Source organism: Puntigrus tetrazona, chromosome 23, assembly GCF_018831695.1.
Source record: "Puntigrus tetrazona isolate hp1 chromosome 23, ASM1883169v1, whole genome shotgun sequence".
Lineage (NCBI taxonomy): Eukaryota > Metazoa > Chordata > Actinopteri > Cypriniformes > Cyprinidae > Puntigrus > Puntigrus tetrazona.
Window position 1 is genome coordinate 4,186,758 of NC_056721.1, and position 67,922 is coordinate 4,254,679.

The 67,922-nt window shown below is 39.1% G+C and overlaps 2 protein-coding genes and 1 long non-coding RNA gene across 9 annotated transcripts in view; all 3 read right to left on the reverse strand.

The window, feature by feature from the left end:
- Positions 1–8,241, reverse strand: part of LOC122329268 (protein phosphatase 1 regulatory subunit 12B) — a 21,085-nt gene extending 12,844 nt beyond the window's left edge. For 5 of the 7 annotated variants that reach the window (XR_006247893.1, XM_043225478.1, XM_043225476.1 and 2 more), the window contains exon 1: positions 7,698–8,239. Coding sequence is in view for 5 of the 7 variants with exons in the window: in XM_043225478.1 (XP_043081413.1) it covers positions 7,698–7,802 (105 nt within the window). In the remaining 2 variants the exon portion in view is untranslated. Of the gene's footprint in view, positions 1–7,697 lie in introns of all 7 variants that reach the window. The other 2 variants (XR_006247892.1, XM_043225475.1) reach the window with 2 other exon arrangements.
- Positions 8,242–13,886: 5,645 nt separating this feature from the next.
- On the reverse strand, positions 13,887–15,383 carry LOC122328378. Its single transcript, XR_006247789.1, has 3 exons — positions 15,060–15,383; positions 14,080–14,179; positions 13,887–13,993 (listed from the first exon to the last, which is right to left on the reverse strand). It is a non-coding gene; the product is annotated as an uncharacterized LOC122328378 (long non-coding RNA).
- Positions 15,384–22,556: 7,173 nt separating this feature from the next.
- On the reverse strand, positions 22,557–60,381 carry bmp7b (bone morphogenetic protein 7b). Its single transcript, XM_043224438.1, has 7 exons — positions 59,661–60,381; positions 32,927–33,119; positions 30,820–30,968; positions 27,411–27,614; positions 24,630–24,706; positions 23,356–23,466; positions 22,557–23,087 (listed from the first exon to the last, which is right to left on the reverse strand). The coding sequence occupies exons 1-7, from the start codon at positions 60,058–60,060 to the stop codon at positions 22,938–22,940; spliced, it is 1,284 nt and encodes a 427-aa protein (XP_043080373.1). The 5' UTR covers positions 60,061–60,381; the 3' UTR covers positions 22,557–22,937.
- Between the last annotated feature and the right edge of the window lie 7,541 nt (positions 60,382–67,922).

Below are 67,922 nucleotides of genomic sequence, written 5' to 3' on the forward strand. Positions count from 1 at the left end.
GTAGCTGAGTAAAACACAGCCTAATTTTCATCTTTTGGGTGACCTAATCTTTTAACACTGTACGTAATATTAGTGTTGATCCAAGAACAAGTTCTGCTTTGGGTAAATCATGGCACAGACGTGTTTTAAAGCCCTCGGGGGGCATCATTAGCCACGGGCACCTGCTGGCCCCCGAGCTCACTGTCTGCAGACAGAAAGAGACCCTTTCACCACGGTAAACCATGTAAGGCAGCGCTGATGCTGCTGCACACATTCCATCCTGCTACAAAAATAACACTCAATCAGACTGATGGGGATAGAAGCAAGCAGAAGAGAAGATTCATTGGGATCAAATAATGATAGTGTAATAACACCGTGTCTGTTTATCATTCATACTGATCCTAATGGAAGCACTTACAGTTACCTGTCTAGGTGAACTTGTATTGTAAACTTTTGTGTGTAATATATATACACTATCGCTGTTGTGAATCAGGATGGGAAATATTAATATTGCTATGTGATGTTTAGTTTGGATACGGTTTCGTGGGAATATACTTTGGACGTTTTCAGACCTTTTTTGATCATGTAATTTTGAACTGAGATGATTGTTCCGGGTTATTAAGGATCGTCTTTTTTTTTTGGTCTGAAGACTTGTGATGTTGTAAACACACACACATATACATATGCATGCTCTGGTTTATTCTTGGCATATTTTAAGACCCTTTATATTGGCTTCCTTTAGGGGGTTTAAGCTTTAATTGAGGGGTCAAACCCCCTGGAATTCACACCCTGACTGGCAGAGCTGGCAGAGCTGGCCCTTTTCACTATTAAAGATCTGCGAGCAATTATGTCAATTCTCTTGCAGTGGATGACTGAGGATTTGGGTAAAGCTGGATCAGTGCAGCAGGACGACTGTACCTTCCCTGCACATCAAAGGCCTGTGAACCGTGTCGGGTCACCGCATGAACACCGCAGGGCTGCTAAATTCTCCATGCGTTTAGCACATACGGGCTCTATAACTCATACACACTATGAAGTAACAGACTGAGACCGCTTCACGCAGCTGTGGGCTTCACCCCGATCCCATAACTCCACAAACTGTAACATTTACAGGATCTGGCTCATGCTGAAGTATTTATACGCAACCTCTTTAATCCTCTCGCTTCACCCCCCCCCCCCCTCGAGAGCCAGCTAGTCCGGCTGCCAGCAGGCAAAATGGAAAATGTGAGCATCACCATACTCAAAAGGAGTATTACAGCACACAAGTCCAAAAAAAGACTTTTCTGCCTTGCAGATCTTTCTCTTCGCCGCTCCCACCGCTCTTTGTGTGATAAGCCACATATATTTAAGAGAAAACAAATCAAGTCATTTGTTTGGATTTGTTTGATTACTTTATAAGGGCTGGTTTCTTCTGATCAAGGAACGGTTCATCAAAAAAAAGAATATTTTGAATCATTTACTCATGAAGTTTCAAGCCCACATGAGCGTCTTTCTTTCACACTGAAATGTGAGCAGGTTGCTCTTTTCCTTTTGATTACAATGAACACAACTTTGTAGTTATGTCACATGTACTTACTGTTATAATAACAACAAATTATGCAAAAATGACTTGCAAGTAACCCTGAACCAAACCCTGACCATATAATACACTTAATATTACTGAGGACATATAAAATGTAGAATTACACTGTAACAAGGACACCGGGGGAAAAAAAGTGTAAACAAAACTTTCAAGCTTTAAAAGAAAAGTTGCAAATGATTCATGATTCATTCAAAATGGTGTTGTGAACTGAATCAACCAATTCACTGAAACAATCATGATCTCTCAATGCACATCAAAAAATAGATTTTTAATTCTATTGAACAATGTCAATTTCAGTCAGTTAATTTGTTTACTCTAATATTTCATATTTAACATGTAATACTAATGCTATTTCTTTTTTAAAGTACACCGATGTCTTATTTTATAATGAGAAGCACTTATTTGGGTCTTCATTTTTTTTATTTTACAGTTTGCCATTTCCATAGTATTGTGATATTTTTTAATTTATTTAGTACTTTGTATAATGTTTTATAAGAAATATTCTTAGTTATATTGACAAAATCAGAAAACATTGTACAGTGTACAATTATAAACTGAAAAATTTTTGATTTTTTTTGTAAAAAAAAAATATTTACATGTATTTGTATATTTGTATAATGTATTTAAATATTTAACACATACACCTAACATTTTTTCTGAAATACATGTATAACAAATAAATAATTAGTGTTAGTATAATAAGTAAATTGTCATAATATTTAGCTATATTAAACATTTTTATTCATTTTTAAAGTAGACAGTAGTTCAAAGCTGTAAATAAACTATACTAGAGCAATTTTGCAATAGACTTTTTTCTTTTACCACTTTCATGTTTTGGTCAGTTTCTGGAACAAGTGGACAGAATTTAAGAAATAAATCACATTTTATCTTGCATGTGAGTGTTAGCAAGCGATGACAGATTTTACATTATTTGCATGTCAAGGACCCCTTTAAAACTAGTCGTTTTCTCACGCCCAGTCAGATGTGTTTGCCTGTTTATTACTTTCTGTTGTTTGGGATAAAAAGTCCTTTGTAAACACGGATTAGAAGACAACTAAAAAACAAAGCGCATGTGTTTATTCTTTGGCTCCCAAGGAGACCTCACGCGCTCGGCCTCCTCTCGTCATGGAAACTTCAAGCCCACATGTGCAGCTTTGTTGATGGGAAAAAAAGCATGTTATGATTAGAGGAAACATAAAACGTCATGAGCGTTTTCTTCAGCTAATCTTGTCCTATTATGTGGCGAGCCGGCCGTTACCATCACTAAACATTAAAACCTCTGTAACGGTGTGCAGCCCAGTGCTGGGGAGTAGATGGTAAACTCTGCAGTAATGAGACCGTCGTTCAGCTGCTTTAAATATAGCGTCGCTTTTCTAGTAACAAGCTTCTTTTTTTCCCATGAACGCATGCTGCATGGCTGTTTTCATTTCACACTGTTTGCTCACTCTGGACTGAATCAATACTTTTACAGGTAGTAGATTTGCTTATTCTAATTTGCATTTTAGAAAAAAATAATGACTTAAATGAGCAAACAATGAAGACTGTGGTTTAGTTACATGCACTGCATGTTTCACAGTAAAGCACAGAACTGTGTTCATTTACTCACGAGCAGCTCACTGTCCTGTGCATCTAATCAATAGTATTTTTTTCTATTTTGTTTTATTCAGTATTTTTAGTTATTTTATAGTCAAATATATAAATCATAATATTGTTTAAATTGTGCAGCCTAGCATTTTTATTTTTTTTCATAATTTAAGTTGCACATTTAGATTTTTTCAATTAGATTTTTTCTCCCCTTGCATCACTATTAAAGGGACGTATATGTTTGATTATAGTTTGTACTTATTGATATAAACAAGGTAAAATCGGGTCATCCTCAAGCTACAAATTATCACTGTTAAATGGCATAAAAGTTACACTATGTATTGCATTTGGTGGCACTATTTACTGTATTTACTGTAGGACCCATCCCATTTGAGTTCATACTGGTTCAGTGTAGCACTTTTTCAGTATAGTGTATTGCTTCAGTTGTTTGTGTAAAAATTAACTGATTTAAATAATTCTTAACTACTGTAAGTACAGTTCCTGCAAAGCATTTCAGTTCTTTTTCATAAAAGGCATGTTTAGTTCATACATGTTTAGCTGTTTTTGACTCAGTGTAAATTAGAGTTCTTTCTAATTATTTTTAGCTCTATTTAATGCAAATACATCCACTTATATTTGATGTTACCCAAAATTGATTGATTTGTAAAAAAAAAAAAAAAAAAAAAAAAAAAAAAAAAAAAAAGTTTCTGCGTCAAAAACCGCAGCTTGATTATGCATTACATCACTGGGCAGAAGTAGAAAATATTGCCCTTTAAATAGCCTCAATGTGGAAATACCTACAGTACAGATGGTAAAGGTACAGCTTGTAGTGAAGGAAACTATTGTTTCAATAGAGCTGCTGGACTAGTTTTCGTTCACACAGAAAAAATGTGTTCTGCATAAACAGCCCCTAACTTCTTGAAGTTATGAGTAACTTCCAGCTTGACAAACTACAGAGATGTGGGACTAGCGATGTCACGAAACAGCAGTTTTCGAAAGCATCGGACTAATGGCGATCCGTTTCTTCTTCATCGAGCGCTTGCATTACCTTCCTAAAGACAGAGCAGCTGCGGCACCTGCTGATTTTACAGGCATTTTTTCACTGAAGCAAACACAGTCTCCACACGTCAACATGGCCTTTATTGGTCTCGTTCACTCACAGACTTTAAGTTTGTTTATGGGGTTTTAAAGCGGCGATGCGGCAGCCAAAAGAAAAACCCAAACGGCGAGCGTTTCAACAAATGCTGTCCGATTACGAAACAGTATATCCTGGATTGGTCCGGTGAGATTTAAAAACCCAGTGTTATGAAATGCATTATGGAAGCACTTCTCGAACCCCAAGTCACGTGAAAGCGTTTATGCACAACTCAGTGACTGCGTACGAGCGAAGTGACTGAAAAAATGGAGAGGATTTTCGGTTTCATTTCAGTGTCCGTTTTTCTTTCACATTAATGCTTGAAGGAAAGGTGTTTAAATCTATTGTGGGGTAATATTGGATTATCTGGGCGCATTGTTATCTTATATGTGAGATCAGCTCAACGTCTAATAATACAGGACAAAGCTTGTTCGCAAACACACGCGTAATGACTCAAAGTGGACCAAAACTTGACCCGCACTGCCATAACTAAAAGACATTCAGAAATGGCCAATGTTTGTTGACATGAAATATCAACCAACGACAGTAACCTTTTACTGAATAGGATCGTATATGCTTTACCCAAAACTGCTTTTCTAATAATAGAATTCTTCTGAGAAACAAAGAAAGCACTGTACACCAGCTGAGAGCCGTTTCTGAGTGAATTGTGTGGGATTTTCACACTGTATTTCTCCGGTGCTTAAAAGGTTATTTACAGCGATCCCATGTAAGTACCGTTTTTGGTTCCACAAAGCATTTCCTTCTTAACTGTTAATCTTTTTAATCTGAAGAACCTTCTTTCACCACCTTTCCTGAAATAGAAAGGTTCTTCAGATGTTAAAGCTTTTTTAGGGAAACATTTTAACGAAAAGGTTCTTCTATGGCGTCGCAGGGCACCTTTATTTTTAATAGTGTGAGCCAAGTAGGCCTAAATACACTAAATATGTTCAATTTAGGGATGCATGTTGTTGGATTTTTTACCAATATGCCGATATTTTTTTTTAACTCATTTTGGCCGATACCGATACATATTTCCTTTTATCTGCACATGTGTATTCCTCTTATCGGCATAATATCGGTATAATTTTTCAAATAGGACCAATGCCATTTTTTCATTTAAAAGCCCATATCGACCGATATCGTTAAATCTTTTAGAAATACACTTTTTTTTTTTACAGTGCAATATTATACTTGCGCTTTAGACCACATAGAATATCTTTTCTGAAACAAATACTTGTATTTAAAAACTGTTTTCACTTATTTGGGCAAAAATACACGTTTTCTTAAACATTTAGTATTGTTTGCTAAGCCCCAGTACTGCATCTACACATTGGTTGAAGATCCTGAATGATTCCTCAAATCATTGGTTTGTTTAAAAGAGACGTGTTGTGCTTTTACCTTATTCCTAAACCTATGATTTTTGTCTGGTGGATGACGAAAAGAACAGCCAGAACACCTAGAAATGTTCACACACCACAAAGCAATCACTGACAGCATCATGAATTAAACATCACTTCTAAAGAAAACCTGACAGGACCTTCCTAAAAATCTTCACATCATTTGTCAGCTATATCCCCATCAACTGAATACTGTACCATACACTAGACATTTAAAGAGCATTTTCTTCAAGTCTTTTGTCTCTCGTGACAGCGCTCTGTTTATGCTCTTCAGTAATTATCAGCCAATCACTCTGGGGGACATTAAAAACTGAGCGAAGCGTGACGGCTGGGACTGACTCCCACTACATCCTGAATCAGTGTTTACATGAGAGACACTGAAGCCCTGTTCACTCGATCCCAGCACAACACCACCACCACCATCTCATGAGCTCAGAGACGAGCACCACAACTTCCTTTACAACATGATTATTCAGCTGTTCAGTTTATATAAGGGCTATTTCGTGCAACTTGTCTACTGATTTACCTGATTTAAATTAGCTTTCGTTTGCAGAAGCCCGGTAAAACCTACTATATGATACATTTCTAAAGTTTCTAAATAACCGACATGAACAAAGCATTGTGGAAAAACCTGTTGTGCGCTATATACCACATGCCTTCAGTGGAATGACTGATGCTTCATACTCGCGCATGAAACAAGTTTCCCTGCAAAGTAACACCTGACGTTGTAAAATGAAGACTCACTGGACTGAAACAGCTTAGATTTACTTTTCCAGAAATTGATGCATAAGGCTTTTAAAGAATGTTTACTGTTCATCATCATTGTATTGCATTGCATTTTATATTTTGACCAACACAATGAAAAGTTTAGATTATAGAACTAAACATTTAAGTATAATCTTATTAAAACATATTATATTACAATTACAACTGATATTTATATGCATTTTCTGAAGGTAATCTGCTCTACTGTTACAAAGATAAAATTACTTCACATTAAAGCTCATTTAAGATCAGAATTGTATTTAACTTTTTAGGCATATAAATATCCGGAACTGCACCATGTTGTACAATCAAATGTTTTTCCTCTTCGAGTTTGAGCTTCATATTCTCATTATATCAAACGAGTCACATGTGAGACCCTGGAGCACAAAAGGATATTAGGATATTAAGTAGAGATCATGTTCCATGAAGATATTTCCTACCGTAGATATATCAAAACGTAACTTTTTATTAGTAATATGCTTTGCTAAGGACTTGATTTGGACAACTTTAAAAGGTGTTTCGCACCCTCAGATTTCACTAAACATTGTCCTGCATCAGACACACAGATACTTCAATGGGAAGTCAATTCAGCTTTCAGAGGATGCATAAATCTTAATTTTGAAAATGACTTATGGGAAGCTGATCCAGAGTCACATAGGACAGTAATCTTAATTTTGAAAAAAAAAAAGTGATTTATTTATTTTTTTCACTTTTAAAGTGATTTTGCGTAAATCTTCAATAAACTGCCCTTGTTAAAGTATATAGATATTTCTTTTCCTCAGTATTATTATTTCATCCATCAGGCTTTAAACGGGTTAATGACAGCAGCACTCAAGCAGCATGAACTCCATAAGTTTGTATAAAAACCATTTCCACAAATGTACTTAAATTCAATTAACAATCAGAAATACTGCAAAATCTGAAATGTAGCATGCATTTCTTGGTTTAAAAGTGCTCAGAATCCTAAAACACCGTTTATTTCCAGTTTTGAATGAAAAAACGAAATCCCAGATTTTCAACATGGACCTTTGGACTCCGCTGTACAAGCACCAAAATAAACTAATAAGCGCTTAACTAAAAAAAATTAAGTCGCTTCCCACTGCTGCTGAAAACCAAAAGCTCTAAAATACAGCCTAAACCACATCTGTTAACATTTCTATCCTCTACTGATAAATGACAAAGTTACATCACGTCAAACACAACACAGCCTATCGAAATGTGCATCAAACACGAAACAAACACAGCTGGCTCTTACTCTGAAAGTTTTGGTGCTGGGGGACGGGGAGGAGGGCGGCGAGTCCGACAGGGACTTTCTGGAGCGAGAGGAAAGGTCCTTGCTGCGCGAATAGAGCGATGACATCTCTCTCCCGTTAAGATAGGAAGACCCCTGATAGACACCAGCTCCCTCTCACACCGCTGTGGAGACGGCCATGACCGCCGGACGTGAACGGATACGCTCAACAGGTGCAAACGCGTCCAGAAGAGTCTCCCCGAGACTGACAGCCGATCTGCGTTTCCGCTCCTCCCCGATCATTACAGAAAAATGAGAACGATTAGAAGCACCTCTCCGCTTCGCTATCTCCACTCCCTCTATCTAGCTCTATTTCCGTCCCGCTCCCTCGCTCACGGACGCATAAACAACAGCGGCGTCTCGTCCAGCTGACGTTCTCTCTTTGACGCTCACTCATTCATACGGAGACACAATGAGAGCTAAATAAGGAGAGGACTTTGCTTTGTTGGCGTTACAGACGGCTGAAAGCCTCCCTCGCTGCTCTGTCTCCACACAAACACTGAGAGAACAAAACTGTTTTCACTCTGACCCACTCAGCTCCATCTCTCTCTCTCTCTCTCTCGTCATAAATCTCAGTCCTTTCACTTGTTTGTTCTCTCGTATTCCTTCTGCACTTTCTCTGGTTCAGTACCAGGTGGTTTAGGTCACTATTGTATCAATCTGAGAAAGAACGACTGGGCTGTAAAAAGGTTACAGTAAAACCCGTTCGTTGCTTGATGGGATAGTTCACTAAAAATGTTGGCTCTGTAATCGTATGCTCGCCCTCGCGTCGTTCTAATGTCGGTTTTCTGTAAATTACAAAAGAAATGATTCTGAAGAAAGCGCTGGTCACTCTTTTCCATGCATTTACAACTAACATGGACACTGGAGAGTTCAAGACTTAAAAGGCTGCTAAAACTTCTGGGAAGCTGAAAAATAGTGTGATATGAAGTACTTTTCATCTTGAAATCTCAGAGGCATTCGTTGAACGGTAACCTAATATTGTTAAAATATTTTTGCATGCTGTAAAATATGAGCAATGTATGAACTACCTTAAACTGGACAGCAAAGATGGAACGATACGTGCGCTGTTACTGTAAATGTTTTAATCTACAGAACTAATAATGAAAGCTCTCAGAAGCGCCTGTGTGTTGCATGTGGTTTTTTTATTATCAGGGTTTTAAATGTTACATTTTATTTGGTTAATAGCTGTATACGAAGAGTTTATTTTGCAAAACAACATTCTGAAAAATCATTTATTGTGTTATGTTAGTATTTTTATGGTTACTTTTACTTAAAATAATCCGACTGCAGTTTGAGATTCAGTGGAATGAACAAAGAGATAATTGTTAAAAATGGAGTTCTCTCTCAACGTTTACAAGTGAAGGACCAGTCGATCCATTTCAGTTACAGTAGGTTGTCATTTCTAACATTATGCAGTATATGCAGTCATGAAATGTACAATAAACAGGCACCACACAAACATTTCTGACAGCGTTTCGGTATGTGAAAGCCAAACAATATATGTGGACTGACGCATACTGGAAACAATGATGTATCCATGATGAAAATTTTGTAGCGGACCTAAAAATTGCCCACAGCGGTCCTGCCCCCCAACGGCCCACTAGCATTTTCCAGTCGTGCCTTGTGTGTCGTGGGGTTGGTCTGAAATGACACTGAATGAAGAGGCTGTTGGAGCTCATGTGAGTTAACGCTCTGTCGGTGAAGCGCAGTTCACTCCCTTCATTCAACTTCAGCCTTTGTGCCGAATTAAACATGACAGATTACCGAAACCGCGGTGAAAGTCTAACGGAAAATAGAAGCAAATACATTGTTTTAAAGGAATAATAATACCTAAAAATGAAAAACGTATAGTATAGATTTTGGAGAAATGCATCAATGGCTCATCAGTGGATGCTCTGCAATGATGGGGGCCAAACAGCTGATAGAAACATCACAATAACCCCCCACCACCTTTACTCTATCATTATATTGCTTAATTCAGTGAAAGTCTTGTGAATCAGAAGAAGAAAAAAAAATCACTGTTTGCAAGCAACAACAAAAAAAAACGTTTTTTTTTTATACGAGAGAACAAAACAGGAAATCTTTCACCGTTACAAATACATTATTATGGATTACGGTTTGGCATTTTGGTTGTAAGAGAAGATTTAAAGTTAAACTAATGATGGATTTGTTACAAATTTGAATCTTTTGACTTCATAATCGAGTAATCGATGCACTGGAGTGGTGTGTCTTTGTGATGTTTTTATCAGCTGTTTAGACGCTCATTCTGACGGCACCCATTCACTGAAGTGGACGCATTGGTGAGCAAGTCACGTAATGCTACATTTCTCCAAATCCGAATCGCGGATGGCCTGAGGGCGAGTAAACTCTCGTCAACTTATTTTTGGGTGAGCTATTCCTTTCATTTTGAGCAGTGCATCTATTGTTCTGTCATTTAAAACCAGACAAGTTACTTTTGGAAATATTTAGCTTTAAATCTGCCACTGCCAACGATGCAGAATGACTTATGTGCTGAAGTTTAATATTAATGCGTTTAACATTAAGGGTTTTCTTCGAATCCTTTTCAAGCGCACACGTTTTGGAGCCGGTCCGCTCTCTGAAAGCAGTTCCCATGCTTTCTTGCTGTCTGTTTCTGGCTAATAATGCGAGCGAACTCAAAGCCATCTGCAGAGGTGAACCTAAGCCATACGGTGCACCTCATCACATCGGCCACAATGGCTTTTCTTTTCCACTAGCCTGGACGGAGTAAGCCGGTGGAAACTGGCCTTGGGAGACTTGTTTAAGGCAGTGGATTTCAGTCTGGAAGCCAAAGTTTCAAGAGCTGCATCTGCGTTTCGGGTTAAGCAGACTTGACCTATTCCTCTTTTTATGACTTTCCAAATGGAACATTCATATCCGTGAGCGCTCGGGTTCAGTGCGCGTCCTCTGCTTGTCCTCTCCATTCAGGACACGAACCAATCTTTGAGATCTTCATCCCAACAGTGAGATAAAACGCGAGATGAAAACAAAAGGGCCGCTGGAATGAATCGTTTGACTCGTCGGGCTTTTTTAGGTTGGATGGCCGTCAACAGTCTGTCAACATGTAAGACATGAATATAAGTCTTTTTTCAGCCCTTTGTTGCCCCCGTGCCAACTTTTTTGAGGCCTGTGGCATGCATCTAATTTGTAATAAGCTTTTTTAGTGTATAAGTGTAAAATTTCTCAGGTTTAAACATTTGCTATGCAGAATAAGCAGAGAAAACGCTAATTTTAAAGAATAAATACCACGATTTCTGCATGAAGGACTTCTAGCGTCCTAAAAACATTTTAAAAGTCAATAGTGTAGTGTATATCCGATTTATTTCTGTGAATCAGTTCAACGGTCCATTTAAAGAAACCTCTTTGTAACATCTAGCCCTCACGTTCTCACAATAAGAACAATATAATGCGTGTAAAACATGCAGTTTTAATGAAAACAGGCTGATGTCTTCTGTATTTCAACAGTATATAGAGCGGGTTGTGTTGCACGTTATCGGCAGCTTAAACAACCGGTCACGGATCCAGAAAGGTCCGATTACAACGTAAAACAAAGAAGAAATGCATGTTAAGGTACAGCAGGAGATTTCAGGGCTGTGCAGAAAATATAAAAAGGAGACACAAGGATGGAAATGTTTCTAGCAGAAAGTAAACTTCCATTGCTCTCTGCAGGGGTCAAAAAGAGGCCATTTCCACCATAAACACACACACACACACGTTGTGCCTTTTCCTAGTATCTCACGCAGATCCACTACAGCACAATAAATACACAGTAACCAAATATAGACGTACACAATCACAAAAGGTAATTATGCATACAAACTCGCATTCACACACACACACACACACAGTGCCTTCACACTGTAGCCGGTCTGTCAGAACATTCAGCTCTTTTATGAGAAGAGGCAGAGTTTTGGCTAACCACAGCATCCAGAGATTTGCAGCTTTCGGGCTCATTCCCAAGATCTCAGCTTACATATCATAATACTCCATCACAAACCTACAGCACCCAGCATGGCCTTCCCTTACAGCTTGTGTCTTTATTTAATAATTATAATAATAATAGTCATAAATGTAACCATGTCTCAGTACGGAGCAAAAGCTTTATCGTGTAAAATGAGAAAAAGTTTTGAAATAAATCATTTTTACATTCAAATTATGATTTTATGAGACATTTAAGATTAAAGTTCAACGAAGTTAATCTTTGGATTTTCCATATGACTACACGAGACCTGATCTATTTTAACTGACAGTATATCGACTGTAAAGCCACGCAGTATATGAATAATAAATATCTGCCTATAATATAAATGTGTGTTGATAGCATGCTTTTTAAAATATATAAAATAAAATAAATTTATATAAAACCTCAATATTTAGATGAAAAAATGTTAATAAAAATGTTTTAAAGGTCTGTAAAATCTGGTATAATTTGTGTAATTATACATCAATATGACTATGAAATAATAGTAATAGTCATCTAGCGGTCATCGACAATCTGTATAATTAATGTTGTTAATAAAATGAATAATAGTACTAATATTATTATTATCACTACTACAATTAAATAAAAAGAAAAAAAAACTTTTCACTGTAAAAAAAAAAAAATTAAAAATTAAAATCAATTGTTCAAAAATAAATACATTATTAATTTGCATTACTACAAAACTAATGTTTATCATAATACGTGTTAATTTCTTTATTTTCAAACATTTTACCATACAAAAAAAATGTGGAAACTCAAGTAGCTCTAAAGTTTTTTTAGAATGTAATAAAATGAATTGAGACGGCTTGATGCTTAATGTTAAAGTGACGCATCTCCCATCAAGCGGACACTGAGCCCTGCTGTCCAAAACACACACACGCTTCCCTGATCGGTAACAGCAATATGACTCCGTTTACACTGAAGCGGCTCCGTTCTGATGAGTATCAGTGTTAATTATCAGTGACCGATATAGGCCGCAGCTGCACAGAAGCGTTCTCCTGTTACGCAGCGGCTTCCCCAAAGTCATTCAGCAGAGCCAGCTGACGGACGGAGAGGGATTCACTGTACCTTTCCACTGCCACATATAGGTTTTGTCCTTGCTCTCTCTTTTGTTGCCTTATACGTCTCTTGTGCAGTGCGGTTTTATTTTCTCCGGTTTCCCTCCTTTTATGCGATGCATTAAGCTTACGGCGGCGACGGCTCGGGGCAGTAGATCAGGAGCACACGGCTCCTCCTGCCCTACATGGTATGGTATGTCAGGATACCTCTCACACTCTTCAGGGGTCCGTTAAGGGCTCGTAGAAGAGCGCTTCACTGAACTCAGCTCTGAGCACTACCAACCGTGCACGCAAGCAGAAGAAAACATTTAGACTGATACAAAGTGCGTAACGGGCATATAACGCAAGGTTTTAAGGAAAATAGATTACTTTGAAACAGATCTGCTGGGGAAAAGATTTCATGCCATGTAGACTACAAAGAACTACACGCTGCAGTGCCATCTGGTGGTGTCAAAGTGCAATAACTATTTATTTTTAAAAGGAAATATCAAATAGTCAAGGTTATTGTTGACCTTTTTGAGAAATACTATAAGAAAGATTAGAAGATGGTCTCATTAAGTCTGAGTAACGGTGGTCAGTTGTGCATCAGGAAAAAAAAAAATAATAAAATATCTAAAATATTAGATGTTTTTAAAAGAAGCATATTTGAAATAGAATATCTTACTACCCCCAAACTGTTCTGTGGTGTAGTGATGGGTTTGTTTTTTTTTTATACGCCTGATACAGCTGAAACCAATATTCTGATCCAAAGCCTGCATATATTAATGCTTACCTATTTTTTTTTTTTTAATTGACTGATTACATTCAGTTCAGCTTATCCGTCTTCAGTAACTCAAACTGTGTACCTAAACCCTGTCGCTGTGTAGTGTAGTCCCAATACATTTTACATGAGAGGAAATACAATTTCTGCAAAACTTCTGCCATTGTGCAATTCACACATACAGTAAATTAGGTTAAAAAGAAGAATGATTGGTGAAGACCTCTAAAACAAGCGCTTCAAATTGGCTGCAGGGAGTGATGAATTAGTTATCGAGTTATCGACATTGCTATTCTTGTGCTTCCTTTTGCTTAAAACGGCAATGACTGATGTACCTGAGTCAGGTCAGCGCTGAGATCACGCTCCTCGGTCAGCCGCTGTGTCAGAGACGTCTCAGAGGAGCCGTAGAGGATGTTGTCATTTTCGTCTGTCCGCTCAGACTCTGTAAATCAACAGACAAGACGTGCATGAGTATGAGGATTACTTAAATCGGTGCACACTTAGTCAGATCTCAAGACGGAGCCGTACCGGAGGAGGTGCTGTGACCACTCGCTGCTTTAACTGATGATGACTGGCAAAAACATGAGCGTTCACGCCTGCTTCCTGCTCGTCTTCTACGGTTTCCTTGCTTGGAGAATTCACAAATACACAAATTATTCAAAAGCATGTTACGACAGTAAAGTCACACTTTAGTGTCACGGCTTTCGTCAATGGCAGATTTAATCATTTAATAGAGAAGATAATAGTGAATAACTCACTGTAATACTGCCAGTAACTTCCATTTTTAATCTGCCAATGAAAATCTCCAATCTCCAAAAAAAGTACACTTTTATAAGCATACTTATAAAAAGTAGGAAAACAACATGTATATACAAGCGTGAATGTAACAGTGTTTTTCAGGTGAATTTCTGTTCAATGTAATTTATACTGTAATTAAATTTAAATATAATGTAATAAATCACGTTCACGCATTATTTCTTCAACTGCCTTGAAATATATAATGTAATAAACATAAAAAATGTACATTTATTATTTACACTTTCATTTGTGTGGTGTGTTTGGAATGAAGCTGCAGGTTAGTAAATATATTCACTTAAACGTAGTATAAAAGTGCACACTACTATTAAAATGATAATCAAGTACTTTACCTGGCAGGAAATGTGTATGAACTTTTTAAGTAGTGGTTTTAAAAGTGGTCTTATTTCATTTGCAAATGTAGGTTGTAAGTAGTGCACTACAGGAGACAAGAAGTGCTCTTTCAATACAATTTAGCCCACTTTTTTTTTTTGAAAGGTCTAATAGTTTGAGTAAATTATACAATGACGCCTCCACAATTCAATAACATATATAACATATATAAAGATAGATAGATAGATTGATTGATAGTGTGTGTTTAACGTGTCCAGTACTTTCGGTGTCACCACATACTGTAGTCTTTTGAGTGCACGTGACAGAGCTGCTCATTTACACCTGTGACTCGAGTAAAACGTGTTTGTTTGCGCTGTCACCTCATCCAGGTGTTCACAGTGGTGTTTGTCAGACAGCTGCCCGGTCTCGGTCTCGGTCGTGTCCTCGGGGACTCTTCTCTGGAGACACGGTCTCTCTGCGGATCCGCTCGGCTCGTCTCCCCGAGTCTCCGGCTTTGACGGGCTGAAGGCTCGCTTTGCCTCCAGCAGCTCTGAGAGGGTAACTCCCTAAAAATAAGACGATTAAAAATGAGATGTGTCTGACAGGGGTGCGGGCTGTAATCCTGAACGCACAGAGCGGTAAAATATCGCTGACAGCGTTTCGGCGTCTTTCCCGCGTCGCGCGCTCTTTATGAAGTTGAACTAGCGAACTGGCGCCATCTTGCGATCCGTAATCGTTACCGACTTGCTAAAATGGCTTCAAAGGATTGATTTTCATTTTCTGTTGAGCATATGTACGGATGAAATAAGAATTTAGGATCTTTTAAAAAACACATTTAACAATGTAGGCATTACGTTTTTGTCTTAATGTTAACCCTGTTAAAAAAAAAAAAAAAAAAAAAAAAAACTAGCATATGCTGGTTAAGTATGTTTTGAAGCCGGGATGCTGGTTCTTGGCTAGTTTATTCTGGTCCTTTTCTGGTCCCAGCTTCAAAACATACCCTGCTAAAAACAAAAAAAAACAATACGAGCCCAATAGAAACAGAAATTCTAATGGTTTCTATTAAAATACAATTTTGAACCAGTAAAATTACAAAATTCCTTTTTGTAGTGCGTTTTAAGCATTTTTCCAATATATCCCATCAATAGAGTCCATCACATACCGGTAGACACCATTATACTTTCCATTTACACCAATCCAATTCCCGTTATAAGCATTAAATCTATTACATGTTCTACTGTGTGTTGGACTGGGTTCAACTGTGTTCAGCTCTTCTTTTGTCAGCAGGGACCAGCATATGCTGAAGAGACCAAGGATTTTCTTGGTGATAAAGAGCTATTTCACCCAAAAATGTAAATTCTGTCATTAATTACTCACCCTCATGTCGATTCAAACCTGTAAGATTGTTGTTCATCTTCGGAACACAAATCAAAAATTTTTGATCTTGCTCTATATGGGAGCTTATTAAAAAAAAATCTCTTATTTGTGTTGTGAAGATGATCGCAGGTCATGGTTTGGAACGACACAGGGGGTGAGTGAGATATATATATATATTAGTAAAAATGATGTCATCTAATATCACTAAAATTAAGAAAGTGATGATGATGATGATGATGATACCTGTGTAGCTCGTCGAGTCTGTCTGGCCTGTCGTGATTTGGCCTTCCTCTGAGACTCTGCCTCCTCATCTCTCACTGGGAACATGCGTGTCCTGAGACAGGAAGAACTAATCAATATAAACACACTGAGAACACATCTTCACAGTGAAAAACAACATTATGATAGAAAATAGCAGCCTACAGAATTTTTACTTATTTTTGCCCCTGATTCAAATAGGATTTTTTTTTTAAATGTAACATTGTCCGTCCACTTGTTGGTCTTGGTTTACATTGGTCTGAATGAAAATCCACATTCATTCTTTGCCGGCAGGTGCTGCTCACGAAATCTCACAAACACTGCTTTAAATTAAAAGAATCGTTTGGGAGCGGTCGAGAACATTCGTTACCATTCATATTAGCTTACTGGCTGTTCATAAAGCAAACTCAAAGCCTTATTCTGCATGGCCATATTCTAGATCCCCATTTATTTGGGGGGCAGAAATATGATCCATGTTCTTGACAGGATTTGTGAGATTCCCCCAATGACGGATGTGCTCTCGACAGACCGTTTCGTGCTGCACAAGATCGATCGATGCCTATAAGTGTTGAATTTCCCCACTGAAAGCACTGGAGGCCGGACGACGTAGCGTCCCCCTCAGAAGAGCGCAGAGAGATGAGTAAGCGCTCTGACTAATGGCCAGATCCGAGCACTTAGCGCTCCTATCCAGCGGAGGTATAGAGCCAGCCTCCAGTGAGGATTCATTCACATTGCTTTAATGAAATCCTACCTTCTGCTCATTCTCCAGCTGTATGTGTTGACGGTTTAAACCTGCGTCTAAATGCAAGTTCGGTAGAAATAAGATAAAAATGTTCTCCAATAAAAACAACTTCTAATCTACTATTTTAATATACAATGGCATTACACAGAAACAAACATTGCAAAAATTATATAATCTAATATTACCCTAATCATATGATAATAGTCGAGGTAGTAATAAAGAACAATATTGTCCAGCATATACATACATGTTCCGTATTTCTAATCTACTATTCTGAAATATACAATGGCATTATAATAGAGGCCAGAGTGAAACAAAGTGTCTTAACTCGTGGTAAAAGCACAGTATTCCTCAGCAGCTCTTACGGTCTTTCGGCATGCAGCTGTTTGAGGAAGATAAAGTACTGTACCTGAGCAGAAAGTCCTGCATCTTCCAGCCTGATGAGAGAGAGCGCAGCCGTGACGAGAAGAGGGAGAGAGATGATGCATGGATGCAGGGGGAGGGACGGAGACACAGGACACAGGAAACAGTGGCTTTCAAGGGAGGAGATTAAATATCAGCAGGACAGAACAGACCGTAGCTGACAGAGAGAGACTCGTCACATGAGGCTCGTTTCATCCAGATGCATCTCAATTAGTTACGCAGAAAAATTTGGCATTGCTTTTTGCTTTACGGTTGTGTCGGTCAGAGAAGATTTAAGTCGAAATGATTGAAGCTGAATATGAACAATAAATGCACTAAGTGAACTGTAAATAAAAATTAAAGAAAAAATAAAACAATTATTAAATTAGAAAGTCAAAATTGACAGCATGAATGTGACACTAACATATTAATGTTAATGCACATGTTAATGCATTATTCTACATCCCTAATCCAACCCAACACATAAACCTTACAACTGTTAATAAGCAGCTAATTAGGAAGTTATTTTGGGAAAAGTAATAGCTATTAAGTGCTACATATTTTGAAGCGTTGCCGAAATATGAGTTGAACGTCATCTCATCGCACAATTTTGACATTTTAAATCTCATAATTGTAACTATTTATGTCAATTATAATTCACCTTTTTTTCTTACTGTAACAAGTGACTTTCCATATTTTTGCATTTTGATTTGTTAATGATTTTTCTTTGACAGTGAATTTTTAAACAAAAAACAAAACCACGCTTCATTGCACCTTGACAGTGGTAATTGTCTCTCGGTTTTCAACCTAAATCTCTTAAATTGTGTTCCGAAGACGACTGAAGCTTTTATGGGTCATGCAGTGACACGTGACTGCCAGTAGAGGTCAGCATTCTTCTCTACACACACACAGTGTTACCAACATGGCCTTGTGAAAAGATTTGACTGGTTACTTTATCACACAAAGACACAGGGTTTATGTAACAGGAAGTACTGAAGGCTATTTCAAGTTTAAGCATTTCAAATTAAATAATTCACAATTACTGTATTTTTAAATCAAATAAATGCTGCCTTGAGCTTAAAATACAAATTTTTACCACCCTTGAAAGGCGTTGAACAGCAAGTGCCAGTTTTTACTGTGTGCATTTATATTCTTTGTCAGATAAATATACTTAATATTAGCATATAATTATGCATTAGCCTATGTCCAACTCAATCTGAGCCGCTGGAATCTTTGCCATCAAGAATGGCCTTAAAACATCTCTATTCTTATTCTATTAAAAAAAACTGCCCCTTTTTAGACTAAAAAGTTAGTTTAAAAAAAAAACTAACAAGTTTCTCTATACTTTTTCTATTCCATTTATTATTTTTATTTATTATACAATTGGCCTTTAACATAGCTTGCTCTATTCCATTTTATTTCCACCCATTTTCTTTTTATTGTATAATTAATAAAAACGCATGTTAATGTAACTTATGATTTTATTGACAGGCAACAGTTCACCTTACAAAGTTCTTAATGTTTTCATTGATACATTAATAAATCAAAACATAAAATATTGTGTTTCTGAGCCAGGCATGACCGTGTGTGTGTGTGTGTGTGTGTGTGTGTGTGTGTGTGTGTGTGTGTGTGTGTGTGTCCCTGGACTGGTAGAGGTCAAGGATCAGCACTTAAGGTGGAAACAAATACCCACCATTTCTCATTCTCATCAGTTTGAGGAGCGAGCAGGAGACCCATGGGTTTGCAGAAGAGAAGGTCATAAAACAACATGACACCGAGAGGAAGTCCACGTTAGGCGTGCTGAAAGATGACAGTATTTGGGAGACTGCGATGTTGGGGGGGGGAGCAAACGTAGAGATTTTCCCTCTTAGTCCCACATTACCACCCCATTAACCTCTGACCCCGTGCTGCCGAGAGCAGAGGAGGGCCGAGGAAGAGGAGGAGGCCTCTCGGGCAGAATGTGCCCCTGGCCTCAGAAAGAGAAAGTGGGAGTGCGGCCCGTGACCTCGTACACACACACATGGTCTGCATTTGGATGTCTGCGGGTGGCACGGAGCTAGCGCTGATCTGAAACAGCCTCCGCTATAAACAGGATGTGTGTGTGTGTGTGTGTGTGTGTGTGAGAGAGAGAGAAGGTGAGCAGGAGGAAGCGCTTGTCTTGAGAAAGGTGCTGGTTTGGTCTGAAGTCTCCGTTTTCACTATAATTTCAACTATTTTCTTAAACTTATTTACTTCAACTGCATTTACGTCTTACAAATTGCAACATTTTGACAATTGCATGTTTTTCTACGTAACTGCAATTAATTTTGCCATTATTTCTTATAATCGTGACTATATAATTCAAATTCTGAATATGCTTCTATCCCACAATTTTTATGTAGCCATTCCTTACAATTCCGAAAGCCTTTTTTTCATTGTGATTTTATATCATTTCATAATTACAACATTTAGTTTTGTAATTGCAACCATGTCATCTTTCAATCTTTATTATGGCAACATTTTCTCAATGTGAGGGGGAACGCAGGGACCGAAGCGGGGTCTGAGTGTGTGCAACTCCTACCTGCGTTCCCGCAGAAGTGAGGCGAGTAGTCCGGGACACAGCTGCATCGCAACTGACCTCTCCACTGGTGGAGGGATCACTGTATACCCCCTGGCTGCGCCGCCGTCAAGGGTGGTGAAGGAAGAGGAGCCACTGGGGCGGTTTCTGGCAGTGAAAGGTGCCTTCCACGTCCCAGTGAGCTCCTCGTGCACTTCTGGGAAGAAAGGTACCGGGGTGGAGCCCTGAGAACCAGCGTGAGCCACCCTCAAGTACCAATCATCCAGCCTCTAGGGCTCGGGAAGCGGTGGAGGTTTCCACTCGATCCCGATCCCCTTGGCGGCCTGGGCAAGCATAGCCACCATTTCTAGATCCGTATCCAGTGCAGTCAGCGCCTGGTAGACGCAGAGCAAACCGGATCTTCACTTCCAGAAATGTCTAGCTCACCTTCTGATGCAGCGATTGACTTCTGATCGTCAGGAGGAGCCCAATAGGGTACAGCTGATACCCCACGTGAGGGTCCAGACTGCCCCTTTTGCAGCTCCACTGGTTGCAGAGTTTAAGCATTGCGTTAACCCGAAATGGAGCCCACCTGTCTGCAGCCAGGATGAGAACCAAGTTGAGCAAACAAGCTCCGCCTCCTTTTTCCCCCAAGGTGACAGAGCCTGCCCATCACTCCGAGATGACCATCTCCCCGCAAGGAAATGATTCATCCACAACCGCCACCTCAGTATGCTTAGTGCCCAGGCACACGAGGCAGCGATTGTGACCACCACCTAACACCAGGTAACAACCGCATCCAGAAACACACGGGTGTACGTCGTCTGAAGCAAGACCCACGCTATCTTCCAAGACGCGTCGAGTTTGCCAGACGTAACGTCGTCTTTAAAAAGACGCACCCGCGTATGCTCTTTTAGTGCTGAGGCAACAGGCTCGTGATAACCCACTCGACGCAGGAACGACCTCCGCTGAAACGCCGTACTCAAACACTCGTAGCTCGTCTTTGGAGCAGAACAGTCACGCTCGGCTCCGAAGCGAGAAGCTGAACGCTGCACGCGCTGCTTATTTATACCCGCGCGTGATCAGCGGCAGCCGGATGCCATTAGCGCGTGCCCATCTTCAATTGGCTCGTTTAGATACACTCGAAGTAGATTGGTCTCTCGAAGCGACCGACTGAAAGGGAACTTAAAATATTCTCTCACAATTACACATTTTATATCCTATGTGACTATTTCTCACAATTGCGACTTAATTTCTCTAAACTGCAACTATCATAACTGCAGCATTATTTATAATACTTGTGACTGTCACTTCATGTGATTACAGCTTTTTCATCGCAACTGATTTTTATATTGCACATGACGTGGGTGACTAATTTCTTAACAATTCTTAATTTTTACTATAATTCCCACAACCACAAAGTCCTTTATCTTTATTGTGACTTTTTCTCATGTGACTTTGTTTAACGATTAGACTTAATAGGTGACTATTTCTTATTTCATACTTCATCATTATTTTAATGAAGTCCTGAACATAGGTGGGGGAGGAGCCTAATCATTCAGTCCTGTCAATCATCAAGTCAAGCCTGTATAAGCCTCAGTGTCAGTTCTCCCAGCACCCCTCCTCCTCCCCAGCTCCTCCTTTCTTACGGTCTTTTCTCCCTTTAGTTTGTACCACAATGGAGGGGATGAACTGGTGCTCGAGCTGAGTCTTGGGTTCGAACTTCCAATAAGGACAGCGAGCTAAGTCGGTTTGCTATCAACCATGAAATGAGATGAAAACTGTTACGCACACATTTAAAAGCGAGTACTTTTTACTTAGAAATAGCGATGTTTAACTTTAAATGGACATATATTGTCTTTTTAACAGGAGTATAATATAGAATTCTTATTTGCTTCCAAAAATTAGAAATGCCATTAGCATACTTTTCGGATTTTATGTGAAGGGAAAAGGCGGGCAGCGTAAACAGAGATGTTCCTCGCTAACACACACACACACATGTGACGGTCGCAGGACTCAGGTCACCGCTGGGCTATGAGGTGCTTGCTGTACTGAGAGAACAGCCTGTGTTTATTCAAACTTATTTATTGGGCTAAGCCTGCAGTAAAACACTATCAGAGCCTGGAATGATATCCTTACCTCACATGCTCCTAATAAATGCCCCTCTGTGGAAATAAGAAGGGAATGTGCTCTGCCTTTAACTTAAGGCAAGCGAATGAAATGGCAGGAAATCAATCTCATCAAGTATTTATGGCCGGTGCATTGCCTTAAAGGTAAAAATGCAAATTCTTCATTTACTCACCCACAAGTTGTTCCAAACCTTCCTCTGTTGAGCACAAAGATACTTGGAAAGAATGTTGGAAGCCAAACAGCATGTCAAAAAAATAATATGGAAGTCAATGGCTACTGGCAACCGTTTGGTAACATTGTTCAAAGTGTCTTTGAGTTCAACAGAGGAACAACTTGGGTAAATAACACAGAATTTTCATCTGGTAGCCGGTGATACCGGTAATGTCTTTTTTTTTTAAACTGTGTGGACAAAAAACACACTAGACAACAAGGATGTTTTAGACTTCATGTTGGAAGACCAGGAAAATAAATACACTTTTGTTTCTTTCATTGAAAAACTATTTACACAGTAGAAAGCACAAGTATCATATAGAAGTGTGTACATGTGAGCGTGTATATGTGTGCATACATATGTTGGTGTTTGTGTAAGACAGATGTTACTTGTGGTTGTCCTTTCACTTTTTTGCCCTTTTAAACATAAAACATTTTTGTACATGTAAGCTTTTGCTTATTGTCCTCCATAAACGAAATCCTGGAATTGGCCTGAGATCTTCATATGGTTTTGCTGGGACTTGTTGGCGCTCCTTTTTATAAGCAAATGAGGAGCAGTCAGATAAGTGTGTGTGTGTGTGTGTGTGTGTGTGTGACAGGACTCTAGTGGCAGCCACACGCTCTGACCACCATGTTGCGGTATTTCTTCAGGATGACATTGGAGCTGTCGTCGAAATACAGGACGGAGATGGCGTGGAGTTGTGTAGGAGCACAGCATGGTTTAGGAACTGTTTCAGGGTTGATGAAGTGAACCTGAGAAAAAAATAGGTCCAGTTGAAGGTCTAAACAAAAGTACTTTACTTACAGTAGATGTTAGTTTTATGAATGCCAATATTACACGGTTTTAGTCATTCTTTATTTAGTCATTTTTAGTCAATCTCTCTCTCTCTCTCTCTCTCTCTCTCTCTCTATATATATATATATATATATATATATATATATATATATATATATGTACACACACAGTACTGTAGCTAAATATTTGTGATTGGCAGCTGCAGTAATAAAGTACCAGACTTACCAAAGTTTGCACAATGGCATGGTTTGTGGCGTTCATGTAGGAATTGAGAGGAAAGGCACATTCTCCCATACAGTAATACGCAGCGTACCCTTCAGGAGCTATAATCCAATCCTGAAAGATGAAAAAAGCACAAATCTGTTAACGAAACATCAACCTTCAGTCATAAAGCTTGAGCTAGATCTTTCCCAAACAGATGGTCTTCAATTTCGTAATGCATTCTGCACGTCAGATCGTGAACCATGAAGTGTAATCGTATTCTGCACTCGTGTTAAAGTATGTGTAAAATGTTAGGATTCAAAAGGGAATTTGAGGGTAACATACACCCACATGCCAGAGCCAGGGTCTCCGAGTCCTCGCCAGCTGCTCGGAGCGAGTGTTTATGTGATGTGATCCAGTAGGAGAGACAGATATGCTACAGGTGGTAAGGCTGTAGGTGTGTAAACAGAAACGAGGCTCTCCTATCTCTACTGGTGCTCGTGCTCTTGAGCTAATGCAGTCTAATGGAGAGACTGACTTGAGCTACACAGACTCATAAAACGATCTGAGCCATAAACACACTGATAGATGAAGTGGAATGTTGAGTGAGAAAGAGAAGGAACAGAGCTGAAAGAGGGGGAAAAAATAGGTTAAACCTGATTAAAACCATCACAACCTGTCCTCCAACCAATACGCTGTATAGATCGTTTCTACAATCCCTGAAGGGTTCGAAGCCAGAAAACGCACATGCTTTATTTTGTTGATGGGGTGGTCATTCGCACGAATTACACCTAATAAAAAATCTTTTACCATCACCATGAGATTGGTGTAAAAAGTCCACACACTAAATTTAAACAAAACAGGCACTTGCACAAACGACCTATAGAGAATTTTTTTTGTTGGAGAACAGGCTCAACCATCAAGCTGTTTTGGGAATATTTCAGCTGGTTTGAATAGTGGTCCTGGGTGGTTTATTTTTTTCAAAGCAGAACTTGCTGCTGCCAATAAATCCACAACATACTGTTGTCATAAATAACCCCTGTATGTAGCATACATGAAATTAGCCCATAGCAGATGTATACAGGTGGAGCTGGGGAGGTGGAGGGTTTCATCTGAATGCTGAACTGGCAACTGGCAGCTTTTGAATGATGAATGACGGCAGATTGAGTTAGAAAATATTAGTCAGCGCCATCTAGAGTTTCATTACAGAACTTTGTATGGGGAAATGATTGTTAAAAAAGCAGAAAATAAGAATGAGATGAGAGAAGAGAGAGATGAAGGGGTGAAGAATAACATACCTGCCACCCAAGGTCTCGAAAACTCACGTACAACTCATGTTTCTTACAGGCCTGTTTCTGATCCGCGCTGCTGTTCTCTAAAAACAAAGAGAGAGCTGATGACTCAATGAAATCAAAATTTTGCATGATTAGATACTTTTAAGGTCACCTATGAGCAAGTGCAGTGATCTTCCAACAATAATAATTTGAATAAAAAATGAAAAAAAGAAAAAAAAAACATGTTATGCTAGTGTTGAGTGTTGATGTACAGGTGCATCTCAATAGAAATAAAATGTTGTGGAAAAGTTCAAGTCAACTTCAATTATGAAACTTGTGTATTATATAAATTCAGAGCACACCGACTGAAGTAGCTTAAGTCCTTGGTTCTTTTAATTGTGATGATTTTGGCTCACATTTAACAAAAAGCCACATTTAATCTCAACAAATTAGAACATCCTTCTCAGTTTGGTTCACTAGGCTAAACAATCATTGGGGAAAAGTGCTGATCTGACAGTTTTTCTGAAGACAATCATTGACACCCTTCACAGGGAGGGTGAGCCACAAACATTCATTGACAAAGAAACTTGATACAGAGCTGTATCCAAGCATGTTAACAGAAAGTTGAGTGGAAGTAAAAAGTGTGGAAGAAAAAGATGCACAACCAACCGAGGGAATTGCAGCCTTATGAGGATTGTCAAGTAAAATTGATTCAAGAATGTGAGTGAACTTCACAAAGAATGGACAAGGGTCAAGGCATCAAGACGTGTCAAGAAATGTATCTACAGTTATCGTATTATGTCGCTAAGGAGAAGAAGAACTGGACTGATGCCCAGTGGTCCAAAGTCCTCTTTTCAGATGAGAGCAAGTTTTGTATTTGATTTGGAAACCATGGCTCTAGAGTCTGGAGGAAGGCTGGAGAAGCTCATAGCCCAAGATGCTTGAAGTGCAGTGTTAAGTTTCCACAGTCTGGGATGATTTGGGGTGCATTGTCATCTTCTGGTGTTGGTCCACTGTTTTTTGAAAACCAACGTCACTGCACCCGTTTACCGAGAATTTTTTGACCACTTCATGCTTCCTTCCGCTGACCAGCTTTTTGAAGATACTGATTTCATTTTTCAGCAGGATTTGGTACCTCAGGTATTAGAGACACTTAATATGAAGTAGGACCAATTATTCCCTAAAATGAGAATATCCCCTTCTCCTAATACCATCTGTCACCAACTGACAATAGGAAGTTTCAAATCATGTCTCATGGCTGTGACACAAACTAAAGGCTATTTGATATTTTAACAATATGTGATGTATTGTCTATGTACTGGTGGCATGTTGTCTTTGCTTTTAAGAATTATTTACACCGTCATTTTCCGCACGGACGGTATTTTATATATGAGCACTGTCTGAAGGGGTATATGAAAAATATATGGAGCGGTGTTGAAGCTAATGCTAAACTGTGAGTGACATGGAGAAAAATGAGGAATAGGTCATCGAAGTCGCCTGGAATCGTTATAACCCTCATACCTAAGCAGAACATCGACCCAGATTTATTTAATATCCATTTAACACTGTAATGCTATTACTGTGCAAAATGACCTGCAGAGAATTACACAGTAATAGGAACCACATGAACACACACACACACACACACACATTTTAGCTGTGGTTTGCCTTAAAGGGACAGTTCGCCTTAAAATGGAAATTCTGTTTAAATAGTCTTCTTTGGACTATTTAGTTGATGTTGAGCTGTGATCATTCTTAATAATTTGAGATTTAGTGTTTTATTCACATGGAAAATATGTCAGCATGAAGGTTTCGAAGGGCAATAGGGGTAAGTAACTAAATGAAATTTACATTTCTGAGTGAGCTCTGCTGTTAAAAGTCTGACTTCACTTCGGACAGCTCTTGTGAAAAGAAGTACACTTTAGCATATATATATATATATATATATATATATATATATATATATATATATATATATAATGAGTGTGTGCTGTGTATTTATTATGTACATAAAAGACACACCACATACATACAGTATAAATTTAGAAAATATTTACGTATATTTATATTCATATAATTTGTATAGTATATAAATCTATTTAATATATAAACATTTTTCTTAAATATATACATGCATGTGTATTTATATATACATAATACACACAGCACACACATAAACAATAACCTTTATTTTGAATGATATATATATATATATATATATATATATATATATATATATATATATATAGAGAGAGAGAGAGAGAGAGAGAGAGAGAGAGACTGAGAAAGAGAGTTTAAAATATTTGTAATGATCAAGTTGCAGTTTATTTCATGTTTGAATGATTCAAACTTAATGTAATACTAAAATGAACACTAAAGTAAAAATTTTTATCAAATACTTTAAAGGTGCTTTTATATTGATGAAATAATCAAATCATTTAAAAGCGCACTTTTAAAATAAAAAGTTTATTAAAACAATGTCTCAAAATGGACTTTAAAAGTAAAACTTGGTATTATTACGGTAATTGCAAATATATACATTTAATTTATATATTTGCAACGACAGCTTTTATTTTATTGAATAATATACTTTCAAGATTTGAAAATTACATTCAATGTAATTAATCATACTCTATTTCTAGTTTCTAATAATGAAATCAAGACAAAATGATCATGTGTTTCAGTGTTTTCCGGTCATGGACATGTAGCATTCATTTCAGTACCTTTCTTTCTGATTTATTATTTCTATCCTTGCATTTGTCTTCACACTTCTGTACTCGACATATTGAAAACACACACACGCACCTGCGATATTGGCTACACGCAGCGCCTCCTGGCCCTTGGCGGTTTTGGAGCGGTTGGGATTGCGCTGCTTGCTGCCTCCCTGTGCGGAGCGGATGCTGCGGATGTGGACCTCCGTGGCTTTGAAGAAGGCCACCATGAAGGGTTGTTTGCTCTGGGGGCCGCTGCGGCCCACCAGCCCCGCCACCCATGGGTTGACGCTCTGCCCTGCAGGGGGAGACAGAGTGCATCACTCATACACACTCAATTACTCTTTACTGAGATCTTGCTGGTGGAAATGTTGACAGGTACAAATCCCAGAAGAGAAGTTACACAGGCCTCTTGAAAGCGGTTTTTCACCTTTGTAAGAGGAGGTTTGTGATTCGAGTTCCTAAGAGAGACCCGCATATCACTCAGCGGGACAGTTTGATAATCTTTTATTTTGCCAGAGCCCTGGGGTCTAATAAATCATGTAATGCGTGTTATATAAAAACCAGTTTGTGTCGGTCACAGTCTTAATAAATCAAGAATATTGTGAGAGTGTGTGTGTGTGTGTTCTCCGAGAATATGCAACTTCTGATGTTTATTTTATGTAATCTCTATCGCTCTCAAGAGCGCTTTTAGTTGGCTGTTTACTCAGAAAATTCCTGCACTTACATCTGTTTCTGTCCCTGTGCCATTCTGGACTGTTTTTACCTACACCGGCTTTATGTGTGTGTGTGTGTGTGTGTGTGCGCGCATGTGTTTCTTACAAAAAGGAAGGAATGCTGTCTCTGTCTCCGCGCCGAGGTAAAGCCGGGTTGCCGGTTGCCTACGGCGACAGGGTAGGCGTCCCGCAAGCATGTCTGGACAAGCTCGCTGATCTACACGAGCCCCATAATACACTGCACCTGTTTTCATGCTAATACTTAAAACCTGTAACATCCTGTACCCACACACACACACACACACACACACACCGTCCTACTCACGCAGATACGGTACAAAACACACTCCCACTGCGACTGGCAATAAAGTATGTGAGTGAAAACCACAGTAGCTTCAATTCTGCATTAGAACATATTTAGGACATCCAGACCAAGCACTGGTCTTAGACTAAACTACAGTCTAATAGTTAATTCTGCTGAAACTCCAGACTAAGCATTAGTGATTAACATGTTTAAATTAGGACAGATTGGTTCTGCGTAATATCTTGCGATATTGGTCTTGATTCTCGAGGTTAGTTGAGGAAACGTCAGATCATCCATTAGCGCTTGTCTTGGTTTGTGTGTGCATATTCCTTTTTAAGATTATATATATAGCCTATACAGCGTGCTCTAAATGTTTGAGACTACATTGAAGATTACACTGAATTTCAAATTTGAGCTTTAAAAATCTTTAAAAAGTTTGAGGAGTTCTATTGAAGCTGTAAAACAAGTGCACTAAATTGTATTGAATGTACTGTACACTTGTAGAGCACTTCATATCTTGACAGCAGGGCTGGGCAATATATCCCCAAAAAATTATCACAATTTTCTTTTCATATCAGTCAGTATAGATAATTTACACAATCAATGTCAAATCTTTATTATTACTTTTAAGTAGAAACCTGACCATTAATTTTCCATATAAAATATATTTTCCATAATAAAATAAAAATATAAGTACAAATATTTATTTATTAGTTTCTGCAGTTTTTTCTTAGTTTCTTAGGTTGTAATGAGTGACACTGTTTCAAATCAAGACACAGATTTGGGCTGTCTGATAATATTAATAATAATAGGATCACTTTTTGTCTCTTAGAAATGCCCGTTTACAATGATCAAATCTGTAAAAATGTTAGCAACGTCATTTAAATCCTGATAAACACACTGACAAACACACACAGCCCCTCGATACTATGATAAATATATAAATCTATGATTTTTAAGGTAGCCTATTTGTATCAAAAACAATAACGTTAGTATAAACACATATAAATGCTATAGTTAAAGACAAATATAATTATATACCCTTACTCCTGTAATAGCACACAATGTCTGACTTTTAGCATAGCTTAGCATAGATCATTGAATCCGATTAGACCAGTAGCATTGCGTTCAAAAATGCACAAAGAGTTTTGATATATTTCCTATTTAAAACTTGACCCTTCTGTATTACAGAAAAGATGTAGGCGTCCCCAGCTAGCTGTTTGATGTTGATGTCAACCTGAAACATTAGTATATTTGAAATCTTTTTGAGTTGGTCTGAATGAACCATTTCATTTGCAATTCACCACTAGGTGCTGCTTTTGGAGCTTATCTGCTTCAGGTGTGTTTAATTAGGGTTGTAGCTAAACTCTAAAAGACACCATCCCTCCAGGACCCGACTTGGTGACCCTTGCCGTACACAAAGCAGCACTGAGCTCACAAACACTGCTTTATCAGCCATTACAGACATTGTGAGATTAAAATGAGAACAATGGACCAATCACCACAGATTAGTCACTCAAAGGAGGGGTTTAGAAAAATCAATAGTTGAGGGAATTATTCGTCGTTGAGCAAGTAAGATAAAAATTTGACCTTGAATGTATGTCAACCTGTTGTAGGGGACTCCCAAAAACAAAATAAGAACCTTTTATTACCCATAATGGGGCACTTAAAAAAGAAAAAAAAACTGTATCTGCAGATAATACAATATGAATGACATAAAAGGCCACTTAAGTGTACTTTAAGACATGTCATTATCATAGCACACAGACACTTTGTGATAATGTCAAATGTCAAGTATTTCAGCTAATTACATTCAATACATTACATTTTGTTCTTCAAGTCAAGTCAAGTCAAGTCAACTTTATTGTCAAATATGCTCTATGTACAACATACAGCACAGATGAAATTCCTTCCCTTCTGACCTTGCAATCATGCAGAATAAAAGAATAAAGATAAAAGAATAAAAAAACTAAAGTATAATAAAATAATGGTAAAATATCTAAAATATCTAAAATATAAATAGTGCAACATTAAACAGACAGACATTAAACATACAGACAAGGCACTTGTTGGAAAATTGTTGGAAAACTTCTCAGCCAATTAGCCATTTAGTCTTAAAAAGTACATTATTTCTGTAATAGCTCTTTTTTTCAATTACACTAAAGTGCACGGCTTTTCACATTCTCTTTGGATCTTAAATTTATATCAGTAATAATATTAGCCTTTATCTCCTGGTCTTAGACATTTAGATCCTGTATGTTTTCTTTGAAAGGGCTGTAAAATGCATTAAAATAAATTGCCTTTCGAAGACATTGTAAACATTTACTGAACTGAGCTGCACTGCGTGCAATAGCAAAACAGACTGTTCTGCAGCGCGGCTTCAGAAAGCGTTTAATTTCTGCAGTCTCGGTCTGTGATGCAACACAGTGTATACGTCTCATGTTTTGACCTCTGTGACCTGCGGTGTGCGCGCATTCACGTACCGTCCAAACTTTCCAAGGCGAGCTGCAGGCCCAGATTCCTGCCGGGGTTCAGCACCCAGTGGTTACTGGTGGCTGTGATGTCGAACACCAGCCAGCCCTCTTCTGCTGCCCAGATCACCCGCGAGTCCAGCAGGAACAGATCTGAGTCCCTGATGGGGAGAGAGAGAGAGAGAGAGAGAGAGAGAGAGAGTCTGCTGAAAAACAGCCTATCAAACATCTCAAATACAGCTGTTTGCACAAAAGAAAAGTTGCATATTTTATGTTTTATTTCTCTGGGAGCCCTATCCTTTTAAATGAAGATGTGGGGTTTTAGTTGTTTAGCGGTGTCAGAACAGTTATTACTAAAACTAAACCCACAAAAAACAACAAAATTACTAAAAATTACAAATAAAAATGCAAAAAGCCATTCAGATAAACCAGCTCTTTCTCCAGCTCTTTTATTTGTAAACATTTTAAATATATTTTAGGCCAAGAAAAACATACTTTTATCAAAATATATATATACTTAGTGATTATATCATATTGTGTCAACACAAATTTATCCAGGTCTAAAAATATATATTTCACATGTTGATGAACTGCTGAAATGATTAAATGGTTATTAAAATGCATTAACCAATTGTCATGAACGCTTGATGTTGAGCTTTATAACCACAGATCGTTCAAAACTCAGTTATTTTCAAGGCACTGACTGGAATGACCCTTACAGTAAAAGACGGAGAAGGTGGCAGATGAAGTGAAACAGAGGAAAAAAGGGAATTAAGTGGAGAAATGAAAGAGTGAGAAACAGAGCTCTCGTTCCAGATGGTAAGACCCTGGGGAGCACTTCATTTCCCTAATTGACAATAATGGCTTTATAAACGGCTGTTGATCTCACAGTGTGGCTGCCCTGCACTAAATCAAACAGAGGAATTTAGAGCAAGACAAGACGACAGCGTAAGAACAAGACCGAAAGGCAGCATACTACAAAAGACAAGGGGATCGCTGCAGGGAGAGAAAGTAGAGCGACCGGTGCCACACACTTCAAGACTCGGAGCAGTTCAGGTGCTCGGTGTGTGTGATCCAAACACCTGTTCGGCTAAACATCCAGTCTCATTTATCCCTCTATTTTTGTCTCTTTTCTCTCCCCGATGGGAGCACAATGGGGTGTGTTGTTCCCCACAGACCTGTCGAGGCAACCGAGGCCTTCAGGAGGGGTCGAGCAGCACGTAGGAGGAGCTAGATGTTCTTGAACCCAATTCAGAGAGCAGGTCACGCCGATATTCTAGAAGGTCCCGAACGTGCGGTGAAGGGAAGCCATGTGGCGCACAACTGATTCTTTGAGAAGAGAGCCGCCGAGTCGGAGTAGGAAACATGGTGCGGTGCAACGGCAAAGTTTGCATTGGGATGCTTAGATAGAGTGAGCACTGTGTGTGCGGCAAAAAGAAATAGAAGGAAAGGAAACACAAATCAAATGTGTCCAGCGTTTACAGACCGGAGGGGTTGAGAGTATTACAGCCCTCAAGAGGAAAGGATTTTCCTTGGAAAAAAGTCACAGGCAAGAAACACCCAACGTAAAAAAATAGTAAAGCATATCCAGGCCCATGTGAAAATTGTAGACATTTTCCATATTTTTAATGCTGATTTGGGGGAAAACCTGCAGAATTTTGTTTGCTGACGTCAAAGGTTGTAAGACCAGTCAAGGACAGATCGAGTGGCTTGTCTGCATCACCATAAGATATGAGCTATAAAAGTATTGGTCTATATATAAACAGTTATGTGAATCAAAATTTTTTTAACACATTTTTGTTAGGAAATTTTTACATATGTGTGTGTGTTTGCATGTTACGTGCATCCTCAATGACTTCCCTTGTACCTAACTATTGTGTGCAAAATCTGGTGTGGATAACAAAATCGTAAACAATAGCACAGGATTTTTATTGCAGGGAATCTACCGAGAACATCATTTTTAGATTGCGTCCCTAAAGGAAATAGATCCCAGCTCTAGAATACGCAAAGGACCTTATTATAGCGCCGCCTAGTGTTTGACAGACCTAGCGTTTGCTTGCATATAAGAGCCTTAAATATAACTGATATTGAATATGCGCGGTGTATTGTGTAGATGTACCTGTCCGTATGTTCTTCCAGCACCTGGTAGACGCTGATGCGGAAGGTCTCGTTGTCAAAGCGCTCTGGAACGAAGTCCTTGTAGATGCGGAACTCTGCGGCGGTCACGGCTTCACCCTCCGGGATCTTGGACAGGTCGAATCTGAATTCTCTGTGATGGCGCCTCACAGGCAGAAACTCCTTATCATGTTCAACTGTATAAGACAAACAGTGAAAGATGGGTGCTTCAAAACTGTGTCAAAACACTCAGTGAAAGGTTAGCTTGACATCGTCACCTTCGTTTAAACTATTGCCGACCGCAGAAAAGTCAAACCGCCCCTTTCTAGTTTTTTTCTTATGCATAAACACAGAGCACATTTCTAGACAGATGTTTGAACTCTCCAGAGCCACTGATTGAGACATAGTCCCGCAGACAGCTTTATGCGCCTCTTATTCTCAAGCCCTTTTTCACCACTTCCTCCATCATCCGGGACTGTGCGAGGCAGAAGGCATCTCTCACATTTTGTGAGCTTGGGACTTGATTCAAACTGGCTGACCAAATTGTGTTTGCATTTTATCGTCTTGAAAACTGTCTGAACAGTTTTCACAAAAAAAGGGCAGATTCTGACACTGAGCCTGGAGTGTTTTTGGTAGCCAAAGAACTCAAATTAAAGGGATCATTCAACCCGAAATTACATTTCTGTCATCTTTCACTCACCCTTATGCGTTTATAAACCCGTATGATCTTCCCTCTTCTGGTGAAGACAAACAAAGATGTTTTGATGAATGTTCTCCCTACATTTTTTCCCATATACAAGCTTACAGCAAACATATAGCCTTTCTAGTCTCATAAAATCACTTTCTTTTAAAGGCTAATTATTCACCGTTTTTTTTCTTCTCGATAAATATGCAGTTCCACATATCGAACACCATGATAATTACTGACAGATTTTTCATTTTATAATTTGGCCTTTTTTTTAAATCAGACACTGCACACTTCAAAATAAAAGTCCAAGTGATTATTCTGCTGGTTGCACATAATGCTTACTATGCTGTACAGCCTTAATGTATTCGGTGTGCAATGCATTCACTGTGTATGTGCACAGTAATATTTCAGATGCATGATAAGATGATGTATGAAGAACATGTCTATGTATGCAATGTGTTGAACTCTCACTTTTCAGTGATTGATAAGCTCTGTCAGTGACTGAAGATAGCTCTGTGTCTCTCTGGCTCTTGTTCTGTCTTTTATCACTGTGTGAGAGTGCTACACACACACACACACACACACACACACACACAGACAATAGCAGCCTTGTTGACTCTTCAGTCAGTGCATCAGAGCCAGTGAGAGCAGCTGTCATCCTCATACCTCTACTGAGAGCCGTGAATCATGGTCTGAAGAGACTCCACTGTGTGAAAATGAAGCTGTATGTTTCTCTTTAGACAGTTCCAGAGCGGGATCTATTCTGGTGGTTCTCAGCTGCTTTTGGTATAGGATCGAGACTGTGGCCCAACACAGTATCAAAATGAGTTTAAGACAGGTCATGAAAAGAATATACCTTTTACAGTTTTTAGAAATGTCTCTGTTTTAGAAATCTGTTGCAAATAAACTCTTCTTAAAAAGTGTTGGCCCCCTTCCTTTTTTTTTTTTTTTGCATGTTTTGTCACACTTTAATGTTTCAGATCGTCAAACAAATGAGAAAGAAAGTAATTGAGATAAATCAGTCTGGAAAAGGTTCTAAAGCCATTTCTAAGGCTTTGGGACTCCAGCGAACCACAGTGAGAGCCATTATCCACAAATGGCAAAAAACATGGAACAGTGGTAACCCTTCACCGGAGTGGCCAGCTGACCAAAATGACCCAAAGAGCGCAGCAATGACTCATCCAAGAGGTCACAAAAGACCCCACAACAACATCCGAAGAACTGTAGGCCTCACTTGCCTCAGATAAGGTCAGTGTTCATGACTCCAACATGACTGAGCAAAAATGGCCTACATGGTAGAGTAAACCGCTAGAAAGAACATAAAGGCTCATCTGAGTTTTGCCAGAAAACATCTTGATGGTCCCTAAGATGTTTGGGAAAATACTCTGTGGACTGACAAGACAAAATTGAACTTTTTGGATGGTGTGTGTTTTACATCTGACGTAAAAGTAACACAGCATTTCAGAAAAACAATATCATACCAACAATAAAATATGTCTGTTTTGCTGCTCCAGAACCTGGAAGACTTGCTGTGAGAAATGAAACCATGAATTCTACCAAAAAATCCTGAAAGGACATTGGGTCTCATTCATTGCATATGTTTTTCGTATTTATATGCACATTTGAACTTCTCACAGAAACGTTCCACCTAATTCACAACACATGCGTACGCACATGAGCTTGACCTGTTGTCCGGCCATCTGTTCATGACCTCAAGCTGAAGCAAACTTGGGTTGTGCAGCAGGACAGTGATCCCAAAAACACCAGCAAGTCTACCTCTGAATGGCTGAAGAAAAACAAAATGAAGACTTAAAGTCCTGACCTCAATCCTATTAAGATGCTGTGGCATGACCTTAAAAAGGCAGTTCATGCTCGAAAACCCTTCAATGTGGCTGAATTACAACAATTCTGCAAAGACGAGTGGGCCAAAATTCCTCCACAGAGCTGTAACAGACTCATTGCAAGTTATCACAAACACTTGATTGACTTGGCTGTTGGGTGCTAAGGATGGCCCAACCAGTTATTAGGTTCACATATATTTTATATAAATGTCATGAATTATTAATACAGTTTTAAAGTTTGATCACATGACATTTTACATCCTTAACTAACACTATTACAAGACATTTGACTTTGACACATTAGAGTCTGCAGGGGTCATAATATTTATACCATATGTTATATAAATATATAAAATGTCCTATCTGTATTTTTCTGCATATTGTCTTTAAACATAACTTAATTGATTTGCGCCACTCTGTAAAAAAAAAGAGAAGTTGAGCCAACTTAAAATTGTAAGGCAAACAGCTTCAGCAGATTTTAAAGTTTTCTCAACTTAAAAAACTCACACAAACATAAGTTGAGAAAACCTAAAAAAAACAGCTAAAGCTGGTTGCCTTAAATTTTTTAGTCAGCTAAATTTTTTTTCCTTCATTTAAAAATCTAAACACACATTTGAAAATGTTAAAATCACACACGTTTATTTGCAGATCATATCTAATCATAAAAACCAATGAAACGTGACAGAATAAAAAAAAGTAATTGAGGTGAGATACAAAGGTTATCGTAGCGCACGCAGCCTTAGATTTAAAAAACTAAACAAAACATGATAAATGCTTTCCCCTCCTTTTCAGCCAAGTTCTGTTTTGCTCTCCTATTTATGCAGTTTATTCACTTTTCGCTATTTCCCAGTTGCGATGTAGCACTATTCCCCCCTCATTCATCCTCAGTGACTTTCTATCCCTGCATCCCTTTCTCTCATCTCCTCCTCCAGATCCTTTCAACATCTTTCCTCCCATCCTTTGCCCTCTCCGTCCGCCACTACCTGTCCTCATCCTCCTTTCATAGCGCCTTTAGAACGGCAGCAAACAGCACAAAGGCCCTACTGTGCAGTAAGGTGAAAGAGAGCGAGGCAGAGCGCGCATGGATCTGGTTACCCAGCAGTGACGATTAGCAGGGGGCATTCCGTGTCTCATTGTCCCGCTCTTCTCAGAGGACTGGAATTGTTTACACACCGTTCTAATTCAGAGCTGCCCTTCCATTGAACCCCCTGGGTGCCCCCTCGCAGGGCAGACGCTACACCGGGGCCACCTGTGCCCGCTTGGCACACAGCGACGCCTCTCACAGAGACCTCTACGGGAGCTCTACAGCTCCAAAACAAAGATGGATCTTTCCTGTTATGCAATACTTTATGGGTCCAAAGCCAGAAGAAAATAAACAGTGTATGGAGTTATTACGCATCTGACAGCTGCACTAACCTGCATCACTCAACGCATGTGAATAGGAGTCCCTAGCAATTGGATTTACACATTTCCCATAGTTCATCAGTTCACACTTACAAAAGGTTTCATAAATCATTCTAGAGGCCTGTTCACACCAAGGGGCGATAACTATACTAATAAAGTTAAAGTGATAGTTGAAAATGTAAAATGTAAAAGTGCACCGTGTATAAAGTTATTGTCTCTCAAAAAAAAATACTCCTATTTTAATGAGTCCCAAGCTCTCATTGACATCAACAGGAAACATTAGCATATTGCCCGCCCACTTGTAAGTCTTTTCGCTTTGGTCTGAATTAAAATGCAAATTCATTTTTCACCACTAGACGCTGCTGTTTCTGTTTCCCTGGTAACGCTGTACACACAGCAGCACTGAGCTCACAAACACCGCTTTATCAGATGTTGATTAGAACAATCGACCAATCGCCAGGGAGGATTTTTAAAAGATTAGTCGTTGAGTGAAGCGATTGGGAGTCGTTGAGCAAGTAAGTTAAAAATAAATGCATATTAAAAAGCTAAATTGCATGAATGTGGGGCACTGCCAAAACCAAAATATGAACTTTTCATTACCCATAATACGGGCAAACCTCTCTTCGGGTCAAAAAGATGGGAACAAAACCATTTAACATTGACATTTTTTTTGCTGATCAACAATACAAACATTGACAACTGACTTTAAAGCAAAAAGTGGTAAAATACAGAACATTATTCTCCACTGGCATGAATGCAAATAAAATTCCTTTAAACTGCTAATTTCAAAAAAGAAGTACAACATGTGTTTAAAATACACTTCCTATGTTCTTATCCTTTTTTACCTAAGATTGTTCTTGAGATATCTGAATCTGAGACAAGATATTATATTGAACAGGCCATGCCATAATTTCTCTTGACAAGACGAATTAAAATCATACGACTCAAGAGTAATAAACTCTTGTTAAGGCTGTTGCGACAAAAATAGTATGCAACCTTATCATTATAATCATGGCAATCTGCAGGCAGAGCGAAAAGATGAACTGTGGTTATTTTCAGCATGATCACACATTTTCAGATGACACCAAAGTCTGTACATTTGTTCTTAAGAACGACTTATATTCTTAAAAATGTCTTTATCTTTCATAAGAGGCCTTAGAATGCTCTAGTGATACAGTAGCGTAGGCTCATTTGACTGCATCTTTAAGCAACTAAGAACATGTTAGCAACACCGTGGCAATGCCCCAAATCACCCAGACCTGCTTAACATTGTGGCAGTGAGTATTACACCCACATTTTCTTCTAAAAGTCTAAATATTTAGATTGTCATGGCAGAGAGAAGGAAATAATTGCTTGCTAGATCCAACAGACTCAATGCTGCGAGCTAATTCTGAGCTTACCTTGCTTGTACGAGGATATACAGATCTAGTAGGTGCATGCAACTAAGGTGCAGGGAAACGGGATTTATGCATTCAAAAGCTTCAAAGCATCTGAGCTTGTTCTTCTTCAGTTTCTTCTTGCTTTCTTGATTCCCTTCTGAAGTCAACTTTTTATTGTATCTGTGTACCGAAGCAACACTTTATAACAACTCTGTCTCTCTCACACACATCTCTCGCTTCCTGTTTTTCTCTCTCTGTCTCTCCCTGAGCCTTTCTGTACTTCTGTCAGGAAAGATCAAACAGTTTGCTCTAAGTGCTTTTCCATTTCTCTGTAGATTTTAATGGATGACGTGCACAAAGCTGTCATTGCTTCACCCTTACACCATTTAAACATACCTCCAGGAATGTGCTTAAACAACACACACACACACACACACACACACACACTCCTGATAATGCAGACCAGAGCACAAACAGCCATGGAGTGCTGCATGCTGCATGTACACCAATACAATCATGTCAACACACTACAACCACAATTAAAAATGATTTTAAATGGACCATTTAACACAAAATAAGTTTAAGTATGAATGATGAAAATGCTAAACATATTGTTCAAACGTTGTGGTTGTCAGGTGATGTGGAACAAGTTACAATGCTCCCTTCAGTTATTTCCCGCTTCCCACTTCTGAAGTCATAATTACAAGTTTGTCACATTCAAGTGTTTTGTTGTCAGAAAGAATAGAAATCATGTAACAGGTTCATTCCTGCCTATTTCTTGAAGCAATCATTTTAGACCTAAGTGCACAGAAGATATTTGTATAGCGTGTTTTAAATGAAATGCACAGTGGAATCCTTTATACATTTATCGCATCTGGAATTTTGGTTAAATTAACACCGTTTTCGCTGAACAAAATATACATGCAGTATATATTATGGTTTACAATTTACAATATGGTTATTTGTATACATAAATATACATGACTGTGAAAGTATATACAATCTCATGAAAGTTTGTTTTGCAGAATTGGTGACTAGATCTCAATCGTTCTGTTTTGGGCATACAACATTTTATGGTTTCATATGAAAATACTTTAGCTTAAATACGGTTATGTTTTCTTGTGACTTGGGGTTGTGACTGCAATGGCAAAAGAAAGCAATCTTAAAAAGTAATAAAACTAAACAGTATAGTTCTTTTGGAGATCAAAATGAGTTTCCCAGTCATAAATACTTGTCCAATTTCTGACTAGGAAACTACCTACAATATTTCTGATACAAAGGGAAAGCAACATAACTTCGTGACACCTGTGTGAACTTGTGGAGAACTAAAACCACCCTGACATCAGCTGGAGAATATGACATTAATGCTGAGAATCGGTTGCAGGTGCCACATTTTGTCATCTAATTCTATTCATTTTTAGTGTGGCCAAGTACTTCTTGGATCAGCTGTGTTTATGCATTTCTAGAGAAGGTCCCACGAGAACTGGAATCTAGGTGACGGCAATTTGGCCGCGTCTTCAAAATTACACAGTGTTCTGAACGCATTCGACCCGACCAGAAACAAATGATTCAAGCAGGCCACCTGTTCATCAATGGCATCAGCAGAGCAAGTGTCATAGTTGAGCTATTTAATAAGAGCCTCTTCGCATTTTTCCCCTAGTTCATTTGGCATCATTGTCTGCGCACATGTGAGGCTTAACAGTAAATGAGATCACACACACACACATGCACTCAAAACAACACATGGCTACAAACACGATGCACGTGGCTACAGATACATCTACTCTAAGAAACATCTGCATCGTGGACACACACACACACACACACACACACAGAGTGAATGATTGCAGCAGTTGTTCTGTTCCACCCTGTGACCAATAAATAAGATCTCCAGGCTCAGAGCAGCCAGAAGTGATGACACAAGTAAGCGTGCGTCGCCCATCCATAAAGACCTCAAAAGCCAAAATCCAGGCTGTACCCCAAACCCGTGTCCCAGCGCAGGTGCGCTCCCACTGCGGACAAACACACCCTCCCTGAGCTCGGGCCGCGGCAGGCCCTTAATCTCTCTGTCAAGGCTTCCACATTAAAGAGGACTTTATGGACTGTGTGGAGCAGATGTGAAGCAGCCTCCTTCAGTCTGCAGTTCTTTCGCAGTGATGCTCTTTGCTATCATTTTTTAAGGGCTGCTCCAACCCAGAATGAACACACTATTTTTTCGGAATGCAGTATTTTGAATGAAAACTGGCAGGCTTTTGACTTGTCTTTTTGACTGCCGAGTAATGAACACTGACGAGGTCCAGAAAAGTACCTTGCAAATACACCGTAAATTTTTTTTCATTTTTTCAGTTTACGCAACCTTTTGAGTCTCAAATACTAATAAAAACCCATGTCGGACCAACTAAATTACCCCAAATGTTGTTCTAGCTAGTTAAGCTTGTCTGAACAAATTATTTAATGAGGCTTTGAGAGAGTTCCCAGCATGCATTGCAGCATGAATCAATTATGCAAGTACAGGATTATTGGATTGCTGTTTGCTGACTTCATTTAAAGTTTGTTGTCGTTATTGTATTCTCATTAGTTATTTGTTATACTGTGATGTAAAAAGCTCCTATTTTTTAACAGTGTAACATATAGTTGATGATTGCCATCGTTCTTGAGGTTAGTGTGTCTAGTTTTGAAGCTTAGAGCATGTTTAAGCACTCATCTTTTCCAGCATAACTCACACACAAGCTGAGTAACGGACAGATTATCTGTTTCCCCCCGATATTTTAGTCTTTTAAACTGTTTCACAGGCAAAGACGATGCCGTCTGCTTATTATACTAACCTTGTCATTCATAAGCAAACATAAATTTGATAATTTTGGTTCCCTTAGCGTTCAAACTGTCATTTTTAACAACAAACACATATATGTAAAACATAATGGATCTGGTCTCAGTTTAAGGATTTTCACTGACACCTTTCCTCTCCTTGTGTTGAGAGAAATTGGAAGTGAGGTTCACTTCCTTCTGCCTGAGGCTTATTCATTTAACTTCTGGGCTGAAAGGGCCTTTACAGTTGTGAAAATATAACTTTTGGGGGTTTTGTAATTAAAGAAGCTAGTTCTGCCCAGATGAGAAAAGTAACATAATGCAAGAGTAACTAAGTAATGCAATTAGTTACTTTTTAATGGAGTAATGCAATATTTGAATGCATTTGTTTTAATAGTAACTTTCTCCAATATTGTTGAGACCCCCGAAAAGGTGGGTCTTTGTCCACGTGTTTGATGTGCACCAAGGTTCAGAAGGCAACAGAAGGGGTGCAGCCTTCCAATGCTAATGTTCTCGCTAATGTTTCTTCAGCCGCATCATATTCATCCTATAATAGTCACTTCCCTACAGGTACTGTTTACTAACAACGTGATGGCGCCAACTACTGACCTGACATATGTACGTTTTGAGACATGGATGCTGGTTTGAGCTAGTTTAAGCTGGTCCTTAGCTGGTCCAACCATCTTAAGATCAGCACAGAACCAGCATAGACCAGCATTGCAGCTTCAAAACATACTGAACCAGCATATGTTTTATTCAACAGGGAGGGCTATGCTGAAATCCTAAGGTGTACTTTAGCTTCGATGCAAATGCATAATCTTTCCATTTAAGTAATGGTATATTCCATTCAGAAATATGGAATGAGATGTTCATTTGAATTAAAGTATATCAGGGACCTTAACTTTCTTTTCCATCGAGCAAGCATGTTTCTTCTGCCTAAGATAGAATGTTTTATATGTTTTTTTGTGAACTGGGCAGACTTCAAGGTAGACAAGGTAAAAAGTCAGGATGAGAAACTGGTTTGAAACCTCATGTTGTTTCTGGAAGGAGACCAAAACAAATCCCTGTGAATAATCTCCTCACCTTTCCGTGATGGCAGCGGCTTCCAGAACATCACCTCTTCGTGTTTATCATCCCTGCATTTCCATCTCTTTCTCTATCTCTCTTCCACTACACATATATGGCAGTCATTAGCAGCGGGGCCGGGCGCAGTTAAACCCAAGCGGGCACATTTACGACTTCCTCTGGAAGGAAACAAGTGGCTAACGGCATGTTCGCCCTACCTGTGTTAAACAAACATTACTGAAAGAGAGAGAGAGAGAGAGACAGCATTTATATGAGCAGCTAGGGAAACTCGATCCACAGGCATCTGAACAGCTGCCCGTTTCCACTGCTTTTCCTTTTCATCCCAATACACGCAAACACACAAACAATCCCATTAGCGCTCATGGCCCGCTTCGCTCCTGCTTCTGCAGACACACACGTGCGCAGCATACGCAGCGTTCCCGTGCGAGGTAATGATGGTGACCCCGCGGGCCTGCTGAACCTGTCGCCCACCTGGAGCTCTGCAGATTGAGCGCATGTGCTCCTTACCTACAACAGTTATACGTTTCATACCCAAGGAGAACTGTAAAAGTCCTGCGTAGTTCTGTAAAAGTAATAGTTGTAGATATGGTTTCATTATTCTGTCATTGTAAATGTCAGCGGTAGTCATAAATTTAAAAAAGCTGTGATTTATCGATTTTTCGGTGCTCTTTGGACTGGAACGAGGAGACTACGGTTACAACTGTTTATTTTACTAACGCTTCTTTAGCTTCTCTGTGCCTGCACAAAATTCAGTGTTAAAGGGACAGTTCACCCAAAAATAAAACAAAGTTACCTAAATCTTGTTGGTAAACACCAACTTTCTGGGTGAACTATCCCTTTAAGACGCAATGCTGGATTAAAGCCACACTGAATTATGCCTGCTCTGACCCACTTCAGCACCTAGCATACATTTTACATTTTTTGCTGTGTAAAGTAGAAGCTTTAAACAAACTGTAAACAGACACCTAAATTCCACTTCAGAAGTGCTTCTGTGCAACCTTTGCGATGTAAAGACCTGTCCACAACAAGCATGACAACTATAAAGATACCGATAAAGATAGTTCTAATAATCACTCTCAATATTAAAACGTAACCGAAACCCATAGAATAAATCTGCTGCTGTCACAGACTCGACAATTTAAAACGGCAGACGAGTGTGTGTTACCGTTCTTGGTGTGAACGGGGCTTTAATATCCCACGCATTGTATCAAAAAACAAACAATGCTACAGTTTTTCTCCCAACTATAGCCAAAAGTACAATGCAATAGTGACACTGAAGCGCTTTTGAAGTGGCATTTAGGTGAATTTACGCGGAGCGTTTATTGCTGCTCATAGGTGGCATGAATTGCATGTACACAGACATAGTAACTGTATATACTGTCATACTAGTGGCTGAGGTGATTAGGCATAATTTAGCCTGGCTCTGATTAGACAAGTTCACATGGTAAATAACTGTTTGATAACCACCTAATTTTTGGAAAACGTATAAACAGTGTATCTATAATTTTTATTTATATCAATTACTGTATTAACATAAAGGAACTTTCCGTACTGATTGTTCTGTTTTAGCAGGTAACTTCCAATCAAACTGTCCAGTACCTTCTTCTTTTCTACTTTTTATTAATTATATTACTATATTATATCACAAAATACATTTAGAATATAAAACAATAAAACAAAAGTCGTGTCAAACAGCATAACTGTTAGTGTAAAACAGATTTTATACAACAGTTCAACATACAATAAGATAATACTCAAAAACGTACATTTTAGATATGACACTGTCAGTTGCGTTAACTTTTTTCTTTGCAAAACCAAAGTCCAAGAAGAATCAAATAATCCACCTCAGAGTAAACAATATTGCTGCTTCTTTCCTGAATGAATCAGTGTGTTGGCATGAATGATTCAGTGATTCATTATTATTATTATTATTATTATTATTATTATCTATTGTCACCGCTACCGGTGTGTTGATGTATAGAACCTGCAAAAAGAGCTAGTCAAAATCCCCCGGACTAATGCACCAATGAACAGCAGGCCTGGAACGGGCTCAACCAATCAAATCTGACCACTGGAACTGAAACAGGATGTGAACGTAGTATATACACGTTCATAGTTTGCAATGACTTTCATTCTTTTTTTTTACTGAAGAGAATATCTGTAACAGAAAACATTTTCTTTTTGTTTTATGTTACAAATTTAATTTTCCTGTAATGTGCTGCATTTAATTACTATAGAAATCAAGCTTTCCTTCCTCCATTGAACCACATCAATACAGCCAAACCAAAACCCACAGATTCATGTGTGTGTGTGTGTGTGTGTGTGTGTGTGTGTGTGTTCGCGCACAGCCATTATGAGATGAATGTGACCTCTAATTGGAAACACACCGTCAAACGTAGACAAATGAAAACACGCATTATTTATCCCTCGTGTCTTTCTAATTCCTTTTGTCTCTTTCTCATGCACAGACTTACATTCCCCTCGTTTGTTTTTTAATTCAATTACTGTCGCTAAATTGTTTGTGTTTTATAAAGTATGAGGTACATTTCCTGTCTGTGTTTTTTGTCTGCCGTAATAAGCCATTCTAAAGGGCTCAGTTTGGCAGGCGCTTAGTCTCTAACATGTGCTGGCCACAGGAAAGAAGCACTGGAGATGTTGAGCATCTCACCGAGCACTTCCTCCACACACACACGCACACCCTGTTTAGTTGTGGGATTACGAGCGGACCTCTCACATTTAAACTGAGCGCAGCTGCTCTTGATACACACACACACACACACACACACACACACACAGAATAACCACAGAGATGATGTCACTCTTCATCACTTGCAACCTACACCAAACAGCTCACCAACATCCTCCTGATCACCCGACAACACCCCGTATTTCACATCCATTCTGTGTCCTCATATTGTTCGGCTACTTTTTAAAGATGCTCTTTCGAAACATTTTCGTTCACTTTTCACCCATAATATATTACAAGAATGGTGTAAACAGAAATTTAAATATGCTGAAAGATTACTAGCTCTCAGGCCATCCAAGATGGAGATGACTTCAGAACAGATTTGGACAAATTTAGCCATCTCACACAACCGCTTGGTCACTAACGGACGCTCTGCAGTGAATGGGTGCCGTCGGGAATGAGAGTTCAAACGGCTTATAAAAACATCACAATAATCCACACGTAATCAACACCACCATCTTTAGAAGTGAAAAACTGTTTGTCTGTAAGAAGCAGCTTCATAGTTACCACTTTTTTAAAATTTCAAGCTCGCTAAAATACAAGACCTCTAGTATTGCTTTATAAAGTTGTTTGAATCAGAAGAGAAATATGCACAGATCAAACGCTGTACACAAGTCCAAAACATTTCTAAACAAACAGACAACAGGACAACAAAAGATGTTCGTATTTTTACTGCATGAAGCATTATTATGGATTATGGACTTTTTATGGATTTTGGCCAGAAATGACAGTTAACAATGAGTATTTTTTTCGTTTCAGCTTTTCGCTTCGCAAGCTTTTAATTGATGGACTTTTGATGGAATTGGAGGATTACTTGTGCATTATTTTAATGCTTTTATCAGCTGTTTGCGCTCTCATTCTGACGGCACCCATTCGCTGCACAGGATTCATTGATGAGCAGGTGATGTGTTACATTTCTCCAAATCTGTTCTGATGAAGAAAAAAAATGCGAGCTTATCATTCTTATCATTTTGGTAAGACATTATAAAAAAGGAATGCTTTTGTTTAGCAAGGATGCTTCAAACTGGTCAAAAGGTCTAGTAAAAATATGTATAATGTTACAAAATATTTCTATTTCAAATAAACTTTCTTTTAATCAAAATTTTTCACAAAAACATTACAACTCTCTTAAAAATAGATACTAAAGAGTCATTTTTCAATAGCAAGTCTAGCATACTAGAATGATTTCTGAAGAATTTTGTGATAACTACAAATTAAATAAAATACATTTTAAATACATTTTAAAATATATTTACGCTAAAAGCAGTTATTTCATTTGACTGTATTTTGATCAAATAAAGGCAGCCTTTGTGAGCATTAGAGGTTTCCAAAAAACATTAAGAATGAACAAGAGAGCGGTTTATTTGTAGCAAAGAACCGTGGGCCACGGAGTACGAGGGTCAAAAAAGCTCCTTGTCAAAGTGTGACAGGTTTCAGGAGGTTGACACCTCTGAGGCAGGATGAGAGGAGAGGCCGGGTGACACAACAGATTAGTACTAACGCCTGTCACCCGCTTCACACCCGCCGCCCCAACCGCTGTTCATCCTCTTCTCGGCAGGACGCCTGAAAACTCCTTCTTTCTCAGCTTCACTGTACTTCAGACCTCGACACGATCCATGTTACATCACCTGCTCTTGTTGGTCCCTCTTGCAGAGCTGTATGTTAGACTCTGGCGCTAAACTCATTGTTGATCCCAAATCTCATTTAACCAATTGGGTTTCAAATTGTAATCAGTGAGGGTCTTCAGACTGGGGATGCACTGATTTTGTCTCATTAGCTTGTAAATAATTATAATAGATATAAGGTAACACTTATTGACTGATAGACAGGTATATCATCAACGGAGTGCGAGACCAATCGACCAATCACCGCAGATTAGAGTCACTCAAAGGAGGGGTTTGGAAAAATGAATCGTTGAGCGAATCTTTGAGTACAAAGAGTAAAAATAAATGCATATTATAAGACAAAAAAAAAACCTTGTCCTTGCATGGAGGTCAACCTGTTGTTGTGGATGCCCAAAACCAATATATCATCATTTTATTAACCATAGTAGGGGCGCTTCGATATTATAAAGAACATTCATGCCGTAGCCAATGAAATCGCTTTAGTCCTTCAGATCAAGCTCTGGACGAATAAACAGCAACGTAATTACACGCTATAGACCGGCAGGTGCTTCTGAGAACAAAACATCGCCTGAAGACCAGCAATACATTAATATGCACACGTACAGAATAACGTAAGCTGCAAAGAAACGCAATATAAACCACAAAGCGCATTAGCAAAGGCCCCATCACACACATCACAGTCTGTTTGCGTTGTACTGCTGCACTGTTGTTTATTTAGTTTAATTAGATCCAGAAACTCTTAGGGAATTAATGAAAGAATCCCGTTCAGCTCCAAGCTGCCTGCGGTTTAAGCATTTCCTAAATAAACTGATGTAATATTTGCCGTTTTCATTTTTCAGACTAATTTGACACACATTTCAGGTCCTCATAAACGATGGTTTGCAGTTATTGCTTAGCCTCAAAGTAATGGGTTTTATTTGGCTCATTAGCATGCGCTAACGTCCAGTGATGCACTACGGGGTTCTGTGTGCAAAAAGATTCTGTTTACACACACACACACACACACACACACGCAGGAGTACATGCAAATACACACACGTTCTGCTTTAAAAATGTCACTCAGGCTTTTTTTTTTACCCCCCTGAAATAAATGATCTTTTCTTGTGTTTTGCCGTTGATAGCATAACAAAGGTTCTCTTTGTGGAAGTCTTTTCTTTATTGTAAAAAGTTAATTCTTCTAAATGAAGTGCAGATCTCTGGGTTTGGTTTGGCATCGGTTCAAGGAGCCAGGCATCTGAGCACAAACAGTGCTACTAATACATCCTTTATCTCTGGCTCTCTGCTCCTCTCAGCTGTGAAGAGTCCAAGAGTTATGTATGAGAGTGTGTGTGTGTGTGAGTGTGTGAGTGTGTGTGAGTGTGTGTGTGTGTGTGTGTGTGTGTGTGTGTGTGTGAGTGAGTTTATTCTTTGAAATGCCTGTGATCAGTTAATGGGTCACTGGCTGGGTTTTAGCCATCTTCTGGACTCTCTACAGCGTTGAGAGAGTCTTCAGCCTACGAGTACTGTTTGGAAACTAAAGCATCCCATGTCGAGCCAAATATATATATATACATCTATGTAAAAGGTACATTTTGTGCTCTTGCAGCATTCTTTACTCAAATCAGAATTACATTATAAATCAAATATTAAATCAAATTACAATTGAAAAATATTCAAATGAATTATTATGAAACCAAATGTATGGAAGCTCATTTTCTACCACATTGAAAAAGCACGCTTTGGCTGATAATCCATATGGCTAAGATAAAAAGTATAAATGAGATAATGATCATGAAAAAAAGTTAATATTATGGTTTAAAAAATGTAAATTATGGGGGAATGATGAGAGTAAATAATCTGTATTGTGATGCTAATTAAAGTTTTGACAAAAAGTAAAATACATTAAAATTATTAAAAGTTACATTGTTACGAGGCAAACATTTTGTCATAAATACGGCTTTTTATGTCAGGAAATTTGATTGATTGTTGCATGATTCTGGTATCTTAATTTCAACGTTTTCTATAATTTTGACATTTTTTATTTTATTTATTTTTTGTCTTTATTATGTATCTCATGATTTTGACTTTTTAGCTCATAGTTCTAAACCAAAAGCATGTTTGTTTCTCTTTGTGTTAATGGCCTTCCAAGTAATTCATAAAAAAATTATATTGTGATTTTATGGATATTATGGTTCACCCAGGCATGATGAACTTTAACGCTATTTAAATAACAGCCATTGCAAAACGTGTTAATATATAAAAATGCATACTCAGTTACAAAGTAATGTTCCGTTTGTTTGATTCCTATTTCCGTATTCTAGCATTCCGTTCTATTTTATTATTTTAACATCGTAATGACATGAGGGTGATAGAGCAAGGAATTTCACAACTGCCACCAAAGCACCGATATCCCTCTCGGTTGCTCTCCACATTCTTCCTCTCCTTTTTTTATATCGTGTCAATTGAACTAAAGAAAACAGCTGAGGAATCTTTTGTTGTGCTTTTTCTGATATTTCCCAGCACAGCGAGATCTGCGGCCTGCTTCTCTGTAACAATGTTACACAACGTTGTTGCTCCGGAGCCGTGTGAGGGCCGAGAAAAAAAAACTGCTCTCGGACCAACAACAAACAGGCAGGTCGTGCTTTTTTTATACTCGCGAAGAAAAGCGACGAAACGAAACCAAAAGAAATGCATTCAATAAAAAAAGCAGCGATTATCATTCTCAAGGGGTAGAAAAGTAACGCTTCGGTTACACAAGACGGCGTGTCAAGGCAAGAGTACTAATCAAACTCGACAAGAGGAAACTAATTCCGTCGAAAACGTCCCTTTTATTTGGTGCCAAGCGGGCCGATGGGAAAGACTTTCTCCTAATAAGAGCTAATCTTCCTCTCACTCGCTCTGTTCTTTGTTATAGCTTCCGAGACTTGTCCATTGCACCAAGCGGCAAACGCAGGCTAAGTCTAGACCTACAGTTCGCGCGCTTAGAAAAGAGTGCTGCAAATTAGAGCGTGTGTGTTTGTGTGAGGAAACAAGGACAGAAGGAGGTGGGGGGTAAGTGTGTGCGCGTGTTTGGACTTTGAGCAGATAAAGTTCCCCGCACAGCTGCTTTGGCCAGCAGATGCACAGAAACATCTGTATTAACCTCTGGCAGCCCGCTGAGAGCAGGAATGCTAGGAAGGCCCTTCCACAGACCCAGAGACGGAGGAACGACAGAAAGACACGGAAAAGAGGCACAAAGGAGAAAGGGATTAGAAAGAAAGACACTTAGCAGTTAGCAACAACAGCTATTGCTTCCCTGGCCATCTCACGCGGAGCTTCAATCGTTTCTCTGAAGGTTTGTGAGAGTAGACGGGACGTGTCCGACTGGCCTGATGTAACAGTGATGCGCTTTACAGTTGCGTCTTGGGTTAACAACATTTGTAATCCTTTTAAGTGGAAAACTGGGAGATCTCATATAAATGGTCCCACGTGATTCTGTGCTGAAAGTGTCCTACATTTCAGTGTCGGTGGTTTGTCTCGACACACAGGCAAATATTGAACTAAATATGGATCTGTTAGTCTTGAATCTTTGCTTTTCGTCACACAACTGATTCAAACATGCAACCCTTCCCTTGAGACAAGTGAGTACACTTTAACATACTTTCTCTTTTTTTTTAAGTACTTATTATGGAAATAATGTCATTTAATGTTAATGACAAAATTCCGTCATTAATTGCTCACCCTTGTCATCCCATTGCAAAGATAAACACTCGTGTTCAGAAGACAAATTAAGATATTTTTGATCAAATCTGAGAGCATCATTAAAAAGTCCATGTGTACTGCTATTAAGCTGCAAAAATAGTTTTTGTGTGCGAAGAAAGCAAACAAAGACATAAAGACATTCGCATGTCTTTTTTTCCCTATCTTTTTAAAGTTTGGATGATAAACCGAGGAAGACACCTGTAAATAAGACTTCTGTCTTCATTTACTCACCCTCATGATATCCCAAAACCTGCTGTAGGACACAAAATGAAACCTTTAGCGAATTATCTGCTGAGCTCTAAAAAAGAAAAAAATACGCACAATAAAAGCATCACAGAAGAAATACAAGCAAATCATTCCGTGGAAAGGAGAAGCTCAGACATTCTCCTTTTGTGCTCCACGTAAGATAATGAGTTGAAATCAGCATGAAGATGAAACAGCTTTAATCGGTTCATTTGAGTGAGATTCAGACTCGTGACATCTCTCTATGCCACATCGGCTCAGGATCACTTCGGGACTAAGGCCTACAATCCCTCCTGAATGGGCCGTCATTTATTTTCTATGACAGAGATTGTTAATAGTCCAGAACAAATGATGCACGTTCATTCCTCCAAAACGCGAACACACCATATAAAAACAGCAAAACAATGGTGTGATGTGTTCTCTTGTGAATGTGCGCTGAGTCAGACGCCTTTTAATGACAACACGTTGCTAATCCTAACAAATTTACCTATTACATCATGCTTCCACAACTAAGCTCCTTATTACCTAGCTGCTATAAAACATTACTGACTGCCAGCCATGAGCTTGAATGTCCGAAGAGATCTGTGTGTGTGGAGACGGAAAGCAATGTTCATGTGGATTACACAGAGTTTGTGCACTAACGAGAGGCTCACTGATATATATCTGATATATATATATATATATATATATATATATATATATATATATATACATATACAAACACAGACACGGGGATATCACTCAGCGCCTGTGGAAACCCCTCATCTCTGCCTGCTCCGACCTGATGCTCCGTGAGTGTAAATGTGTCATATTCTGATTGGTTGATTTTTGTCATTGATTTTGCGTTCCCCTTTGTTTAGTATAAAAGATGCTCTCACCTGGTTTTTGGAGCTGATTATCGCTTAGCCATTTCTGTGTTCTTAGTTCTGTGTTTCCTATTGTTTTGACCCTGGACTGTTCCTAGTTTCTTGATTGTTTGCTGCCTGCCCTGACCCTCGCTTGCTGATGGGATTATGCTCTTTTGCCTTGCACGGATACTACTTTTTTGCTACCACTTCTGTAAATAAAGCTCCAACTTGGTTATCTCAGTCCCAACATTACAAATACATCTCTTAGGTGTGTGTTATTTTAGGGTGTAATGTAAAATAGTTAATAAGATAAAGAAAATACCTAAATAAAAGAATAAAACAAACCCACCTGGTTAAGTAGTTATAATATTTTATTTTTATATAGTAATAATAATAATGATAAAGGTCAAACCATAAGAAAAAACTAAAACATGAAATTAGTTTATAGAGATTGCCTTTATTTCATGAAGACCAGATGTTTAAGTTTCTTAAAAAAAATTAAAATATTATTTTTTTATGTTTAGTTAGTTTTGTCCACTCCTCAACAATTTATGAATTAGTCATGTATTATATATGTTTAAAAATGTTCAAAACATAAAAAAATAATATTTATTATTATTAATAATAATCATAATAATAACAATCATAATAATCATAATAATAATAATGTTAACAAAAACTTTAATAATAAGGGGAAATACTTGATGATTTTTTACTTCTGATTTTTGTTCACACCATATGACATTCAAAGTGTTTTTTTCTTTTAATTGCATTGCATACTTTTTGTTTTTGTTTACAGATACTTAATATTTAGTAATAGTATTATAATATAAGGCACTTTTGCTATTGAGGCAGTTATTTTGATGTGACTTTGAATCAGCTATTAAACAAAGAGCAATATAAAGCGCTATTTCAATAAATGACTATTTCTTAATCACCATTGTCTGTTTCCTCTCAACATCTGCTAAGTATTAATGCTAACACACACAAGGTCATTCACCTTTATTCAGATGTGTGTCTCATGATGCCAGGAGCGCAGTTTAATTTTTATGAATCCTCTAGAGACCGTGATGTAAACGTGACCTATTACAAGAACAGGAATCAATTAGAGGCGTAATAACTAAGAAGCCCCGCAAACGTGTGGTATTTAGTCTCTCATCTATCTATCTATCAGAGATTCCACTCACATGCTAGCCAGAGGATCGCATGAGAGCGAGCTGTGACTAATGCTCTCAATAGCGCATTAGCGAGGCTGAGAGACGGAAAACAGACCCATAAAAGAATTGATGGGGTAATGACGTCTCTCTCTCATGGCAGGTAGCAGACAGGCCGTTTCCTCTCAGAGCGGCGTGTGGAAAGTGTTGGGGTGAGCCTGAGCTCACGGCAGGGGTCGGGACAGGTCAGACGTCTCGCTCTTAGACTGCTGAGGTCTGAGCGCTCACAGAGAGACGTCTCACTCGTAATAGACCGGATCCTGTCTGCTGTGGACTGAACTGCTCAAATGCACCTGGATTCAGAATCAGTAGAAGCTGTTATATATATGTATATATATATATATGCTGGTATTTTAGTGACCCTGCGCAAAAATAAAGTGTTGTCTGTCACTATCCACATAGATGAAGAGCAGAATATGGGCTGTCACAAGATAGGAAGAAACAAAGAATATCAAATGACTCCACAGCAAGTCCCTCCTCCACCCAGTCTTGTATTTCAATCAAAGGCACCTCGTGCGTTTAGCTCTACCACACATTTTTGCCACATCTTTTTCCTCCAGTTCCTCATACTCGTGGCTTTTTGCTGCTCAGTTCCCACATAAGGTAAATATAGTGAATGAATCTTGTAGCGTCCAGAATTATAGGTCTCTCTTTGAATATGTTTGTATGTGTCCTGACATGCTAAGATGGGGACATCTCACCTAAAAATGTAACTCTGGAAGAAAGGAACCACAAAGTGGTCTGACTCAATTAAAGACCTTGATATCTGCCCTACTCGTCTGAAAAAGTAGTGTGCTTAATGGTACTGAATGTGCACCGGTTCAATTCAAATCTTCAAAGTATAGGTCAGTTCTGAAAACCATCTGAAAATTTTGTTTTAAAAAGTTATGTTTATATATATATTTATGTTAGGAAATGTACAAAGCCTTAAGGAACATGATCATTATTTAATATCTGGTCCCACTTTACATTGGCCTCCTATATCCTCCTATAAGTTCTATGTGATTACATTTCAATTAATAATTTGTTACAATGCACTTATTGTGTACATACATGTTTTCATTCATGTATAATTACACTGCTGACCCTTCCCTTACATCATAACTCACCCTTGAACCTACCCATACCACCAACCCTGTCCCTATCCTTAGCCCTATCCACTTCAATAGCAGCAGGAGTGTTTTACATTACAATATGAACACAGTAAGTACACTGTACTTATTTTTCATGTAAGTACATCACAGTTAAAGCCGCCTAATATAAAATGTGACATATTAAAGTGCAAAGTCATCATTGCGTAATTACAAATATAAAGCCATTATTGGCTTCAATTGACTTTGCTTTGGTTAAAAACATTTCTTCTTTTGTGCTCAACAGAAGACTGAAACCTTCGAGATGAGCACTTTTAAATTCCTCTATTAAATTAGCATTTAATAGAAATGTAATCTACATTTTAATTTAATTGCAGTTGACATGCAATTAAAGGGACGGTTGACCTCAAAATGACAAAATTAACTACTCACCTTCATGTCGTTCCAGTAAGATTTTTGTTCATCTTCAGAACACAAATTAAGATGTTTTTGATTAAATCTAATTATGTTTTACCGATGTATTAACTAAGTTTCTGGAGCTGGATCGTTTCAGTTGTGTTTCTGTCTAAGGATCAGATAGCTCTCCGATAAATATCTTCATTTGTATTCTGAAGATGAATGAAGGTCTTACGGGTTTGGAACGACATGAAGGTGAGTAATTAATGACTGAATTTTTTTTATTTTGAGGTGAACTAACCCTTTAAGTGTCTGAAAACTGGTTGATAATATGGAAAAGGGCAGCCTGAACATTCAGCTAGTATTCCTCCTTCATGTGGTTTTATTTAAGTCTGTATTTCACACACTGAAAAGCATGCTCTAGATCCCTGGAGCGCTCACACACCCTCCACGGCGCTGACTCGTGTTGCGTGCGGCGTGTTGCATTTACATTTTACATACATGCCGTAAGCCATTTACACAGCTGGGCTTTTTACTAAGGTGACTCAGAGACTAAATGTCCTGGGGTCCCACCCACTTAGTCTACACACGGGGAGAACATCTCTGTTATCATTAAAACTAACAAAATAAGACACTTTAAAGGGCAGAATGACATCTATGCAAACTATATCCTACACATAACATAGCTCAGAAACAGATGGCTCTATAAAACTCTGAACTCAAGTACAAAGCCATTGCCTCCAGATCTACTACAAACAGTATTAGTGAGTCACACCTGTGCTGGAATTGAAGCGCACTTCATCTTGACAGACGCAAAGATTCGTTCTCATGGAGCAGCGAGACACCTACACGTCTGTCGTAAATTATGCCCCAGCTTTATGAAGCATTTGTAGGAATGAAGAGGGTCCGGTCATGCCAAACAAAGCTTCTTTAGAGCCGGCCGTTCAGCAGACCTCTCCGCCGTGCTTTAGAGGAGTATCTGTGAAATCAGATCCACGAGTGTTGTCATAATATTTTAGAAGCAGCAAATGCCACCCAGCTTCATTCAGGAGGAAGGAGTACAGGTTATCCAGATGGAGGGCACAAGGAGTACGCTTTCTTTTCACTATTTATGAGAAATGCTTAGGTCGCTTCGTCTGAAAATGTTGTACGTGTCTAAAAAGCTGAAAAAGCTTCAGATAGCATATGTAGGTAGGACCTAGTGTTAAAAGGAGCGCTTAAAAGAAGTAAATATGTTTTAAATTGTCTGTTCATTTAGGTTTTAACTGCATGAATCAATTTCTTGAGAGAAAAATAAGAATCGTAGACCTTCACCATCCTGTTGGATTGAAAGCCCTCTTTGAGGAAAGTTCAAAAGCGTCTGTCAAAAACATCGGTCGCAACTGACCCTTCTCATGTTCTGTTGCTATGTTGCTCTCATGCCACACATCATGTCCTCACGCAGTTAAAAATGCGACATGCTGCAAATAAATTGTTATCAATTGTATTAGGGGTCAGTTTGACCCACATAGTGTATGTCTAAAATGAGCTTTTGTCATGAATGCTTGTAGGGACTATTTGAACTGAGGATAGTATCTTACATGATTTGTTCTTGGTGTACCCATATTTACTATTTGTACTTTATTCTCAAACCCTGGAATACACTATGTGATTTTTCCCCACGATTTTACAGTCTGAACAAGTTGACGCTAGTTGAGGAAAGTCAGAGCTACTCGGCAGACGCGCACAGATTCCACAGAAAATCACGTAGTGATGGTCACAGACTCTTGATTTTTTTTGTTTCAGACTTTGATTCTGTCCAGTGAGAGGTTATCAGACATGTTTGTAGTCATGTAGTGTATGATGCCTAGTTTTCCTTTGTCACTATTTACAGCCGGTAAGTGTCTAATGTTTTAAAAACCTGTTCAGATTTTAAAAGTTGTGTAGTGTACCTCAGCCTTAAAATGGGTTTCTCACACTTCAATGCTTGAAATGCACAGCTAAAAACATCCTTTGACAGATTTTTTTACTTTGAAAATCAGCTATATAAAGATATATATTTTTATCTCCGACTCAAAAGGTCTCAGTGTCTAGTAAATTTCTTAAGTCTTACATTTCATAAGTTTGCATGTATTTCACATTTTAAAATATAACAAGCAGCGCTAAAAGGTTTCTTCTTTTTCCCTGACTTTTCAGCTTTTTTTTTATTGTTTGTATGAAAACCAATGGTGTTCAAAAGTTTTAATAATTTCCAAAACGCATTTTTCTCAAAACTTAATACCTAGTTTAAATAAATAGCTAGTTTAACCATTATTTTGACCAATTTGAACATCGAGTGTTGGTTAAATTGACACAAATACAACAAACTCTAAAATATTTGAATTTGTTCTAGTTCATTAGACAAGATGGCAATTGTACAATTATACAGACTTGCTTGGTACTAAAAAAGCAAAGACACTTCCTTCTCTTGGAAAATGGGATATATACATAACTGTTCTCAAATTGAGAGATTGGGCTCTCATTGTTTTAAAGCCATGAAACAGATCATCAAACACTATATGAGACAATCCACATCTTTTTTTTTCTTCTTCAGGAAAATGGTTCAGGAAGAAGGTTTTTCTGAGCGAAACATTGGTATATCTGAATTCAACTTTGAAATCTGCAACAGAAGAGCTTTTCTTCACTGAAAGGATCTCTACAAGCTAAAAAAAATAGCTCAAATAATACATTTCTTCTTAAAACCAATGGAAACATAATTGGGCATTTCATAATTTGAGGGGATTTGGGGAAATCATATTCCAGTAAACATTAAAAACTCTTTAGATGTTATTGGATCGCATGTGGTTCCTGTGTGAACTCTTTTTGTTTTCCTTGTGTTCATTTTGCTTATGTAAAACATCTTTGTTATGATTAACTGTCAGGTTTATGGATCGCAGATTCAGTGAAGAAAGCAAAACCCTCGTATCGTATGGCATCCATGCAGTGTTCTCCGGGCCTAATGCAATATAGCAACTACGTAACCACCGCGGTGAAAATTAAGTAAATATATACACATATCTGCACATTCTTCCTGTAAAATGCCAAAGGGGAAAGTCTCTGTTGACACTGTGTTTAATATAAAAGGTGTGCTGCGGCACTTCAGTTCGGTCGAATGGAGCAGCTACAGCAGGTTGTTTCGTTTAAAACAGGCGGGAAGAGCGAAAGCGGGGCAGAACGAGAGAGAGGCCCTTGATTCTGCGAGCCTCTGTGGTCAAATCCATCTGTGTCAGTGCTTGTCCAAAATAGGCACAATACAGCAGTCCTCTGGATAATTACACATTTCAGAATAAGAAACGCTGTCACCTCCCTCCCTGCAGTCATACGCTTACTTACACAAACAGCCTTTCTCAGATTAATCATTTCTGCTCACGAAAAAAAAAATGTTTGTAATTCTTGATCGTTATTTAAATAAATACAGACCCTCACATCCTTCCGAACCTCTAAACCGGCCCAAAAATCCTCTTTTGTGTCCACAGAAGAAAGAAAGTCGTACAGGTTTGAGACGTCATAAAGGTTTTATAGCTTCGAAAGAATTCAGATCGTCACTTAACCATCCAACCCAATAAGCAGCGGTACAAATCACACCCTTAACAACATAATTGCTCTTATCGGACAATAAATCACACTTTGCATGGCAGTGTTGTGCTTGCGTGCAGATGATGACGCTTTAATGAGGAAACTAACAGGCCTGCTGATAAGACAAGCCAGGTACTTATGAAACATTAAGGCAGGCAAAGTTAGGCGGTGTCACCGATTACACTTTAGGTGGAGGTAAAGGTGGATGACTAAAAGCTGCTTGAACGGTGATCTGGGAGCGTTCCTACAAAATACCTAAGTTATTACAGCTATTGTTTTTATAATGCAAAAGTGAACCGTGCATAGCCACCACGGTGCCGAAGAAAAGGCATTAATCAAACTGACATGTATATATTACGCGTCACCGTTTTACAGTAGCAACGATAAATGTTATTGGCGGAAACTGTGGTTTCCATAGTTAAGGGTCATTCCGTTGTCGCTCTTGAATGCAAGAATATACGCGAGCGGCCCCGTGGGCTTTTCTCGCTGCAGTTAGACAAACGAGTCATGAGACGTACTTTGCACTTAACAAAACACTTGTGCCTCTGTCAGCTGATATCATTACTGCAGAGGAAAAAAAAAACTGAAGATAAAGAGACCGTTGAGCTCCCAGACAGCCAACTCTGAACACCTGAACATTAGCGGAGGACACAGCTGGCGCTGAGACAGCAGACGCTTGGGAATGCGACGGCGCTTTATTATCACTGCCCAAAACACACAATGCAAATACAGGTTTGCGTTCGCCAGCATTAGGGGCTTGGAAATCACGCCAAGGTTAAGACTTTGCGCAGATAAGTGGCCTAATAAAATCAAACAAACAATGAAGGAGAGAACTATGCGTGCTATTTGGCCCAGAAACAAATAAAACATCTAAGGCTCTCTGGGGAAAAATCCCCATTCTAAGGCCAGTTATTATTCGCCCGGCCCTGTTATTATCTGATTTCTGTGGCAGGTCTTTCCTGTCGATGCCAAAACATGTAAGAGGCAGAGGATCAATCCGATTTTTGACTTTTATTTGAACTGACTATCAGATAGAATAGAAATGCAATCCCCGTAATGATGGTTCACTTCCAAGCGCTGCAGCCGCTCTTTGTCTTCCAAAATAAACCACATCGGTTGCGCTTTTGGACTTTGTGACATTCTCGAGAACATCTAAACAAACACTAAAAAGCACGCATGTTATGCAGCTTGAAGTTGTAAAACTATCAATCAAATTTGACCCAAAATATGCTGTTTTCCTACATTTTAATGTCCTCAGTGACAGGGTAAAATGGGAATAAAACCCCAAGGATGTGATTTTCCATCATAACCGTAACATGGTCTGACTGATTTTATCAAACGTTCAGTGCATATAAAAAATTGCGGGCACAAAATGTTTGCTTTTTAGTTTTATTAAGCAGATTTATGAAGTGGGCCTTAACAAAAGGTGGATAAAACGCTGGGATCTGTGAACAGGTGTATCGCCTCAAAGCTGTTTCAATATATGTGACCGAGTCATTTTTTTACATAAAATGATCCTTTGTAAACGTTCTGTTAAAATGTATCCTTGGTATTTTTAATATTGCCTGAGTAAAACCAAAAATTTAAACCACAGTGAAATTAACTGTTGTAATCAAACTTTGGTGGCTGTTATCTCATAATTAGATTTTAACCTGGATTTCACAGGCAGGATCACATCTTGTGGAAAATAACACAGCTGGATGGCCAAGCTGACCAATCAGAAGCACAGACCAGAAGTATCCGTTTTATAAACAACGATTTTTGACTGATGAGTTGACCAATGGGAATCAAGCATTTCAGAGCGCCTTGCAATACATTTCATTAAATTGACATTGAGTCAAAATTATCTTAGGCGCATCTTTGACCTATTAACCCCATTAATATTGAATAACTATTTAATAGTACACATTATGACCGAACAAGAGCCTGTGTGTAAACATCTCCACTGAGTGCTTTTTAAATTTAAAATTAGTTTTGGCATCATAGCTGCTCTCAGTTTCGCTTGGCAGGATAAAATATGGCATTTGGCATCCCAGAACTGTCAGTGCATCTTACCTAGATTCACAAAACTCATGACCATGTCCGCGTCGTTCAGAAAGTTGTTGTCCTGTAGGGTCGCGATCGGCGGTCCCTGAGTGGTGAAGACGGGCTTGTACGGGTACGAGAAACCCTCCTCGTCTCCCTCGGTGGACATGGCATTGTACAGATCCAGCATGAACATCGGCGCGGCGTTGTGCTTGCCGTGGAGGTGCGGCCGCGGCCGGTGCGGCAACCCTAGGATTGACAGGATCTCCCGCTGCATCTCCCGGCGCTCCTGGCTCTTCAAGCGCCGGTGGATGAAACTGGAGTGGACCTCGTTGTCCAGAGTGAAGTTTGTAAAGACCGTGTCCGCCAGCACGCAATATCCCCAAACGAGCGACAGGACGAGAGCGCTTAAATCCAGCAACGAAACCATGATGAACTTTTTCGCGCAGAGCAGTTCACGCTTACGTCAAACGAGCCAATCCGAACGGTGATGACTGAAACGTTAACGCTGGTTTGATTAGTTATTTTGCTCCCACATTTCGCCCGCTCGGGAGAGCTCTCGGGTTCATTGACGCGCTTGTAACCTGTTGCGTTTGTTTTAAACCAATCCCGGAGACGCGCAACCTGTAGACGCGCAGAGCTCCGAGTGCGGATGGCGAACTGGAGGAGGAGCGAAGAGGAGACGCGTAAACCCCGCTAACAAAGCGGAGAGTGGGAGGTATGAGAGCGCGGGGTTATCTCCGCAGACGCTTCTCTCCGAGCTGTAATGATGGGTGGAGGCTGCTTTACGCGCTTCGTGGGTGCGCGTTTTCAGAAATGCACCTGCGGCGACGACGCACGTCTCGCTGTGTAAAGATATCGCAGCACGTCAAGGAGAGTGAATTACGCTGCTGTTATTATCTGTCGTGCTGGGGATCGTACCTGAGGGTAGAGATTGCAATCGGAACATCTCAGAAGCAAGTAGAAAACGTTAGTTTCACGCTGGCTGTAGGCTAATTTATGGGAGGTTTGTCTGACCCCATGTTTCAAACGTGTATAAGCAACCTAAACGTCTGAACAGAGTACCCGATATAGTGAATGTGCGTAGAAATAGCACGCAAACATTAATGCGCAAAAAGGCACTTTGGCGTGTATATGCTACGCTATGGGTAAAATTTGGTGTGTGGGGTACGTGCGTATTCTATCAAATGCACGCAAAAACTGTATTATTTGCACGCCAACTAACTGCGTAACATATGCACGTGAAAAAACCGCGTATTATATGCACGCCAAATATACACCAACTATATTTCTTACATATCCAAACCCATTTACACGCATTCTGTTACAGAATAAGTTAATAAGCAGGCAAAAAAAGTGGTATTGTTCAGTGTTTTGGGCGCTATTGCAGAAGAACGCAGACCAATAGAAATACAGGCCTGCTGTTTGCTTATTATTAATCGCTTTCTTGTGGATTACACCGCTCAATAGGTCTCAAAACCTCTACAATTCTTGGCCTTTTGGTTTAAACAGAGCATATCGCTGTCATGGGTTTCAATCTCAAAGAAAGCAAGAACTGATAAAACTGATAAAGTCACTTTAAACATGAAATTCCCGCCAAAAATCAACTAGGCTGAAAGCTACCAAATAATTTGAACTGGTTTCACAGCTGCACGCGCGCACATGTCTTTACAGCTTGATCCGAAAGGGAACACAGCTGGACTCCTGAAGATTTTCTTTTGAATGGTTAATTGATAATGCTACAGCAAAATCAGATTATTATGCGTTTTATATGTACAAACACTTTTTATAGTGTAGGTTTAGGGTTGGGTTAGGTGTACAGTACAGCCTCACGCAACATTAATATCATGCTGGAAGCTGAATCTAAAAGGTCCCGTTTTTCACTGATGAATCACCATAGTCTGAAAGTGTAGCACAAGTCATCAGATCGCTGGCATGAAATGAAAATTTGTCCTTTCATAAAGTTCATAATGTTACAGTATGCCTCTTTTATTTTATTTATGCCATTTCACCACTCTTCAAGTTGCGCTTAATTAAAACAAACTTTAAATTAATTGAATTTAAAATTAGTTCGAATCGTCAACAAACGAGCTCATAAAATGTAATCGTGGGAATGCGTCGTTTGATGATTATAAAAGTAACTGTAAATTAACGCAACATGTAAACTTCACCACTAGCCTTCTTCTCGGGGGGAAATATAAGGTTAAGCAAAAGTCTCCTGTTATTCTCACGGCTGAGAAACAATGAAGGTACAGAGAACTCCTTTGTGATTAATATAAATGCTCATAATGGCCGAAACAGCCAGATATATAGGCACTCAGATGGCGGACAGCTGTTACATAAGGCCAATCCCACCTGCCCCTTACGGCTCAGCACCTCTTAAACACTCAGTTTAATGCGCCGCTTCTGAAGCTCACCTGAGCTGTTTATTCTGTCACCCCGACACATTAACCTCCAGACGCTCTGTACCATTAAGAGTAAAAGGACCCAGTCGCAGAGATATTGCAACAGCTCTGCCTTGAGCACAGGTGTCAGGTACACTCATTAAAATGGCTTCAGCACCGGGGGAACAAGGCAGTCCCAGATGTGAACAGCAGCTGCTTTCATTTAGGTCTTGGGAAGATGGATGGAGAGGAAGTCGCTCTTTGCTTTACGCCCCTTATTGTGTGCATTTCTCATTTAGGAATACTTTCGGTCCTTTGATTTGCAATGAAAACAAATGCGTTTAATCTGCTCCGCACATCCGTTTATGCCTCGATCGGTGGTAAATGCCTATTAGTAGCGGTCTGAAGCACGTGAACAGCTCTTTCTGCTTCCATCAGATAGAATCGGTGAATGGTGCTCGCGCTGAGGCAGCGTCTGATTGAGGGCTTAAAAGCGAAAGACGTGGTTTCGGTTAAAACTGTCCTCCGTCCCTGTATGAGGAAGCCAGGGCGCCCCGGTCCGTCTCTCGGCCCAACAGAGAGCTGTCGTTCTAGGAAAGGACAATGGGAACAGACCCCCCTTTGTTCCAGCTCCGGTGGCCCTTGTGACCGGCACAGTAAACAGCGGGCACAGGCTGATTTGCCGGCCTGGATAGCCACACTGAGGAGCTTTTGACCGGGGGAAGTTAAGCAGAACAGCACCCTGAGATCTCCCAGTGACTCTCTCTTTCAAGCACAATCTCTCTCTCTCTCTCAGCTGCGCTCTCCCTCTTGAAAACAAACTTTTACTAGCAGGGAATGTACACAAAAGGGGGTAACAATGCATATGTTAAAAGGGCACAGTCACTCATGCTGTATGATATACAGGGGTTGGACAAAATACAAAATGTTCATATTAGACATTCTGTATTAAACTGGGGATTGGATCCGTCTTTTCTAAACGAACATGCGAATGAGACTAGGCATTTTCCTGAAGATACTATTCACGTGAAAAGAAAGTAATGAAGCTTTCCTGATTGTTTACACACTGCAGAGGACAGACATTGCATCACGTCTTAAAAGCAAGATAAAAAGGGTCACAGTTCTTCTCAGTCTAAACAAGCTGCAAACTGTTGAGTGACAGTGAAGAAAGGAAACCTTTTTACAATCACTGTGAAACGCCACAACAGAATGAATAAATATAATAGAAATATTCAAAGAAATTGTATTTTAAGTTGTGAGATTGGCACATTTGCAGTCAAATACACAATGGTGCTCAAAAGTATGGTTATTCTGGATTGGTGAGGTTTTTTTGAAAGATATTGCACCAAGCTCACAAAGGTAGCATTTATTTGATCCAAAATACTGAAATATATATATATATATATATATATATATATATATATATATATATATATATATATATATATATATACTTCAGCGTTGCATGACCCTTCAGAAATTATTGTCATACATTGATTTGCTCTCCCTTACTTTAATCCTCGCTGGACATAGCATTCATTTCTTTCAAAACCCATCCCTCTGTCTTTTGAATCTGTCTGGTATAGTTATAATCATTTCAGCTCCTGCAGGTCGGAGCATGACGCTGAAATCAAAAGATGTGCTATATCCAGTCTGAAAAAGCGGACACGATCGCCTGCGTTCACACTCTCCCACACCACCTCAAAGGCCTTCTGAAGCGGCTCTTCTTTTTTTCCCCCTTTTCACTCGCTCTGTTTGACTCTGGCACCAAGAGTTGGAGACATGGGTCAGAGTAATATTTATTTCGCATGTTGTCTGGTTCGAGGCGGGGGGCGGCCTTTTGAAGGCAGCGGGATGGGAAACAGTGGGGCGGCCCTGTGAAGGATACAGTAAAACTCTTTCAGGGTAAACTGACCCTCAAATGAAGCAGGGAAGATTTGGGCAGGGTCGAGCGATGCGAAGCCCGTTAGACGTCCTGTCTAGGTTTTCGGGACACCCTGAAGGTGAGCCCCCAGCATCACGGCAGGCTGTTAAAACACTGGAGGCCAGGTGGGACTGAGCGATAGCTGACACCGCGAGAGGCCGCACGAACATATGAGACACAGCTGTGAAAAAGGGGAAGGAAGAAAAAAGAAAACGGGCTTCAGATCTCTGTCCTTTGGGTTTCCCACATGCAACGACTGGAGCACTGCATTTCTGCTGTGTGTTTTACATATTTGTGCAAGATGGCCGCTCAGGCAGCTGTTTGAAAGCTTGGAGGGATTCTTGTTTCCGCTCGCGTGTTTGTATGTTAGTGCGTTAGGTCTCTGATCTTTAGCTTGCCATACTTTTATGCTTTGACAGTTTCTACAAAACGAAACTTAGTATACTCATCCTTGAGTCTGAACCCTGTGCTTGTAGCTCTTTCTGCCCTACTTTGTTTTTCAGTACTTTAAACATCGCTTACGTTATGTACCATACCTCATTTTTACAGTGCTTTTTAATAAATCTAAGAGTAAAGAATCAATCAGCCAGTTATTCCCTAAACACTCAACTAAAATATGGGTGTGTTCACACTTGTAGTTTTGTTCTCTTGAAACAGAAATGATACATTTATAGATATAGATTTGAAAGCACACGATATAATAAAACCAAACCAGCCAAATGTAATCATGCCCTAAATGTTCAGAAATCAATAGCTTCAGGGCCCCTCGAGAGACTCACGAGAAAGGGTGCAAACAGCTCAAAAAAATAACATAAAAGGTGAAATTATGATCAGTGCTTTGCCACAATCTGTATTGTTAAAAGCGCAATTTTTAAGGCAACCGGCTTCAGCAGATTTTTGAGTTTTATAAACTTATGCTTGTAGGAATTTTCTAAGTTGAGAAAACTAAACAATCTGCTGAAGCTGGTTGCTCAACTTTTTTTTACACTGTGGTATGCTGTAACAGAAAAAATATTGCCAGTTTAAAATGGCAGATTATTAATGCAAAGGTGGCACAGAAGAGTTTTAGAAGTGGCCTTTAGGTGTCTTTAACCGGTTATTGCTGCTCAGATGTGGTATGAATGCAGCTACACAGCAATTACAGAGCAAGTATAATTTAATCTGCATTTTACGCAGCATCGCATCTTTACACAAAATTTTGAGCAGGCACAAAACAGCCTTAACTCAGTCTAAAGACATATTTACCATAAATGTGGCACAGAAGTACTTCTAAAATAGCATTTAAGTTACAAAGTAATCACAACTGTGATACTAAGGGCAAAATTTTGTCTAAAATGTAGCTTTTATGCGGACTTATGTCTTTTGAGCAGGCACAGGGAGCAGTCCTAATTTGCTGCGTAAGGCAGTTATTTAGTTAAAATTATAACATTTCGCAAATTCTGCAAGGTGTATGGCCACAGCTCTACCTATTATATAAAGTGTAATAGGATTACAGAGCCCAGGACCTGAGGGGCTGCACAGCTCTCATCGCTAATGACAAAGCCCTCCCACATTCTTTATCTCATCCCTCCGTGAGGCTATGCAGAGCTGTCCATTACTGCCAAGGCCAATCAGTCACTTCCTCCTTTGGGATGCTTCTCTGGGTCCTATTAACAGGCTGAGGGCAAGCAGTGTTTGGCAAAGGGCAGATGTGAAAGAGATGAAGAAGTGGTGGGGTATGTGCCAAATGAGAAGGAGAGAGGCAGAGTCTAGGCAGCTCTGTTTTCTATTTGTGGGGATTAGACTGACAGATCTGTATTTGGTTTCGGAGGGGCCTCTGGCTTCAGCTAATCCTCATCACCTGCAGGCCGGTGCCCTCCTCCCTTCAAAAAGTCTCCCAAACTCCCCCTTCTGCGGCCTTATAACCCTGCACTTCGGCCCAACAAAGCAAACACTCAGCCTCAGACACAAGCCTCACACTACGTGAACCTCAGCCCAGAGGAAGAGAGATAGCCTTTCTCTTTGTACCCTTTCATAATCTATTAGAGCCGGCTGTGAGGTGTTGCTGTGTTGTTTTTGGAGAGATAGCAATTATCTGTAGATTAAACTCAAGTGTTGCGGAAACTGCTTGTCAATGTCACTCAAGAAAAGAGGAGAAGATGCCCAGATGCTCAGCGAGGAGCCGTAAGGAGGTTTTCAGGTCAGGTCAGGGGCAAGGACCTCTGTCTCCTTTAGTCTCACTATTTTTTCACACATTGTCAACAAGATCAGATCCCTCTCTTGACATACTAATAACGCAAAATTCTTCAAAATTCTCATTGCTCTGAAGTCGCAAAATTAGCATTACAAATGTTTCAATACAGGAAATACAAGTTCCAACGGAAGTAAAAAATGCAGTTTACCATAATCGTCTTGTCAGTGGATTCAGCAGTACACTTTAACCCTGAATAAAAACAATAGAAATAATTATGAAATTATAGCTCCTTAAACATAGACACGAAGTTAAGATTATGTGTTAAGAACTAGTTCAACTAACAGTAGCAAGTGGTTTAGATACAGGAATTTTTACAGGAATTTACCACTAACCATTAAACACACTAAAGCATTTTCACAGTTTTAAAATCACAATCATTTTTGCAGTGAATTTAAATTATAAACTGATCATAATAACTTATTACATGTAATCTGGATTACATAATCAGATTTCAAAAAATCAAGTACTTGTAATTAGATCATATTACATTTTATAATGGTCATAATCAGATTAGAGTTACTTTTGTATTGATTACAAGATTACATATTATTCATTCAATTGCAGTGAATTAGACCAGGAATTCCTAAAATTTTTGTCAGCCAAACCACTTTGACATGTAATATTTAAATTCATATTAACATAATTTAATAAGAGATTTGCATGTTCACTGTTTAATGTTGCTTAATTGTCACAATGACATGCAGGTAGAGAAATAAAATATTTCTATTTTTAATGTTCAAGGATTTAAATTGCTTATATATATTATGTTTAGATTATTTAATTTATTAGCTTTTTAGCAACTCACGAACCCCTCTAGTTTACCGTATATCAGTGTTTAATAAAACCTGTAATTGACTAGAATTTGTAAGCAATCTACCCAGTTCTTGCTATAATATATTTTCTTCTATGCATACAACATGCCATTAAATGTGTGAAAACATTACATTTATTTCATACTTAAGTAGGTTCTTGTATGTTATTTCTGTAATAAGTAGCCTACTGTTTGTTTTATGGTTTTTTTAGATCTATACTAAAGTCGATTGTTCCCAACGGTGTTCTCAACCTGCAGTCTTTCCTCCTTACGACTTTCTCTCCAGTGTGGGACACAAATACACTATATTGCCAAAAGTATTCGCTCACCTGCCTTGACTCGCATATGAACTTAAATGACATCCCATTCCTAATCCATAGGGTTCAGTATGACGTCGTTCCTCCCTTTGCAGCTATAACAGCTTCAACTCTTCTGGGAAAGCTGTCCACAAGGTTTAGGAGTGTGACCATTCTTCCAGAAGTACATTTGTGAGGTCACACACTGATGTTGGACGAGAAAGCCCGGCTCTCAGTCTCCGCTCTAATTCATCCCAAAGGTGTTCTGTTGGGTTGAGGTCTGGACTCTGTGCAGGCCAGTCAAGTTCATCCACACCAGACTCTGTCATCCATGTCTTTATGGACCTCGCTTTGAGCACTGGTTCACAGTCACGTTGGAAGAGGAAGGGGCCAGCTCCAAACTGTTCCCACAAAGTTGGGAGCATGGAAATGTCTTGATATGCTAAAGCGTTCAGAGATCCTTTCAGTGGAACTAAGGGGCCAAGCCCAGCTCCTGAAAAACAACCCCACACCATAATCTCCCCTCCAGCAAACTTCACACTCGGCACAATGCAGTCAGACAAGAACCGTTCTCCTGGCGACCGCCAAACCCAGACTCGTCCATGACATTGCCAGATGGAGAAACGCGTCACTCCAGAGAACGT

Excerpts from the sequence above, each read along its gene's own strand:
- bmp7b (XM_043224438.1), bottom strand. The coding sequence starts at position 60,060 with ATGGTTTCGTTGCTGGATTTAAGCGCTCTCGTCCTGTCGCTCGTTTGG. Across the intron at positions 30,969-32,926 it reads CTGGAAGAACATACGGACAG|GGACTCAGATCTGTTCCTGC; the intron begins GTACATCTACAC and ends TCTCCCCATCAG. Across the intron at positions 23,088-23,355 it reads ATGCCATTGTGCAAACTTTG|GTTCACTTCATCAACCCTGA; the intron begins GTAAGTCTGGTA and ends TTTTTTTCTCAG.